At 38.0% G+C, this 72089-nt stretch overlaps 5 protein-coding genes and 1 pseudogene across 5 annotated transcripts; 1 reads left to right on the plus strand and 5 right to left on the minus strand.

Annotated features, from left to right (window-relative positions):
• Positions 1 to 5638: 5638 nt before the first annotated feature.
• LOC122201202 (olfactory receptor 51F2-like) lies at positions 5639 to 6635 on the plus strand. The gene is given in 3 exon segments (XM_042907129.1): positions 5639 to 6095; positions 6098 to 6487; positions 6490 to 6635. Coding segments are annotated over 3 exon segments (993 nt in total).
• Positions 6636 to 23558: 16923 nt separating this feature from the next.
• Positions 23559 to 24547, minus strand: LOC122201203 (annotated as a pseudogene).
• An 8844-nt stretch (positions 24548 to 33391) lies between these two features.
• LOC122200507 (olfactory receptor 51F2-like) lies at positions 33392 to 34336 on the minus strand. Its single transcript, XM_042906169.1, has one exon. The coding sequence runs from the start codon at positions 34334 to 34336 to the stop codon at positions 33392 to 33394; it is 945 nt and encodes a 314-aa protein (XP_042762103.1).
• An 11333-nt stretch (positions 34337 to 45669) lies between these two features.
• On the minus strand, positions 45670 to 46687 carry LOC122201204 (olfactory receptor 51F1-like). The gene is given in 2 exon segments (XM_042907130.1): positions 45670 to 45754; positions 45756 to 46687. Coding segments are annotated over 2 exon segments (1017 nt in total).
• Positions 46688 to 58997: 12310 nt separating this feature from the next.
• Positions 58998 to 59951, minus strand: LOC122200721 (olfactory receptor 52R1-like). Its single transcript, XM_042906452.1, has one exon. It carries the CDS (start codon positions 59940 to 59942, stop codon positions 58998 to 59000), a length of 945 nt encoding a protein of 314 aa, XP_042762386.1. The 5' UTR covers positions 59943 to 59951.
• Positions 59952 to 70601: 10650 nt separating this feature from the next.
• Positions 70602 to 71555, minus strand: LOC122200708 (olfactory receptor 52R1). The gene has a single exon (XM_042906435.1). It carries the CDS (start codon positions 71544 to 71546, stop codon positions 70602 to 70604), a length of 945 nt encoding a protein of 314 aa, XP_042762369.1. The 5' UTR covers positions 71547 to 71555.
• Positions 71556 to 72089: the final 534 nt, after the last annotated feature.

Raw genomic sequence — 72089 nt, forward strand, 5'->3', positions numbered from 1 at the left:
GTGCTATGTTCACCATAAGTATAGCTATTTGTCCCCTTACATTGCTATTACAATATCGCTGACTGTATTCTGTATGCTGTGCCTTTTATTCCTGTGACTTACTCATTCCACAACTGGAGTCCTGTGTCTCCCACTCCCCTTCACCCATCTTAAAAGTGTACCAAATTTACCCAATTTATGTTGTAGGAAGATACATTTATCTGCTGTGTGTGGGGGTAGAGGTAGAGACAGTAGTGAGCTGGTGCATATATGGCAGGTGTTTTGTTTGGGAATTTTTACTCACAGACTCACATTTAGCAAGGTCAAGGCACTATAATACCAGCCCATGCATGGAAATGACAAAACTAAATGTAGTGAGATAGAAAGGGAAGAGAGTCATGAGGTGGAATGAACCCTTGGGAAACTTGGTACTCGGGGGCCGCAGAAAAGTCCACCAGGGTTTTCTGATTAGGAGATTTCATGAAGCCTGAGTCATGGCTCCTTATATGTGCTACCTGTACCTGAGGAGAAAACCTCCACTGCTCCTCAAATCCCTTTCTGGCAAAGAGGACAGGAAAGAAGACAGCTCCATACTTTGTAAGTAACACTGTGCGCTTAGGGAAAACATCAAGCTTCACACCCACCGGTTTCCTTTAGAATGAGGAAGAGTTAATTAACTGCAAAAAACCCTCATGAGTGTCTCAGGAAAACTGTGGAAGGGTTTTTCCTGAAATCAGTATTTGGGTACATCATGTTCTGGCCAATGGGGTTCAGTTGATCTGTGGCCCATATGTCTTGACTCTTGGAGCAAGTTGTTAGCAGGTCCTTGAATTGTGAGTGTTTTGGTTAGTTGAGTACGTTTCAAAATCATTGCCTAAGGGCAGTGGGCAATGCTGCAACCACCTACCACCAGCATCAACCTCATCCTCATTTACCGTTGTTCAGTGCTTCCCCAGTACTCGTTAGCAGATTAAATGCTTCACAAATGCTATCTCAGTGATCCTTACAATGAATGCTATTGGTAAACTTAATTTTACAGAAGTAAAACCTAATATAAAGTGCTTATTTGGAGAACCTCAGCTAGTTGGTGGCAGAGCCAACACTTGAAACTAGGTTTGCCTGACCCTACAACCATGTTAGTGACTCTCCGGCATCAGAGGAGAGAGCTAACTCAAGGTAGTCCTGCATGGGAGCTGTTGCATGTTCTTACTATGGGCCTGGAATATTGTTTTCACAGAAGAGAGAATCACTATCGAGAAGTGGAGGGGGGCACATAAAAGTTTACCTTAAAATGCCAGCACAAACCTTTCATTAAAAAAAGCCTCAACACGTACACACACACACACACACACACACACACACACACGCACACGCACGCACTTCCTTTTGTGGGAATGAAAGAGTTCACAGAGATGCTTCCAGTAGTCACATCTGTAATTTGAAGCCAAATAGCATAAATTAAATACCACAAGGCTGTAATGTGTTAAGATCCTGATATATTTCCAGAATTCCTTGTCAGTATACAACCCTTGGATTTAATTTTTATCAAAAAATATCTATTGACTTCCCACACTGCACAGTACAGTTCATGGTACAGGGAATATAATGGTCTACCTGCCCATAGCTGATTTCAGTTAGAGAGGCATATTTTCAAGTAATTTATGATCATGCAATGGAATTAACACTATTCTAGATGAAAAAATAAATAAAAATATTACTCCAGAGGAAGAAGTAATTCCTTGTGACTTGACATGGAAAAGGTGATTCCATAAAATGCTTCCTAAAGAAAATAATGAATCTAAGAATGAATCTAATGAATCAAAGAATTTAGGCTTATTCAAAGAAGAATGGGAAGTACATGACTTAAGCAAAGCACAGCACTGTGAGAGAACTTACTATATTTGGTAATTTGGTGAGGTAGGAAAGGCCCAGGTTGATCATATCAAAAGGTTCCTGGGGGGAGGGAAGGGGTTGGGTATCAGGAAAAGTAGATTTTTGTTAGATTGGGAAGATCCTTGATGGCTATAATAAGATAGGAAAGAGTTTCACCCTCGTGCTGAAGACAAGGAAGAGTTCTGTATGAGGAGTGACAAGAAGCTGTATTTTTGAGAGATCATGCTGGCATCAATGTGGAAAAAGTTTGTAAACACTTGAAACTCAAGGCAGGGAAATTACTTATGAGAATATAGCTGTAGTTCCTGCAAAAACTAATGAGACTGCTATGTAAAATAGAGATGATAGAAGTGGAGGATAAGGATGGTCAATCAAAGGACATTTTAGAAGACAAACCTATAAAAGTTTATAGATTGGTTGGCCTGGACAGTTTTGGCAGGCAGCATTCTAAAAAGGTGCTCACGATTCCTGTCCCCTATGAGTATAGTCCAGTATGAAACCCACCCCCTGAGTGTGCGTGGTTCTATGGATGTGATGGAATATGTCATGTTGTACGTATGGCAAAGAGAGTTTGCGGATGTCAGAGAGGTTGGTGATGGCTTGACTTTGAGTTTTCCAAAAGGGAGATTATGCTGGGTGGGCCTGCCCTAATCATGTGAGCCTTTAAAAGAGACAGGAGCCAGCAGAGAGATTCCTCTACTGGGTTGGAAGATGCAGCCTGTTGGGAGAGGTCCAGATGACTGGGCAGAGGGTAGAGGGTAGTCTCTAGGAGCTGGGAGCAACCTCCAGTCAATGGCCAGTCAGAAAGTGGAGACATCAATTCCATACCACAAAGAACGCCAACAACCTGGATCTGTCTGGAAGGGACCCTGACCTCAAGATGAGGACACAGTCCTGGCTGAAACCCTGATTTTAGCCTTGTAAGACCCTGAGCAGAGATCCTGATACTTCTGCTTCTGCTTAGGACTTGCTGAAATGTGAGTCAATGAATTTCTTGTTTTGAACCTTGAATTTGTGCTAGTTTTTCATGCAGCAATAGACAACTAATCCAACAGAGTATGCTTCAGTACAAAAAGAAGCAAATTTCAAGAATAGGTGTGAACTATTTAAGAGGGAGATGAGGAAAGACAAATATTCAATAAGTTGTTGGTGAAGGGAAGGAGATACATGCGACAGGAAGGAGGCAGAGTTATGTTTAGGTTGGGAAAGAAGTTGAAATATTTATAGACGGTGGTAATAGTACAAATGAAAGTGTCCAAATTTTAATAAAAATAAAGAAGGAAAATTGGTGGGGCTATTTCACAGTGCAGAAAGACATCTATGTATTCTTTATGTTTTCAGTGTTTAGAAAACATCCAAATTCCTTACCCTTTGACGGTGATAAAATAATTCCATACTGGACTCCTGCTACCTTTAAACACTTTTAGCACCTTATATCTCATGTCTTAGTGACATTTGTAAATTATCTAATACAACATACCTTGGACATGCTTAGAGTATCTTCATGGTGATTTTTACCTAGCATCCCCTGCACAAGTGTTCTTTATATTCTCAAAGTAGCCTCTCTTGATCCTTCCCCCACAAGACTTTCTAATACATTCAACCAGTGTGTTTTAAACACAAACCCATTATTTTATATATCACATTGCATTTTATTTGTCCGTTTACATGTTTGTTTTCATAAGTATCATCCTTTCCTAAATATCCTTGAGGGCTGGTACCATGTTTAATCTGGTTCTGTATCCATCTAGTGGATTACAGCTTGCACTCCTTTCTTTCTTTTTCTTTCTTTCTTTCTTTCTTTCTTTCTTTCTTTCTTTCTTTCTTTCTTTCTTTCTTTCTTTCTTTCTTTCAAGAGAGCGAGCACAGGAACAATAGAGGGAGAGAGAGAAAATCTTACACAGACTCCATGCTGGGCTCATGACCCTGAGATCATGACCTGAACCAAAATCAAGAGTCGGTCACTTAACACACTGAGCCACCCAGGGACCCCACATGCACTCAGTAATTTAATGTTAAACTATACTAATATCCAGAATTCATTTAGGGGCTTACATGGTAGAGTTGTCTTTGGAAGTGAGCAATAGTTTTTCTTCTGAATCAGGAAAGAATATAGAAGAAAAATCATAGCTGTGGAGGAAGAAGGGACCACATAAAGAAGATATTAAGCAGTAGGCATTGCCCAAGTCAGACTTAGATAATATTTTCACCTTTTGTCTCAGCTCAGAAGACAAGACCTGTGAATAAGTGGGAGGGGCATGCAAATAGATGTGGGAAAGGAAGGAAAAGAAATGATTATATAATATTTTAAATTTAATTAAAAAATATAACAGCTAATATTTGTTGAACTTTTACATCACAGTGAAGTACCCTCCTTAGTTTTTCGTATATATTAACTAATTTAATCCTGGTAATAATTCTATGGAGTATGCATATCATTATTACTTTAGGGATGGAAAGTTCAGGCACACATATTTAATATCTTATCGTGTGGGTATCTTAGCCAGTAAATATATCAGTCAATGCTTGAATGCATCAAAAAATAGAATATGCAGCCCAAAAAATTGATTTGGGATGCCAAATAAAAATTTGTAACATCAAAATGTCCACAGTACTTACTTTGAGACCCTCTATATTCAAACAGTTCTGTTTGTAATTGTCTTGATGGCTTACACTAGGTATGTAGTACAAAAGTTAATTAGGTACAGTTCAAGTTATGGTATTGCAAAGAAACTGTGGGTTCATACAGAATATTTTCACAACTACTAACAGATAGTAGGGGCTCAAAAAATGTAGGCTATTTTTTTAAAGTTTTTTTTAGGGTTTATTTATTTTTGAGACAAAGACAGAACATGAATGGGGGAGGGTCAGAGAGAGGGAGACACAGAATCCAAAGCAGGCTCTAGGCTCTGAGCTGTCAGCACAGAGCCCGACACAGGGCTTGAACTCATGGACCGTGAGGTCATGACCTGAGCCGAAGTCGGCCGCTTAACCGACAGAGCCACCCAGGCACCCCCAAAAAATGTTGGCTATTTTTATGTTTGGAGATATTCAACTTGATTGAAAGAAAGTATCCAGGAGATGAGAGCATTCCTTTTTTTGGCTTCCAGAAGCCAACTTACTTTATTTATTATATCAGAATCCCTGTATATACTGTTTGTTGTTTATCTAAGATTTCATACAACACAACATATACATTTCAAAAAATATTTCTTTTTTTAAAAACTTTTTTTAATGTTTATTTTTGAGAGAGATTGAGTGTGAGTGGGGGACGGGCAGAGAGAGGGAGACACAATCTGAAGCAGGCTCCAGGCTCTGAGCTGTCAGCACAGAGCCTGACATGTGATTGAACTCACGGACCGTGAGATCATGACCTGAGCTGAAGTCAGCCACTTAACCAAATGAACCATCCAGGCACCTCTCAAAAAATATTTCTTGACTGCCTACCACATAAAGTAAGTGATGGGTGCAATACACTTAAAAGGCAATGAATTTAAATAAGATGGATCATTGCTAGATTTGTTTATATACAAATTCTATATCCTCACATAATTGTTCATTTCCTGTTTTCTGCTTCTCTATTAGATGTGGCCTTAGTTTTCTTTATTTTTTAACCAATCTTCATAAGCTCTTTCTATAATATAGATACTATCTCTTATAAATGTTTACCTGGTGAAATAATTAATTTCAGGTTGAATTCATTATAAAGAAATGCAATTGATCATTGCAGGCTATTCATGATAAGATTCTGCAGTTTGAGTTCAACATGTCAACTTTCCAGAATACCACAGCTATGTCCATCATTTTCCTACTAACTGATGTTTCTGGGTTGGAAGTCTTCCACACCTGGATCTCCATTCCTTTCTGCTTTCTCTACATAACCACCCTCTCGGGAAACAGCCTGATTCTCTTTGCCATTGTCACTCAGCCCAGCCTCCACGAACCCATGTATTATTTCCTCTCCATGCTGCCCACCACTGACCTCGGCCTGTCCATATCTACCCTGGTCACCATGTTGGGTATATTCTGGTTTGATGCCAGGGAGATCAGCTTTAATGCCTGCCTGTCACAGATGTTTTTCATTCAACTTTACATTGTCATGGAGTCCTCAGTGCTGTTGGCCATGGCCTTTGATCGTTTTGTGGCCATCTCTAATCCTCTTAGATATGCTTCTATCTTAACTGAGCTTAAAATAGCACAGATTGGAATAGCAATCATCACCAGGGGGCACTAATCCAGACTCCTATGGTGTTGCTTCTTAAACGATTGCCCTTTTGCCACAGCCATGTGCTCCACCACTCCTACTGCTTCTACCCTGACGTGATGAAGCTCTCGTGCACAGACACCAGGATCAATAGCGCAGTGGGGTTCACAGCCCTGATCACCACTGCTGGGGTAGACTCGGTCTTCATTATTTTTTCTAACTTGTTAATCGTTAAGACTGTCCTCAGCATTGCATCTTTGAAAGAGAGGAAGAAAGCCTTCAGCACATGTATCTCCCATATTGGGGCTGTTGCTGTATTCTATATTCCATTGATTAGTCTGTCCTTTGTTCACAGATTTGGGAAATGGGCCCCACCTTATGTACATATCCTGGTTGCCAATACCTACCTGTTAATCCCCCTGTGCTGAACCCCATCATCTACAGTGTGAAGACCAAACAGATATGCAGAGCTGTGCTGAAAGTTCTCCATCCCAGTGTAACAAAAGAACAGATGGGTTTTTCAATGTTTTCTATTCTTTGTTATTGTATAGATGAGTAAAATGCCACTGATAGAAGTTAAAATGCTGAGACTCGTGCTTGGGATAACAACATCCCAAAAGATCACTTTAGTTTTAAATAAGAAGACCATGGGCTAAGAGAGAAATTTAGGCTAAAATTATCTACCTATTATTTCCTCAGCCACAATGATATTAAAATTTGTTCATTTAAGATGAAAGATGTTCAATTACTGAGATAACCAGAATGACCCAGTTTGGATTTCAAATGTGGAGTTGTTTTTTTTGTTTGCTTTAAAGAAGGAGGTGGGAGGGGCGCCTGGGTGGCTTGGTCGGTTAAGCATCCGACTTCAGCTCAGGTCACGATCTCGCGGTCCGTGAGTTCGAGCCCCGCGTCGGGCTCTGTGCCGACAGCTCAGAGCCTGGAGCCTGTTTCGGATTCTGTGTCTCCCTCTCTCTGTGACCCTCCCCCGTTCATGCTCTGTCTCTCTCTGTCTCAAAAATAAATAAACGTTAAAAAAAAAAAATTAAAAAAAAAAAAAATAAAAAAAAAATAAAGAAGGAGGTGGGAGAGGCGCCTGGGTGGCTCAGTCGGTTAAGTGTCTGACTTCAGCTCAGGTCGTGATCTCGCGGTCCGTGAGTTCGAGCCCCACATCGGGCTCTGTGCTGACAGCTCAGAGCCTGGAGCCTGTTTCAGATTCTGTGTCTCCATCTCTGTGACCCTCCCCCACTCATGCTCTGTCTCTCTCTGTCTCAAAAATAAATAAACATTAAAAAAAAATAAGAAGGTGGGAATAAAAAGTGTGTTAACAATAGCTTGTTACTGAATTTTATTATCTAAATCTGGCACATAAAATTGGCATTGCCCATGGTTATGGAATCATTCCAAATATTTTACTTTTTCTCTGCCTCTGACTTCCATAACCTTTAATATAATAGCTAGTATTATCATCAATACATGTTTTATTGCTTTGTCAGTAACCTGAACTTTTTGGTCAGATATTCTTACTTTCCCCTAGATCTTCAGGAAATATTTATAGCACAAACATCCTATGAAAAATAACTCTTCTTACTTCAACTTCAGTCTGTATGGTTTTTTCAGAAGTACTAATGTCATGCTTAACGCTTAATAAATCTGTTTTTGTTTTTAGCAAATATAATCTCAAGAGTACCAGGAACCAGATGCAGAGATATTTTAATCTGTTTGGATTTGTGATGCTATGTTTGGGCTTTCTCTTCAAGAAAGATTAAAGTGGGTATGTTAATCATGTTCTGGATAGGAAGACAGAAGTTATACCAGTGGTTAACACTGGGAGTATTTAATCCAAGATAAACAAGTATAGGCGGACTGAAGGCACAAAGGGAATACAGAAATAATAGAGATAGTAACTGCAGGGTATCACTTCCACCTTTATGTCTGTGGGAACAAAGATAGGAGTTTGAAGTATTGAAAACTTAGAAGCATGGTGAAGGTCTTCCCCGACCTGACACTCAGACCCCTTATGTAAAGGTGCTGTCCTGTTGATCGTAGTACCTCAGGAGCCAAGAGAACAGACCACATAGATCCAAGACTCACACCCCTGTGAAGAGGCACTTCATAGCTGTAGCTCATGCTTCAGGAGCACAGAGGAGGACCCCTCATGGACCTGAGACTCAGACCCCTGAGACGCACCCCACTGATGTCTGGTTCTGTTTCTTCTGAGGAAGCGTGATGAGATTTTGCTGGGAGTATTGGGAAGAAATAAAACTAGAAGGAAGAACCAGTGATATTGGCGTTGTTGTGTGGCATTGACAGGAATCACAAGCAAACATGCTGGGATACTCATCCTTTTAGTAGCTTCCAGTTTCCTTCTATCATATTCCAATTAACAGAACATAGCAGGGAACCAGCTGGCAAATGATAATTGTGTTTCATGATTCCCACCCTTATTATCAAAGCAGAGTATAAAGAATTGTAGTTATATTTATTTTTTTAATTTCTATTTATTTATTTAATTTTTATTTTTTTTCAATATGAAGTTTATTGTCAAATTGGTTTCCATACAACACCCAGTGCTCATCCCAAAAGGTGGCCTCCTCAATACCCATCACCCACCCTTCCCTCCCTCCCATCCCCCATCAACCCTCAGTTTGTTCTCAGTTTTTAAGAGTCTCTTATGCTTTGGCTCTCTCCCACTCTAACCTTTTGTTTTCTTCCCCTCCCCCATGGGTTTCTGTTAAGTTTCTCAGGATCCACATAAGAGTGAAAACATATGGTATCTGTCTTTCTCTGTATGGCTTATTTCACTTAGCATCACACTCTCCAGTTCCATCCATGTTGCTACAAAGGGCCATATTTCATTCTTTCTCATTGCCATGTAGTACTCCATTGTGTATATAAACCACAATTTCTTTATCCATTCATCAGTTGATGGACATTTAGGCTCTTTCCATAATTTGGCTATTGTTGAGAGTGCTGCTATAAACATTGGGGTACAAGTGCCCCTATGCATCAGTACTCCTGTATCCCTTGGGTAAATTCCTAGCAGTGCTATTGCTGGGTCATAGGGTAGGTCTATTTTTGATTTTCTGAGGAACCTCCACACTATTTTCCAGAGTGGCTGTACCAATTTGCATTCCCACCAACAGTGCAAGAGGGTTCCCATTTCTCCACATCCTCACCAGCATCTATAGTCTCCTGATTTGTTCATTTTGGCCTCTCTGACTGGTGTGAGGTGGTGTCTGAGTGTGGTTTTGATTTGTTTTCCCCTGATGAGGAGCGATGTTGAGCATCTTTTCATGTGCCTGTTGGCCATCCAGATGTCTTCTTCAGAGAAGTGTCTATTCATGTTTTCTGCCCATTTCTTCACTGGGTTATTTGTTTTTCAGGTGTGGAGTTTGGTGAGCTCTTTATAGATTTTGGATACTAGCCCTTTGTCCGATATGTCATCTGCAAATATCTTTTCCCATTCCGTTGGTTGCCTTTTAGTTTTGTTGGTTGTTTCCTTTGCTGTGCAGAAGCTTTTTATCTTCATTAGGTCCCAGTAGTTCATTCTTGCTATTAATTCCCTTGCCTTTGGGGATGTGTCGAGTAAGAAATTGCTGCGGCTGAGGTCAGAGAGGTCTTTTCCTGCTTTCTCCTCTAGGGTTTTGATGGTTTCCTGTCTCACATTCAGGTCCTTTATCCATTTTGAGTTTATTTTTGTGAGTGGTGTGAGAAAGTGGTCTAGTTTTATTCTTCTGCATGTTGCTGTCCAGTTCTCCCAGCACCATTTGTTAAAGAGACTGTGTTTTTTCCATTGGATGTTCTTTCCTGCTTTGTCAAAGCTTAGTTGGCCATACGTTTGTGGGTCTAGTTCTGGGGTTTCTATTCTATCCCATTGGTCTATGTGTCTGTTTTTGTGCCAATACCGTGCTGTCTTGATGATGACAGCTTTGTAGTAGAGGCTAAAGTCTGGGATTGTGATTCCTCCTGCTTTGGTCTTCTTTTTCAAAATTACTTTGGCTATTCGGGGCCTTTTGTGGTTGCATACGAATTTTAGGATTGCTTGTTCTAGTTTTGAGAAGAATGCTGGTGCAATTTTGATTGGGATTGCATTGAATGTGTAGATAGCTTTGGGTAGTATTGACATTTTAACAATATTTATTCTTCCAACCCATGAGCACGGAATGTTTTTCCATTCCTTTATACCTTCTTCAATTTCCTTCATAAACTTTCTATAGTTTTCAGCATACAGATCTTTTACATCTTTGGTTAGATTTATTCCTAGGTATTTTATGCTTCTTGGTGCAATTGTGAATGGGATCAGTTTCTATATTTGTCTTTCTGTTGCTTCATTATTAGTGTATAAGAATGCAACTGATTTCTGTACATTGATTTTGTATCCTGCAACTTTGCTGAATTCATGTATCAGTTCTAGCAGACGTTTGGTGGAGTCTATCAGATTTTCCATGTATAATATGTCATCTGCAAAAAGTGAAGCTTAACTTCATCCTTGCCAATTTTGATGCCTTTGATTTGCTTTTGTTGTCTGATTGCTGATGCTAGCACTTCCAACACTATGTTAAACAACAGCAGTGAGAGTGGACATCCCTGTCGTGTTCCTAATCTCAGGGAAAAAGCTCTCAGTTTTTCCCCATTGAGGATGATGTTAGCTGTGGCCTTTTCTTTTTTTTTTTTTTTTTTTTTTTTTTCAACATTTTTTATTTATTTTTGGGACAGAGAGAGACAGAGCATGAACGGGGGAGGGGCAGAGAGAGAGGGAGACACAGAATCGGAAACAGGCTCCAGGCTCCGAGCCATCAGCCCAGAGCCCGACGCGGGGCTCGAACTCACGGACCGCGAGATCGTGACCTGGCTGAAGTCGGACGCTTAACCGACTGCGCCACCCAGGCGCCCCATCTGCTGTGGCCTTTTCATAAATGGCTTTTATGGTGTTTAAGTATGTTCCTTCTATCCTGACTTTCTCGAGGGTTTTTATTAAGAAACGTTGCTGAATTTTGTCAAAGGCCTTTTCTGCATCGATTGACAGGATCATATGGTTCTTATCTTTTCTTTTATTAATGTGATGTATCACGTTGATTGATTTGTGAATGTTGAACCAGCCCTGCATCCCAGGAATGAATCCCACTTGATCATGGTGAATAATTCTTTTTATATGCTGCTGAATTCGATTTGCTAGTATCTTATTGAGAATTTTTGCATCCATATTCATCAGGGATATTGGCCTGTAGTTCTCTTTTTTTTACTGGGTCTCTGTCTGGTTTAGGAATCAAAGTAATACTGGCTTCATAGAATGAGTCTGGAAGTTTTCCTTCCCTTTGTATTTTTTGGAATATCTTGAGAAGGATAGGTATTATCTCTGCTTTAAACGTCTGGTAGAACTCCCCTGGGAAGCCATCTGGTCCTGGACTCTTATTTGTTGGGAGATTTTTGATGACTGATTCAATTTCTTCACTGGTTATGGGTCTGTTCAAGCTTTCTATTTCCTCCTGATTGAGTTTTGGAAGTGTGTGGGTGTTTAGGAATTTGTTCATTTCTTCCAGGTTGTCCAGTTTGTTGGCATATAATTTTTCATAGTATTCCCTGATAATTGTTTGTATCTCTGAGGGATTGGTTGTAATAATTCCATTTTCATTCATGATTTTATCTATTTGGGTCATCTCCCTTTTCTTTTTGAGAAGCCTGGCTAGAGGTTTATCAATTTTGTTTATTTTCTCAAAAAACCAAGTCTTGGTTTCATTGATTGGCTCTACAGTTTTTTTTAGAATCTATATTGTCTATTTCTGCTCTAATCTTTATTATTTCTCTTCTTCTTCTGGGTTTGGGGTATCTTTGCTGTTCTGATTCTATTTCCTTTAGGTGTTTTGTTAGATTTTGTATTTAGGATTTTTCTTGTTTCTTGAGATAGGCCTGGATTGCAATGTATTTTCCTCTCAGGACTGCCTTCACTGCATCCCAAAGCGTTTGGATTGTTGTATTTTCATTTTAGTTTGTTTCCATATATTTTTAAATTTCTTCTCTAATTGCCTGGTTGACCAATTCATTCTTTAATAGGGTGTTCTTTAACTTCCATGCTTTTGGAAGTTTTCCAGACTTTTTCCTGTGGTTGATTTCAAGCTTCATAGCATTGTGGTCTGAAAGTGTGCATGGTATGATCTCAATTCTTGTATACTTATGAAGGGCTGTTTTGTGACCCAGTATGTGATCTATGCTGGAGAATATTCTGTGTGTACTGGAGAAGAAAGTATATTCTGTTGCTTTGGGATGCAGAGTTCTAAATATATCTGTCAGGTCCACCTGATCCAATGTATCATTCAGGGCCCTCGTTTCTTTATTGGCCGTGTGTCTAGATGATCTATCCATTTCTGTAAGTGGGGTGTTAAAGTCCCCTGCAATTACCACATTCTTATCAATAAGGTTGCTTGTGTTTGTGAGTAATTGTTTTATATATTTGGGGGCTCCTGTATTCGGCACATAGAAATATATAATTGTTAGCTCTTCCTGATGGATAGACCCTGTAATTATTATATAATGCCCTTCTTCATCTCTTTTTACAGCCTTTAATTTAAAGTCTAGTTGATCTAAGTATGACTACTCCAGCTTTCTTTTGACTTCCAGTGGCATGATAAATAGTTCTCCATCCCCTCACTCTCAATCTGAAGGTGTCCTCAGGTCTAAAATGAGTCTCTTGTAGACAGCAAATAGATGGGTCTTGTTTTTTTATCCATTCTGATACCCTATGTCTTTTGGTTGGTGCATTTAGTTCATTTACGTCCAGTGTTATTATAGAAAGATATGAGTTTAGAGTCATTGTGATGTCTGTAGGTTTTATGCTCGTAGCGATGTCTCTGGTACTTTGTCTCACAGGATCTCCCTTAGGATCTCTTGTAGGGCTGGCTTAGTGGTGACGAATTCCTTCAGTTTTTGTTTGTTTGGGAAGACCTTTATCTCTCCCTCTCTTCTAAATGACAGACTGGCTGGATAAAGGGTTCTCGGCTGCATATTTTTCTGTTCATCACATTGAAGATCTCCTGCCATTCCTTTCTGGCCTGCCAAGTTTCAGTGGAAAGATCGGTCACGAGTCTTATAGGTCTCCCTTTATATGTTAGAGCGTGTTTATCCCCAGCTGCTTTCAGAATTTTCTCTTTATCCTTGTATTTTGCCAGTTTCACTATGATATGTCGTGCAGAAGGTCGATTCAAGTTACGTCTGAAGGGAGTTCTCTGTGTCTCTTGGATTTCAATGCCTTTTTCCTTCCCCAGGTCTGGGAAGTTCTCAGCTATGATTTCGTCAAGTACATCTTCAGCACCTTTCCCTCTTTCTTCCTCCTCTGGAATACCAATTATGCATAGATTATTTCTCTTTAGTGCATCACTTAGTTCTCTAATTTTCCCCTCATACTCCTGCATTTTTTTTATCTCTTTTTTTCTCAGCTTCCTCTTTTTCCATAATTTTATCTTCTAGTTCACCTATTCTCTCCTCTGCCTCTTCAGTCCAAGCCATGGTTGTTTCCATTTTATTTTGCAGCTCGTTTATAGCATTTTTTATCTCCTCCTGACTGTTCCTTAGTCTCTTGATCTCTGTAGCAATAGATTCTCTGCTGTCCTCTATACTGTTTTCAAGCCCAGCGATTAATTTTATGACTATTATTCTAAATTCACTTTCTGTTATATTGTTTAAATCCTTTTCAATCAGTTCTTTAGCTGTTATTTCCTGGAGATTCTTTTGAGGGGAATGCTTCCATTGCGTCATTTTGGATAGTCCCTGGAGTGGTGCAGGACTCGGGGCACTTTCCCTGTGCTGTCTTGAATACCTTGCATTGGTGGGTGGGGCCGCAGTCAGACCTGATGTCTGCCCCCAGCCCACCACTGGGGCCACAGTCAGACTGGTGTGTGCCTTCTCTTCCCCTCTCCTAAGGGCTGGATTCACTGTGGGGTGGCGTGGCGCATCTGGGCTACTTGCACACTGCCAGGCTTGTGGTGCTGGGGATCTGGCATATTAGCTGGGGTGGATTGCAAGGTGCGGGGGGGGGGGGGGGGAGGGGGGGGAGGGGCAGGCTCAGCTCGCTTTTCCTTCGGAGATCCGCTTCGGGAGGGGCCCTGCGGCACCGGGAGGGAGTCAGACCCGCCGCCAGAGGGATGGATCCGCAGAAGCACAGCCTTGGGTGTTTGGCAGTGCAAGCACATTCCCTGGCAGGAACTGGTTCCCTTTGGGATTTTGGCTGGGGGATGGGCGAGGGAGATGGCGCTGGCGAGCGCCTTTCTTCCCTGCCAAGCTGAGCTCTGTTGTCCAGGGCTCAACAACTCTCCCTCCCGTTGTCCTCCAGCCCTCTTGTTCTCTGAGCAGAGCTGTTAGCTTATAACCTTCCCGATGTGAAGTCCCGCTTGCTGTCAGAACACACTCCATCTGGCCGCTCTGCTTTTGTAAGCGAGACTCGGGGACTATGCTTGGCCGGCGGGCCGCCCCTCCATCCTGGCTCCCTCCTGCCAGTCCGTGTAGCCCGCACTGCCTCGCCGCCCTTCCTACCCTCTTCTGTGGGCCTCTCATCTGCGCTTGGCTCTGGAGACTCCATTCTGCTAGTCTTCTGGCGGTTTTCTGGGTTATTTAGGCAGGTGTAGGTGGAACCTAAGTGATCAGCAGGACGCACAGTGAGCCCAGCGTCCTCCTACACTGCCATCTTCCCAGGATCTCCTCAAGAATTGTGGTTTTAGAGCTAAGATACAGTATTATTCATAGCCAGCACAGTGAGGTAATATGCATATAATACTGTTAGGTTTGATATAGCCATTACAGGGGTTTTCTTAGTTGCTGTAATCTGGACTGTTGATCATGACAACAGTATCTAGTAACTATAGTAAGTGCTTCCATGGTTCACCACATACTTCTGCATATAATCTTCTGAAATGTAGCTAGTTGGCATACAGGAAACATTGGACTTGAACTATTTATTAGACCAAATGGACCTATCTGATGTATAAACAATTTTTTTTTCCAACAGCATCAAAATACATTTTCTTCTGAAAGACAGGGAACATTTTCTGAGATCAATCATATGTTAGGTCACAAAACAAATCTTAACAAAATTACCTGTTAGCCTTGTTAGGGATTCTGAGGCAACTCAGATCTTTTGCATGGATGCTTCTGCTCAAATATTTTGGTTCCTTTGGGAGGGAAGTGATTTTTAAGATTGTATGCTTTCTTGGGGTGCCTGGGTGGCTTAGTCGGTTAAGCCTCTGACTAGTGATTTTGGCTCAGATCATGATCTCACCATTCCTGAGGTCAAACCTCATGTCTCTCTGAGTCTGGCAACTCAGAGCCTGCTTGGGATTTGCTTTCTCCCTCCCTTTCTGCCCTCCCTCACTTGCATGTGCTCTCTCCCTCTCTCTCTCAAAAAACAAATAAATAAACATAAAAAAAGATTGTATGCCTTCTCTATTTTCTCAACATTTGTCTTTTTGCCTTCTTCAATTTTTAAGTAGACTCCTTGTTCAACATGGGGCTAGAACTTACAACCCTGAGACCAACTGTGGCATGTTCCACCAAATGAAACATCCAAGAGCCCCAAGATTGTATGACTTCTCTTGATCCTGCAGAGGTAGGCTGGGTACTGCAAGCCTCTCATTTGCTTTCTCTAGGATGGTGCTTCTAGTTCAATTTTTTGTGCTTTCTCCCAATCCCACAGAGATCATCCAGCTTTCTGCATGTGCTTACTGGTCATCTGCAAAAACTCATACTCTCTACCCATGGGGATGCATACAGGGAGCTAGTCACATAAGGTGTTTGGTGAGGTGTGTGAAGTATTGAGAGTGCCCATAGGTCAGTAAGGGGTCTGAGATGAGACATCCCCACTGATTTGTGAGAAGGTCTCCTGATGGAGTCCACAAAGTGGTTAATAGGATCTGTATCCCTTCTAGGAGTTCCAAACCCTGGCTGCAGTGCTCCCAGCCTCTCCCTGTCCCTAAGTCATGCAGATCACATCACTGTTCTGTGTGGGTTGAGAAATACATGGGCCTCTTTGGCAGTATCCTACAAAGATGGAGAAGCTGGGTGCTCCCTCACTATCCTTTTACTTTCCCCTGTGGAAGATGGCATCTCTCTTGGCACTGAGTTGTGCCATCATGGGGTAGTGTGATGCAGATAAGGTGAAATTGTTTCTATCTTCTCCAATGAATCTGTTTCCAGATTTTTGGCTCCAATGATGTGCAGGAACTTCTCCACTGGACTCCTGGAGTCTTACAAATGTCTGTGGATGATTATCAATATCGGTTCTTTGGAGAGAAGGTGATAGAATCCACTATTGTGCTCACATTCATTGTCTTAATCCAGGGCTATGATGTCTCTCCAGACCACTCTCATAATAGTCTGAAGAGACCTGGAGCAGTAGGATATCCCATAGAGCATCACATTGTCCATTATAGCGATGAAATGATGAAACTGTGCTAGTCATGTGGGATGGACAAGACATACATTCCAGAGGGTGGCTGGCAAGCCTACAAAGATGCAGAGGTCCACCACATCAGTACAACTTTAGCGGCCCAGTGTTCTGGGATACGCTATGATGTTTCCTTCACCACAAAGGGAGAGCACTGTGTCTTGCTCCCCAAGCATAAGAAGGATATACAATGTCCACTTTGGGTTCTAGAGGCATGCACCCTGACTCTGCTTCTCTCTCCATCTCTTTCCACACATAATTAGGTGCAGCCTAGCTGACACTGAACTTTTCTTGACTATCAAGAAGATCCTCAGACATTTATATGTATTTTCTATTAGAGCGTTAGCTTATTTGTATATATTCCTTTTGAATGGAGATGAAATATCTAAGTATTCATGGGCCTAAGGACCATGGCTGGTTAAGAAATGAGGCTGTGGTCCGGCCTTACCCTAACATATGCAGACAGATGTCAGTGGCTTTGCTCTCTCTTCCCCGCCCCACACATTTATGTTTCTGGGGCATAAGAGAAGATATGCTACGTGTATAACTCTAATGTGAAGACATTTCTTTTTTTTTAATGTTTATTCATTTTTGAGAGACAGAGAGAGACAGAGCATGAATGGGGAAAGGGCAGAGAGAGAGGGAGACACAGGATCTGAAGCAGGCTCCAGGATCTGAGCTGTCAGCACAGAGCCCAATGTGGCGCTTGAACGCACGAACTGCGAGATCATGACCTGAGCCGGAGTCAGTCGCTCAACCAACTGAGCCACCCAGGCACCCCTAATGTGAGGACATTTCAAAAAAATATTCTGGATTTAATATTCTATTACTAAATCTAATGTGTGTGTGTGTGTGTGTGCGTGTGTGTGTAGTGTAGTTTGTGTATACATGTGACTATTTTCTGTCAACTCATAACCATCTGAAATAATGCCTTTAAGGATTTTTCACTGTGTAGTCTTCTATGAATTGAATATTTTCTGTTCATATTTTCATGGGTATAGTTTATCTACTATAGGCTGGTCGCCTCCAGTATTAAGAGGAAGGGACGATATATCCTGTCATGGGAAGGGAGGGATAATACATGACTACCTCTTCATCTGGACACATGGATTCTCTGTTTCTCCTGGATGTTGCCTCAGAGTTAAAAAGTACACACCTGCCTCAGTGGCAGAACTAATCATATTTATTTTTTCTACCCTTAGGCAAATTACTTTGTGTCCTAAAATATGGCACAAAGAGGGCCAGATTGGGGCTAGTGGGACAGTAGTAAAATGACTGAATATTTCAATGTAATTCTTTAATCAAACACTCCAGAGATTGGGGCATTCTTTAGAATAGACTTCCTGTATTCTCTTACACATATTTTGAGCTGTGGTTTCATCTTTCAGTGTCATTTTATCTTTGTTCTATCTTTCATGGATTCCTGAAATTTACAGATCACTTAGATCACTGATTATACTTCTATTTATATACCAGTGTTGCTATTAATTTCATCTTTATTCAAACATATTTTCTCCTTTTTCTAGGTGAGAGTAGTTTGGACACGTGTGCTCTCTCCAGCTTCCTTATGCAATCTCCAATCTTCTTTCTTTCTTTTTTTTTTTTTAAATTTTTTTAACGTTTATTTATTTTTGAGACAGAGAGAGACAGAGCATGAACGGGGGAGAGGCAGAGAGAGAGGGAGACACAGAATCGGAAGCAGGCTCCAGGCTCTGAGCCATCAGCCCAGAGCCCAACGTGGGGCTTGAACTCACGGACCGCGAGATCGTGACCTGAGCTGAAGTCGGACACTTAACCGACTGAGTCACCCAGGCGCCCCATTTTCTTTCCTTTTTTTTAAACATTACAGTTTTACTGATAAAAATTCACATACAGTACGACCTATTCATTTAATATGTAAAGGTTTAATGATTTTTAGTGCATTCTCAGAGTTTTGCCATTATCATCACAGTAAATTTTAGATCATTTTTATAATTCACAAATGGAACACCCTACCTACAGTCTTATCTCAGTACCTTCCATCCCACCCAGCCTAATGCAACCACTAATCTACTTCTGTCTCTGTAAATTTGCCTGTTTGAGACCTTTCATATATACTGAATCATATGATGTGTAGCCTTTGTTACTGACTCTTTTCAATTAGCATAATATTTTTTTATTTCAAGTTTTTATTTAAACTCTAGTTAGTTCACACTATATAGACTGTATGTTAGCTAAGCTAACTTGACAAAAAGTTATATTTAAAAAAAAAGCAATAGCCAAATTATGGAAAGAGCCCAAATGTCCATAGACTGTTGAATGGATAAAGAAGAGGTGATGTATATATACAATGGAATATTACTCAGCCATCAAAAAGAATGAAATCTTACCATTTGCAACAATATGGATGGACCTAAGGTGTACTATGCTAAGCAAAATAAGTCAATCAGAGAAAGACAAATATCATATGATTTCATTCACATGTGGAATTTAAGAAACAAAGTGGATCATAAGGGAAGGGAAGGGAAAATAAAATAAAAAGAGAGAGAGAGGCAAACCCATAAGAGACTCTTAAATAAAGAAAACAAACTGAGGGTTGCTGGAGGGGTGTTGGGTGGGAGGATGGGCTAAATGGGTGATGGGCATTAAGGAGGCCACTTGTTGTGATGAGCACTGTATGTTATATGTAAGTGATGAATCACTAAATTTTCCTGAAATCATTATTACAATATATGTTAATTAACTTGTATTTAAATAAAATTAAAAAATTAAAAAAAAAGACAATGGTCAAGAAATGTGAGGATTTATTTTTGTATCCTCAATTCTATTCCGTGGATCTATATGTCTATCCTATGCCAGTACTACATTGTGTATATTATTATAGTCATGTAGTGAAATTAGAAATTGTTAAGTGTAAATCCCCCAATTTTGTTCTTTTTCGAGATGGTTTTGGCTATTTGGTGCTTCAAATTTCCATATGTATTTTGGGACTAGCTTGTCAGTTTAAGCAAAGAAATTTGAATTTTGATAGGTATTATATTACATTATATATTAATTTGAGAGTATAGCCTTAGTAACCATATTAAGTAGTCAATCCATAAACATAGCATATCTTTCCATTTATTTAGGACTTCTTTTACTTCTTTGAGCAGTGTTTCTGTGTACAATGTTCTCAGTGTGCAAGTCTTACCCCTCCTTGGGTAAATTTATTTCCATGTATATTTATTGTTTTTGATGCTATTGTAAATGGAACTTTTTCTTAATTTCAGTTTTGGATTGTTCATTGCTAGTGTATAAAAATACAATTACTTTTTTAGATTTTGATCTTGTATTCTGTAACTTTGCATAAGTCACTTATTATTAGTTTTAATAGTTTTTAATAGGTTTCTTAGGATCTTCTATACAAAAAAATCAGATCATCTACAAATAGAAATAGTTTTACTTCCTCCTTTATAATCCAGATAGATTTTATTTTATTGCCTTTTCAAACTGACCTGGCTAGAATTTCCAATAGAATGTTGAATAAATTCGTGAGAATGGACATCCTTGTTTTGTTCATCATTTTAGGGTAAAGCATTCAGTCTGTCACCATTAAGTATAATGTTACTTGAACTTTTCACAGATATCTATTTATCAATTGAGAAAGTAACTTTTCTTCCTAATTTTTGAGTGCTTTTACCATAAATGGATGTTCAATTTTGTCAAAAGTTTTTCCTGCATCTATTCATATATTGAGATGATCATTTTGTTTTTGTCTGTTATTCTATTGTTTTAGTATAAGTATATGTATATTTTTTTCTTTTTTCCCCCCAACTTTAAATAAACCTTGAATTTCTGGGATGAATCCCCCTTGGTTATAGTATATAATCTTTTCTATATGTTGCTGAATTTGGTTTGATAATATGTTATTGAGGATATTTGCATCTCTATTCACAAGATATGTTGGTTTTTAATATTCTTTCCTGTGATGTCTTTGATTTTGACATCAGGGTAAAATGGCACCAATAGAATGAGTTGGATGTGTTCTCTCCTCTTCCATTTTCTGAAAGAATTTTTGAAAAATTAACATTAATTTTTCTTTAGGTGTTTGGTTAATTAACCAGTGAATTCATCTAGATCTGGGTTTTTCTTCTTTGGAAATTTAAAAATTACTGACTCATGATTATCAAAGAACCAACTTTTGGTTTTGTTGATTTTATATATTGTTTTTTAATTCTCTATTTAATTAATTTCCACTAGCTTAATCATTATTATTTTCTTCTTTTTGCTTTTAATTTTTTAACGTTTATTTATTTTTTAGAGAGATAGAGTGCAAGCAGGGAGGGGCAGAGAGTGAGGTAGACACAGAATCTGAAGCAGGCTCCAGGCTCTGAGCTGTCAGAACAGAGCCAGATGCAGGGTTTGAACTTACAAACCACGAGATCATTGCCTGAGCCAAAGTCAGACGCTTAACTGACTGGGCCACCCAGGCACCCATCTTCTTTTTGCTTGATTTAAGGTCAGTTTGCTCTTTTCCCCAGCATTTTAAAGTGTATGGTTAGGTAATTGATTTGAGATACTTTCTAAAGACATGACATACCAAAATTGTGAGGTGAGGCTAAAGATTGCTTAGAGGAAAATTTATAGCCATAATGCCTACATTGAAAAAGAAAGTAGGCATTATGGCTATAAATTTTCCTCTAAGCAATCTTTAGCTTCACCTCACAATTTTGGTATGTCATGTCTTTATTTTCATTCATCTCAAAGTACTTTCTAAATCCTTTCGTGATTTCTTTTTTGGCCCATTATTTTTAGGAGTATATTGTTTAATTTTCTAGTATTTGTGAATCTACAAATTTTTGTTACTCATTTATAATTTAATTCCATTGTGGCCCATTTCTCTTGGAGTTAATCCCCTGATTTGCATGCATAGATAGGCAGGATAGAATATGGCCTATTCAGTTTGCCTCTCTTGTCCTGAATCCTGTTCCTTATAATAGAGCTAGGGAAAGAGTGATTGAGGCCCCAGTATTCTCTGGCTGCCATGCCTGGGATAGAGCTTCTGCAGTATGACTATGGCTGAGTGCATGAAGACAGCCACTGACCTCTTGACTGCATTCACCTGGAATTTAGCTTCCACAGTTGGAGCTGAGGTGAAAAGAATGAGGAATATGGTGGTCTGCCCTTTCCAGGAGATATCGTAGCCTTAGACTGACAACTGGTGAAGATGGGGGTGGGGCTGGGGCTGGGGAAGGAAGCCCTATGTCCTTAGCTACACGGAGTGGAGCTATCAATATGCTGTACTGTGGGGGAAGGGAGGGGCAAATGCTGGCTCCTATTCAAGGGCCACAGACTCCCACTGTTCTTACAGTAATTTAATAGATTTTCTTGAACAGTTCTTCTGCTGTATGCACTTAGGGCAATTTTCAGAGAATTTAAATGTTTATACCCATGTCTATATATAATTTTCATGATTTATGGTTGTTTCCCTGGGGAAACTATCCACAGATTTCCTCATGTTACCATTCTTCCCTTTTTTTTTTTTTTTTTGTAATAGGCTTCCTGCCCAGTGTGCAGCCCAGTGCTGGGCTTGATCTTTCTGCTATTCTGAAAATTGATCTTTCCAGTTCTTTTGTTTATAGTTTTTTAAAAAAATGTTTGTTTGTTTGTTTGTTTGTTTGTTTGTTTATGTATTTATTTATTGAGAGAAAACATGAGTTGGGGGGGGCAGAGAGAAAGGGAGAGAGAGAGAGACCCAAGCAGGCTCCAAGCTCTGTGTGGAACCCCACAGGAGGCTCGATCCCACCACTGTGAGATCATGACTTGAGCCAAAGTCAAGAGTCAGAGGCTTAACTGACTGAGCCACCCAGGTACCCCTTGACTTTACAGTTTGAAGAGCACATTTTGATGGTATCTTGATCTTCCCAGCTTGGAAAATAGCAACAACATTGCTAAGAATATATTATTCTTACACATTCTATTAATCATTTTGCTTACATATTGTCACATATCACATAGTACATCAGATTTTGATTGGTTGCTTTATATCTACATATTTCAGTAATTATGATAATATCTTGTTGTTTGTCTCTGCCACCCTATCATATTGTGCAGTGTCTGGCAATAGGAGACACCCAGTAAATGAAAGAATGAATCAATGGTGGTTAAATTATATATAAGAATAATAGATAGGGGTGCATGGGTGGCTCAGTCAGTTAAGCGTTGGACTCTTGATTTCAGCTGAGGTCATGATCTCATGGTTTGTGAGATCAAGCCCCATGTTGGGCTCTGTGCTGATGGTGTGGAGCCTGCTTGAAATTCTCTCTCTCTCTCTCTCTCTCTCTGCCCCTCTCCTGCTCGTACTCTCTCTCTCTCTCTCTCTCTCACACAAAATAAATAGATAAACATTTTTTAAAAATATAAAAAAAGGATAATAGCAGGGTTTAATTGAAGATTAAGCAAAACTTAATAACTTTTTATTATGTATACTTTAAAAAAACAAAATGAGACAGAAAGATATGTTACAGTTTTAAGTATAATTTTGGAGGCAAATAATGGGCAAAGTATTCATGTTACCTATTTTCATTCATGCTTTCAGAAATTTATATTAATATATATAATACCCAGGTGCACCTGGATGGCTCAGTTGGTTGAGCATCTGACTCTTCATTTTGGCTCAGGTCATGATCTCATGGTTCATGAGTTTGAGCCCCATATCAGGCTCGGTGCTGAGAGTGTGGAGCATGCTTGGGATTCTCTCTCTCTCTCTCTCTCTCTCTCTCTCTCTCTCTCTCTTTCTCTCTCTCTCTCCCTCTCCCTCCCCCTCCTCTCAGAATAAATAAATAAACATATACATATATATATATCCCATAATATTAGGATATTATTAGGGTATTATATTATATTATACCCATAATATTAAGATATTTTATTGCTTATTTTTAAAGAGTAGATTAGTAATAGTTCTATTGAAGATAAAAAATAAATTTCTGTCAAATTGCATCTCCTACCCATCTTACCCAACTTTCTAGTTTTTTTGGTTTCAGGTCACTAATGAAAGCATACTGATTAAACACGAGGTCTTGGAAATGATAGCTAAGGAGTAGATTTTGTTAAAAAGGTATTAGAGTCAAACCTCAAATCACTGGGAAAGAGGACTTTTTTAATGGCCCTACGGATCTGCTTGGTTTTTACACTGTAAATAATAGGATTCATCACTGGTGGAAGAAGCAGACACACATTAACCATAAGAATGTGTAACATAAGGAGGCGCCTTTTTCCCAAACCTATGGACAAAGCACAAGCTAATGAGAGGAATGTAGAAGATGGCCACAGCACCTATGTGGGAAATACAAGTGCTAAAGGCTTTATGCCAGTCCTCTAGGGAAGCAATGTTTAGGATAGTCTTAATAATCAGAATATAGGAGAGAAAAATAAAGGTGGAGTCCACTCCCACAGTAACTACAAGGGCAGTAAGTCCTAAAACACTGTTGATCTTATTGTCAGAACATGAAGCCAGATTATATCAGGATGGAAACAATAAGAATGAGGAAGCACATGGCTTTGGCAGAAGGATAAACGTTTAAGAAGTAGGACCAGAGGCACTAGGATCACTGTTACCCTGACAAGGACGGCAAACCATACTTTAACAATTCTGGAATCAGTTAAGATGGCAGCATAGCTCAGTGGGTTACAAATGGCAATGAAGTGGTCAAAGGCCATTGCCAGGAGCACTGAGGACTCCATGACGGTAAAGAGTTGAATGAAGAATGTCTGGGCAACACAGGCATGGAAACTGATTTGTCTTGCACTGAACCAGAATATACCCAACATAGTGACCAGCGTTGAAATATACAAGCCCAAGTCAGTGGTTGAGAGCATAGAGAGGAAATAGTACATAGGTGCATGGAGACTTGACTTGGTGATGGTGAAAAACAGGATTAAAGCATTCCCAGAGAGGGAAGTCATGTACAGATAGCAGAAGAGGATGAAGGTCCAGGTGTGGGTAGCTTCAAGACCTGGAGATGTTTTCCTGTCAGGAAAAAGAATAGAGAAGTTGAAGTGATGTTAGGAAAGGATGACATCATTACTATGGAAGAATAATTCTTTTGAAATAAAATACCCTAGAAGGAGAAATGAAAACACCATTCAGCAATTTAATTGTGATTTCTATTAACTGTAGTTAGAGAAATCAAATTGCAGATTACTCCTAGGACTTCATCCTCTCCTTTTTGCTTCTCAGTTATTTCTTTTCTTTTTGCTTTATTGAGCTTCCCCTCCATGATTCATATTTCCTAATTCACAAAAGAGAATAGGAATTTTTTTTTTATCTCAGCAGTACTTTTTCTTGTCTTCCTCTTTAACTCTAAACATTTTCTTTCCCCCTTCTCTGTACTTCCTGCATAGAGAATTGTAGCAAGATAATCTGAAAATGTCAAGAATTTAATGGATTTCTCAAAGTAATATTAGTGTTTAAAAGTAATATTTATCACTTAATAAAATATACATATCTTTGAGTGTTTTTATATTAGTGCATTATCATGGAATTTGTCATACACTTTAAAGACATATAGTCTTTTCAGGAAATAATTTTATATGTCAAAATAACCTATTCATTATTTCTTCATCAATGGATCTTATCCCTGGCTTGTTAAGGTTGCTTCTAGTCTGAGGTTAGATTTCTAATATTGATTTTTTATTTTCTTATCTGTTATTACTGTAGTGTTGACACATAATTGTTAAAGAAAATTTTCTGTAGCATCATTGTCAGCAGTTAGTCTCTTTCAAAGACAACTGTATTCAATTTCAAAGCTAAGAGTGAACTGCATGTACAGAGGCCAGCTTAGTGTTGTTGTGATCATTGCCATCTGTTACATATAGCCTCAGAAGAGTATATTTACAGAGGGTGTCTTCATGAAAGCAAACACACATTTGAGCTTTCAGCTCCACCAATAGGTAGCATCTGAAATGAGACTTACTATTTTGTAGATGAGGTCCTGGGTAAGTTTTCTTCTCCTTCCTTTCTTCTTTCCTGTATTGACTTAACTCTTGTGATCTAGTCCCCTTAATGTACTGGAAAGTCTTGCTAAGAGCTTCACTAAGCCAATATGGTGGTGCTCTGAATACCCTATATTTTCTTCTCTTTGGCTTCTCAGAAACTGGTGACTTTCCTCTTAGTTCTAGTCATTGGCTGGAATCCCGTTGGTCCTTCATGAACATTTGGAACCATGAAGTCTCCAACTACTTGATTTGGAGAATATACTCCTACAGCTGTGTTATACCTACACAATTTTACCTCCTCAGTTATTGAAACATTCTGGCTCCAAATCTTAGTTTGTGACACCTCTTGTTAATACCTGTTGTATTTCTTGGTCAGTGGATCTTATCCCTGGCTATTTATTTTTAAATAAATAAATTTTAAATAAATAAATCTCTGGCTACTCATTTTTAAATCTCTAGCTACTATTGCTATCTAGTCTCAACTTTTATTCCTGCTCTCACAAGTTACTGAGATTCCAACACATATTACATCTGAGGCTGCTCAGTTTGGGTTAATTCACAAAATAGTCACATGTCTTTGGTCTTGTCATTTAATGTTAATATTAAGGTTAATGGAATTAGATAATCTCCATTCTTGTTTTTTTTTAAAATTTTTTAATGTTTATTTATTTTTGAGAGAGAGAGAGACAGAGAGACAGAGCATGAGTGGGGGAGGGGCAGAGAGAGAGGGAGACACAGAATCCAAAGCAGGCTCCAGGCTCTGAGCTGTCAGCACAGAGCCTGACGCAGGGCTCGAACTCACGAACTGTGAGATCATGACCTGAGCCGAAGTCGGATGCCCAACAGACTGAGCCACCCAGGCGCCCCTATTGTTTTCTTATTCCACGCAATTGCAGCTTAAGAAAAAAAAATCACAGAAATAAGCTTGCGGGCATTACTTAATATCCTAAATATTTGAGAGATTATGGAAAGGGCCCTATGCAGAAATTTTAAGTATGTAATATAGGCATTATGGAATAGTTACTATCCTGATTATAAGATGATTCATGTTTCATAATAATTTGACCCAAAAGTGTATTAAGTGAAATGAAATAAATTTCTCAGTTCTCTGGCATCATTCAAAAAAAATCCTTTTATCAGATAATTTATGACAAACATTTTAAAGGTTATATTAAAGGTCTATATAGAAGATAGAGAAATTACTAGAAAAACAATCTCCTGGAGTGGCCTGGGTGGCTCAATTGGTTAAGCGTCTGACTCTTGCTCTCTGCTCAGGTCATGATCTCATGGTTCATGGGTTCAAGGCCCCTGTCGGGCTCCACACTGACAATAGAGCTTGCTTGGAATTCATTCTCTCTCTCTGTCTCTCTCTCTCTCTCTCTCTCAAAATAAATAAATAAGCCTAAAAAGAGAAAAAGAAAAAAGATTCCCTGATGGCTGGAGTCATCAATACAAATTTTAGCAGATTTAATTTAAATAAAATAAATACTCAAGAAGGTTAATATTTCCATTGTCAGGAAAGTAGCAGCAGTAGGGTTCAAGAAGACATATTATTTTTATTTTCAAAGTCTCTTCTAAGAAGAGACTTATAAATGAAATGCCTTCATTTATAACATTTTAGAGTAATGTAGAATCCTAGAATTATTGAATTGGAATGTACCTTAGAGATATTTTAATTTCTGTCATATAATGACATTAATTTTATCACATGTTCTTCTACTTGCCTAAAAGCAACTGCTTAATTTTATTAGTCTTATTCCTGTTAAGATGAATTGAAGAGATGGCTGTTTAAAAAAAAAGAATAGTCATAAATTATAAAGTTTAGACTCAGCCAGGAGAAGAGAAAACTAAGAGCAAACACATGGTTGTGTTCAAATGGTTGAAATGTTATTATATTTGAGAACTGCATTTGATCTGTGTGCCATACAGAGGATACACCTATATCTTCTGAAAACTAGAGGGAATTTATAAGATGCTCCTTTAAGAAGTACTTTAATGCATGGAATGATCCAGAAACAGTGCAGGAATGAGCTTCCAGTACTACTTGTCAAAAAAGTCACTTTACTAAGCAAAAATACTGAAAATTCATTCAGTCATTCAGAAAAAAAATATATTTCCCATGTACCTTGGATGAAAAACAGGAAATTAAATGCTAAGTGTAATGATGTCTCTGATCCTGCAAACACTTAGTTGACAAGGGAACACAGACAAGTAACATGGAATTAGAGTGTAAAGAGTAAATCTAGAATGCTATGAGAGCACATAAAGACAACAAACTCATTGTGAGGAATAAGGAATTGTTTCCAGTAAATAATGATGTCTAGATCGAGATCTGAATTCTAAGTAGAGGTATCAAGAAATAGATTTAGGTGTGTGTGTGGTGTGTGATGGTTGATTTTATGTGTCAACTTGACTGGGCCACCCCATATATCTGATTAAACGTTATTTCTGGGTATGTCTGTGAAAGGATTAATGTTTGAGTCAGTCAGTAGATTGAGTATAGCAGATTACCCTTCCCACTGTGGGTGGTCCTCATTCAGTTAGTGGAAGGCCTGAATAGAATGAAAAAGCAGAGGAAGGAGGAGTTCTTTCTCTCTGCCTGACTGCCGAGCTGGGACATGGGTCTTCTGCCCTTGGGCTGGGATTTACACCATCGGTGCTTGTAGTTTTCAGGAGCCTTCAGACTTGGATTGGTACTACACCATTGGCTTTCCAGGATCTCCAGCTTACAAATGGCAGACTGTGTGATTTCTTAGCCTCCATAATTGTGTGAACCAATTCTTCATAATAAATACCTACCTACCTACCATCTCCTATTTGTTCTGTTTCTCTGGAGTATGAAAGAGGAGGGAAATTATAATGGAAGAAAAATTCTGGAATCATAGGACTTAGAATATTTTTTTCAAGTTTTCATTAAAATTTTTTTTAATGTTTATTTATTTTTGAGAGAGAGTGCGAGAGAGCAAGCATGAGCAGGGCAGAGCATGAGAGAGGCAGAGCATGAGACAGAGACAGAATCTGAAGAAGGCTCCAGTCTCTGAGCTGTCAGCACAGAGCCCGATGTGAGGCTTGAACTCACAGACTGCGAGATCATGAACCTGAGCCTAATGGGATGCTTAACCGACTGAGCCACTCAGGCACCCCTCAAGTTTTTGTTTAAATTCCAGTTAGTAAACATACAGTGTACTATTAGTTTCAGGTGTACAATATAGTGATTCAACACTTCCACACATCAGACAGTGCTTCTCACAACAAGGGCACTCCTTAATCCCCATCACCTATTTAACTCATCCCCCGACACTCTACCCCTTTGGTAATCATTATTTTGTTATCTACAGTTAAGAGTCTGTTTCTTGGTTTTACTTTATTTTGTTCCCTATGTCTGTTTGTTTTGTTTTTTAAATTCCACCTATGAGTGAAATCATATGGTATTTGTCTTTCTCTGACTGACTTATTTCACTCAGCATAATACCTTCTAGCTCCATTCATTTTATTGCAAATGTCAAGATTTCATTCTTTTTTATGGCTGTGTAATATTCCATTATATACATACCACATTGTTAGCCATTCATCAGTCGATGGACCTTTGGACTCTTTCCATAATTTGGCTTTTGTTGATAATGTGCTATAAACATCAGGGTGCATATATCCCTTCGAATCAGTATTTTTGTATCCCTTGGGTAAATATCTAGTAATGCAATTGCTGGATTGTTGGTAGTTCTATTTTTAACTTTTTGAGGCACCTCCATACTCTTTTCCAGAGTGGCTGCACCAGTTTGCATCCCCACCAACCTTTTAAGAGGGTTCCCCTTTCTCTGAATCCTTAGTTTAGAATGTTTGATGCTATTTTCTCATTGGTAAATTGGAGGTAATATAGTTACTTTGAAAGTAGTTAAGATCTATCATTTATAAAATCCCAAAATGTGTCAGGCTTTACATGAGTTTTGTGCTTTATGTAGATTATTTTAATTAATTTAAAAATCAATTTGCTTATAATATCCTAAGTTTTCATCCCAGGAACGTAAAAATTAGAGAGAGAAACAAATTATAATATTTCATACAGTGGAAAAGCTAGGATTTGAATTCCATGTATGTAAATTTAAAATTGGTTACAATTCTACTATGCTACATATCAATTCTTCTTGATGTGGTGAAATTTATAGAATAACATTAAAAAATAAACTTTTGTTACATATGCATGTAAATTACTAAAATTTCAAATATTCATGTGGTTTTTCCTCTTTCCATAGACGTACACTGTCATTGTTCCTTGGTTCTAGACACTACTATAAATGCATATGTATTAGGGCATCAAACACTTGATATTTGATAAATTTGTTTTTTCACTTCCTGATTTTTGTTGCTTTATTTAAAACCTATTTCCTTATCAACAGCGAGGGGAAATGGAAAGCTATTATTTTATTACATGCTAAATTATTAAGACTACTGGTAAAATGAATCATGCATGTTGGATAATGATGCCTCCTGGAATCATGGATTTGAGCTATGGATACTTCTATTAGTGCTGCTCATTTTCATAGCCACTGCTGACCTATTTAACCTAAGTTAATTGACTTCAAATGCATCTCTTCATTTTCAGTCTGGCTTGAATGTCTTAATCTCTTTAAGAATATTACAGTCTGTTATTCTGAATGGACCAGCATCATCCCTACTACAAGAAAAAGAACTAAAATTTCAAGCCTTACTAATAACGAATCACTATTATTTTTGGACAAAGTATTTACTTCTTTGAAATTCAACATTGGATTTGGGCATATGACTCTAGATATGCCATATTCTGTGTTTTTGCTTAAAGAAATTATATTGTACTTACTTTTTATGGCAGAATTCTACATTGATGACTCATTCAGTTTGGGGGCTATTCAGACTCCCTGTGTCTAGCACTATGAACAATACATTTTAGATATTTTATCTTATCTAAGGAATCCCAGCCAGATTTTAAACTGACCACATGCTCTGGATTTTTGTATTTTCAAAATTTTGCTGTTTATGAATTTTTTCAGAATTGAGTTTCAAGGGGTACCTGGGTGGCTCAGTCAGTTCAGCATCCAACTCTTGGTTTTGGCTCAGGTTGGTTTTGGTGCTTACAGCACAGAGTCTGCTTGAAACTTTCTCTCTCTCAAAATAAATAAATAAACTTGAAAAAAAAAAGAATTGAGATTCAGTAAATTGTGAAGAATTTCTAATTTTTATTTCTAAGCTTTGCTGAAAACTCTATGAGAATAGGACCTTTCCAGTAGTAGATTCTTAAATCAAAAGCAATTCCCAGCATCTTATGTTTACATGGTTGTTCTTATAATTTCATTTTAGAAATACTTCCTTTAATGAAGCCAAATTTCTTATTGCAGAATGAGCCCACATAAATCATCTAACATTAATACATATCCACAGTCTCTCTGATGCATCTGTACTTACATCAAGTGAAGACAATGAGGAAGAGACAAGGCTCTGAGGTCTCATTCACCTCTGAAGGAAGGGTATCTGTGAGAAACCCATTCTCAGGAGAGTTGTTTACCCCTTGGAAAAATCTATTTGTTCCTAAGGGATCTTTCTGGCTAATTGTTTTTGCTTCAGAGACACTCTGCATGCCTAAATCTACTTGCTCTCCCTTGTGGTTTAATGTACTGCAATTGCTGAGGTTGTTTTCTTTTTTGACTTGCTATGATTAATATTGAAATATATGCCAAGAAAATATAAATATTGAAGAAACATGGAAAGTGTATGAACATAGTTTTCACACCTGCTTTAGGAAGGAGACCACTGAGATCATTTGATATACTCTGGTATTGTAGACCCAGTTATTCCACATTGAGAAGATTTAAAGATTATTTTCTCCCCCCACCACCTCCTACAGGGATCAAAACAAATAAATGTTATATTGAAGATAATAAACAACAGAGAGATATATAGTTGTACCTTGTGGTCGGTTAAGCATCAGACTTAGGCTTAGGTCATGATCTCATGGTTCATGAGTTTAAGCCCTGCATGGGGCTCTGTGCTGATAGCACGGAGCCTGGAGCCTGCTTCGGATTCTGTGTCTCCCTCTCTTTCTGCCCTTCCTCTTCTAGCTCTCTGTCTCTCTCAAAAATAAATTAAAAAACATAAAAAAAATTGAAAATTTTATTTTCTCCATATCTGTGGACATTAATGCATAGAAAAAGGAAGGAAAAAAAATCAAATTTATACAGTGGTTTCCTATAGAGAAGACAGAAAGACTGAACTTGAGGAAACATATCAAGGAGGACTTTCACCTTTTCTGTAAAATCTTTTATTAATAAGAGCATATTTATTATTTCTGGTATGACTAAAATGTAATTTAAAAGGCTTTTAAAAGTTTTTTTCTTCTTCTGATTTTCTTATGGAAAACAAAGGGAGGAGAAAGGGATAAGATTGGACACCTGAAACCTAAAAGGAAAATGTGATTTAATTTAAGAATTTTAGTGTACTATGGGTGCCTGGGTGGCTCAGTCAGTTAAATGTCTGACTCTTGATTTCAGTTCAGGTCATGATCTCATGGTTTGTGGGATTGAGCCCTGCGTTGGGCTGTGTGCTGACAGCATGGAGTCTGCTTGGGATGCTCTTTCTCCCTCTCTCTCTCTCTGACCCTCTCCACTACTCTCTCTCTCAAAAATAAATAAATACATATTTTTTAAAAAGAACTTTAGTGTCCTGAACAAAGTCTAAAAGTGGAGATGAAGAGATGTTTTCATGTTAGAATAGAAGAAATACAGATTCATTGGATGCAAGAGCAAATGGTAAGTGAGGAATTAAGGACGGTTTACTAGTTTTTGTCTTTGGGACCTGGGAAATTTTTTTTTTTAGTTATGTATAGTAGTTGGTTCTGGGAAGCCATTCATGGAGAAAAAAAGTGGCTAAAATTATTATTAGTCAAGTTGGGCCTTATGCAAACTGGGATAAATTCCAGAGACTGTGATCTCAGTTTCCAAAATAGCCCTTTGCCTATGCAATTTGAATTGTTCAGATGGACTATTTGATAGTCCAATATGTTAAGTTCAATTCAACAACTATCACTGAGTATCTGCTATGTGAAAGGTATTCTGCTAGGTATTATAGAAGCTTCAAGGCTTTTTTTATTTAGGGAATTTATAGACTTGTGGCAGCCATTTTATATTAATATTAATATATATTTATATTTCTATTATTTCCATTTCTATGCCAAAAGTACATAAAGGCAAAAAAGATACTGGCAAAGTACTATAAAAGGTGAAATATAGGAAGGCAAGATCAAGTACCATTGGGCAATCATGAAAAATTTAATGACGAAGCTATTTAAAGATGAGCCTTGACATACAAGTAGAATTTCAAAGTGGAGGGTGGGTGTCAAGATTGAAGTAGACTCAACAGTGAAGCTCAAGTCAACAGTGAACAGCTTTAGGAAAGTTGCATGTACATGAAGAAACAGTTAGCTGACTGCTTTTCTTAGACTGTGAGTATGTGAAAAGAGAGAGATTAAATTTTAAAGGAAAGTTGAATCCAAATTTTGGAGGACTATATCAGAGATAGGAGCAGTTGCTTCATTTAGTTGGTGTATGAGAAGTGAACATGAAAGAGATACTTACTTATTGTTTTGTTATTAAATTTTACTTGTGCTGTATATTTAGAAAATTAATTCAAAGTGAATGATGTGTGGTTTTAGGTGGAAACATCAGAGATATAGGAAGTCAGTTATCAATAGGAATAGGGTAACTGAGAGGTAGTGAGAATCTGAATCAGTATTTTGGTGGTAGAAAAGATAAGATTGCCTTAGGTAGAACTAACAGCATTGTGGAGATATTTGAATTGGATGGCATCTAGTTTTACCCATCTCTAAAATTTCATGAGTTATAACTCCAATTTATGATCAATTTTTACTGACTTTGAAATGGGTCTTTATGGGCCAGTAATTGTTAAATATGAGTTCCCTTGGAACATACCAGTTTGAGCACAGATTTTTGAATCTGCTTTGTTTTCACACTATAAATGATGGGATTCATTACAGGGGGAATGAGCAAGTAAATATTAGCGATCAGTGTGGGCACATATGGTGGAGAATGTTTTCCAAATCTGTGAACAAAAGACAGGCTGATTAAAGGGATGTAGAATATGGCCACAGCCGTGATATGAGAAATGCAGGTGCTGAAGGCCTTTTTCCTCTCCTCTGGGGATGCAATGTTGAGAACTGAGCGAATTATCAGGACATAGGAAATCAGGATAAAAATAGAGTCCACTCCAGCAGTAGAGATAATTGCAGTTAGTCCAAATGCACTGTTGATCTTTGTGTCTGAACATGAGAGCTTCATTACATCAGGGTGGAAACAGTAGGAATGATGGAGCACATGACTGCGGCAGAACGATAGACGCTTGAGAAGAAGGACTAGTGGTATCAGAATGACAGTTCCCCTGGTAACGACTGCCAAACCAATCTGTGCAATCCTTTCATGAGTTAGAATGGTAGCGTATCTCAAGGGGTTGGAAATGGCCACAAAACGATCAAAAGCCATAGCCAGGAGCACTGAAGATTCCATGAAAGTGAAGAGGTGAATGAAGAACATCTGTGATAAGCAGGCATTAAAGCTGATCTCCATGGCATTGAGCCAGAATAATCCTAGTACTGTCACCAGTGTAGAGATGCATAAGCCAATGTCAGTGGTGGACAACATGGAGAGGAAATAGTACATGGGCTCATGGAGGCTTGGCTCAGTGAGGACTACGAAGAGGATCAGGGTATTCCCAGAAAGAGCAGTTAAATAGAGGCAGCAGAAGGGGATGGAAATCCAGGCATGGGCCCATTCAAGTCCAGGCACCCCAGTCAAGAGGAAAGTAGGGAAAGTAGAATTATGGAAAATTGGCATTATGGTCTGCAGGAGCTGAATTATCTTGTAATATCTTGATTTTCTAAATTTAAGATTTAAAAATTACTTTTTGTTAAAGTTTAATACACAAAAACTTAGTAAAGTGCACAAAACTTTAGAGTACAGCTCAATAAAGTTTGGTATCTATATGGACTCATATAAATCCTTTCAAGATCAACTGATAGACTATTACCAGAAACCCAGAAGTCTTCCTAATGCCTCATCCTAATCAATCTCTTCTCCTATTGTAACCATTATTCTGACTTCTCTTACCATAATTAATTTTCCCTCTTCTTGATCTTTATATAAATAGAATCATACAGTATATACTACTTGCCTCTGGCTTCTTTCACTCAATATTATATCTGTGAGATTTGTCAGTGGAATGAGATATTTAACTAAGTTCAATTTAATTTCATACCTGGCTATGAAATTGGTGTTTGGTGTGTATCACTTACTAACCTGGACTCTGATCAATATTTTTTTTTGTTACATTTTTTATCCTTCAACTGGATTATAAGCTTATGCTTATTAATATGGTCTCATGAAAATAAGAGGTTATTTTTAGCTAATCTTTGCTTAGTAAAATTCATTTCTCACAGGAGATATTCAATATGTTTTTTGCTAATTTCTGTTTTATTTGCCCTTTCTGAAATACTCTAACCATGAGTAGATCCTGGCCTAAGAAAATAATTGGTTCCTTTTTGCCTTGGAATTTTAGAATTATTAAATTCAGATTCCAAGTGAAAATTTATTTTGACTTAGCAGAGAACATCAGGGACAACCCAGGAATCTACTTTAGATAAGGCCAGTTCATCCTATCTCATGACATATGTTTATTAGAGGGAACTAGAGGGAAGATGCTTCAGGTCCCGTGGACCTGAAGTGTGATACTCTTTTTACTTTGTAAACTAAAATACTGCCTTGTTTACCATTATGGAACCTGCCTCTATTGTGGCAAAAATCAATAAGGAAATTGATAATCTTCTTTTGTAGCATTTATACCCTGCTCTTTCACCTGGCCTTTGATTTCTTATAGGGTTATTTGGATATAGATTATATGACTGATAAGACCATGTTCCAGATGATGTTCTAAGTATTTTACATAGATTACTTCATTTGAGCCTTTGAAAAGCCTAAGAGAGAAGTATTTTTTATTTATTACAGATGCATAAAGTGAAATTTAGAAGTTTGGACAAATAACTGAAGGTCACAAAATCTGAAAGAACAGATGTTGGGAATCATAGAAAATAAGATTTTAGAAATTGTGATATTAACAACTGCACTACATTTTCCAATGATAATAATAATGGTACCAATAATAATGATATAAGGCAAATGTGTTAGAGATATCTATGTCTGCAAATCTCCTAATTATTTATCATCTTTATGGTTCAGAGTTGAAGCAATTATTTCAGGATTGCTTAAGTATTATATGATTGTAAATAAACTAATGAGACTTGATTTTAGCAGATTGTAATTTCTTAAGCATATTGTTGGATGCTATAATTTAAATTAATCCACTGGATACTATAAGTTAAATTAACCCATGGTGGATATATTATAAAAATGAATTTATGCTCAAAATATATTTTAAATCTCTTTAAGATATCTATTATTCCTTTAGAATCCATCCATGATAATTTCCGTTAAGAATGCCCATTTTTATACAATTTTATCATTAACATTTTTTTAATGTTTATTTATTTTTGAGAGAGAGAGAAAGAGAGAGAGAGAGAGAGAGAGGGACTGAGCATGAGTCGGGGAGGGGCAGAGATAGAGAGAGACACAGAATCTGAAGCAGGCTCCAGGCTCGGAGCTGTCAGCACAAAACCCATATACCATGAGATCCTGACCTGAGCCGAAGTCAGACGCTTAATCAACTGAGCCACCCAGGCGCCCCAATGCAATTTTATCATTTAAGTGACTATATAACTTACTTATGGATATAGATAAAAATTAGTTTGACTCTTTTAATAAACATGTTACCTACTTCTACATACTTTGAATTCCATAGGCATTCTATGAACAATGTTTTTATTCATTTATTTTCCTAATTGCATACTTATCTTTATCCTAGGCTAATTTCCTAAATATTAGATCCATGTATCTAACTCTGTAATTTTTCTGCTTCAGTATCTCAAAGTCCACTTGAGCACGAGATGACTGCATCTGAATTAGTCCCCAGAACCCCTACAACTTGTATGTTCTATTTTCCTCAGTTTGATAATAGCTCGTGGTAGCTTGATGTGCCAGGCTGCCTGATCCAGAAATCTGAATGTATTTCCACCTCCCATCTGTTGATCATCAATTTCTGTCGGTACTGCAACTGTTTGTAATTCATACAGCATATTGCTCTCACAATTTTCTAAGAATTACAATAGACTTTAATTATAAAATAATTTTAGCTAGTACTATCTGAAACAGTCTCTCCCAGTTTTCTATTACATTTTCAAGGAAGATAAAGGATGAAACGAACAGACCAAAGAAGTACTAATGCTAAAACTGATATCCTACATCCGAGATATTTTGAGGGTGATTAACTCCTAACTAAGGAGATCAGTTAAGTCAAAATATAGGATAGCACTTGAGTAATCAAAGAAAGGGTAGAATTCCTCTATTAGGAAGAAGAATTGAAGTCTGATCTTCTAGATTAGTAGTCATTGCATATAAAGAAAGGTCTGGAGTTATATCCTGCTGCAGAGGAAAATCAGTTACCATCACACGATGATCTGCCAAAACAATGAATAGCAACATAATCTCCCTGGAAAGACAAAATGCTGTTCCTATGATTGAAAATGTAGATTCAATTAATTAAATTAATTTGTGTATTCATTCACAGAAAACTGTTTAAAAGAGTCCTTCATTGTATCTTACTGAATTTTGAAGTGGTGTCTGTGGAATGTTACAAAGTTAACCACCTACATGGAGGGGAAGAAGTGCCTGCATGCTGTGAACATGCTGACCTGAGAGGCACGCTGGTCTTCATGTCCGGGGCCTGGGCTGAAACATGTACTAGGTGAAAGGTTGGAAGATTAATGAGAGAATACTCCTAATATTCTTAGTGAGAAGAGAAATTAATATTGAGCCAGATTCTTTGCCCCACATAGCTCTACCTGTCATTGCTTTAATTGAATAGCACCATGAATAGGCTGTGACTAACATTCCTAGATTTTTTGTGAGAAGATTTTGGTTTTGTAGTGAAGGTTCCCCTAGACAGACATAACAGGACCAGTGTATGAATCCAGGTCTGTCTGGCTCTCTAGGTATGCTCATTTCACTGTGCCATACTGCTTCTGGTGTTCAGACAAAATGGAAAAGAAACAAATCAGATTGCTGAAGACTGAATGGAATAAATGTGCTACAATAGGCATAAACCAGTTAGAAACAGAAGTAAAACAATGGTAAGGATGTGCCGGTGATTTTGGTTATTATATATGTCAGGAAATATATACATAGAAGAAGCACAGCTTTGCTATGATTAGCTAAATAGTTGAAAACAAAACGTCTTTATGGAATTTGGAATTTCTGAATAGGTATCAGGTTCATGGAAGTGAACTAAAGAATGGAGAGCAAGTATAATCAGTGGCTCCAAGGGTTTGGAGACCAGAGACCTGTGGTAGGTGGAGAGAGCCTTACCTTTCAAGATATGGAGAATTACAGAGGATACAATACTAGAGACTAAATGAATTGTTGTCTTTAACTTCCCTTCCAAGAAACTCTTCCTTGGGTTTAAGCTAAATTACTCATGATGGAGCTTAAAGCCATCAGATACATTTTATTATAGAGACAACTAAGTAGTTGTGCTGATCTGAGACCAGCTGCTTGACTTGGCCTTTAGATAGGGAGGAGAGCTTCTTTTATCCTTATTTAGAGTGGGGTATATGAAGGTCACCTATTTACCTCTCCGTATGGAAAATTTTTACAAAGGACTTTGATGGTGTAGCCATTTACCCAACTGGGATAAATACACCCTTGGGGGATTTCTGTGCTAGTCTACTGTGCTTCACCTCTCTGTCCCAAGTAATTTAGCTAGCACCAGGAAATGCGGATGCTCTGACAAGAGAAAAAGGACCAAAGAAAAATAAACATATTGACACAATAACTCTGTGTTTATGTGTTTTAATTAAAAATGATATTGAACATGAATACAGCATTTAAGATGAGGATCCAATATTTCTTCTTGATTTTTATTCTATTTGGTTCTTGTAAATAATGAATTACACAGATTTTTTTGTACAACTAAGTGGAATAACAAATATTTTGAAAGTATTTCCAGGTAATAGCATAGTGCCAAGTACATAGTACATGTAAATGAAATATTTGTCAAAATGAGCAAATGGATTCCTACAATTCAGAAGCAAACAGTAAAATAGAATTACAATGTTAAGGGGTTCCATGCAGGTTACACTTTCAATAGAAGAAGAAAGATTTGTCAGCATAGCCATTCAAATGGAAGCAACTCCTGGAAAAAAATAGATTGGTTCTTCTTCAGGGATTATGTTAATTAACATTCGTATAGTGATTAATTTTTCCAAGTAATTTTAGGTACATTATCTTATTTTGTATTAGTCACTCAGGCTAAAACAAACATTTTTAATTTACCTAACATATATTGATAAACAGTACTTAACACAAAATCAGTGGTCAGTAATGTTTGTCAAATTAATTTATCGCTCACTCTTGCAGATCTATTTCAAGTCTAGAAAAGAGAACCATATAAATAAGCAAAATAGAAGCCATTTTATTAAAGTCTATTTGGTTGATGATTAGGCTAATTAGCTAATAAAGTTGGTTAAATGTAGGAGTCATAAAAGTAATTTTAACCTACACTGATCATTTTATTTTAACTTGAGACATATATGTAATTTATTCATCATTGTTTGATGTAGAGTTAGGGTCTTTCAATGTAGTTCTGCAAATTGCAATTTTATATTATCTTCCTTTGTAAACCATATCTTTAATAAGCTGTATACAATTTCCATTATAATAATTATGATGACTGAAGGAAAAGCAAGTAGCCTATAGTGTACTTTCTGGGGGCAATTAGGATTTGCTAACTAGAGAGTGATCTATGAGTGTTCAACTGGTGCTAGCATTAGTCAGTATGTTTTACAGAGGGAATACATACGGCAAGTTTATTCAGTAGAACTTGCATGGGAATCTTTTTTTAATTAAGTTTTATGGGTATATAAAGAGCTGTATATATTTACTGTATACAATTTGATGAATTTGGGAATACATATACAACTGTGAAAGGCCATAAATGTATTCCTCCCACCCCCTTTTGTATTATTTTATGTGTGTGTGGTAAAACACTTATCATAATACCTACCCTCTTAGCAAGTTTTAAGTATACAATACAATATTATGATATATAGACCAACAGGTATGTGAAAAGATGCTCAACATTAATAATCATCAAGGAAATGGAAATCAAAACCACAATGAGATATCACCTCACATTTCTTAGGATGCCTATCATTGAAAAAAAAGAACAGCAACAAAAAACAAATACTGGTGAATATATGGAGAGAAGGGAACACAGCATTGATGGGAATTTCAATTGGTACAGTCTTATAGAAAACAGTATGGAGGTTTCTTGGGGTGCCTGGATAGCTCAGTAGGTTGAGTGTCCGACTCTTGATTTCAGTTCAGGTCATGATCCCAGGGCCATGGGATCAAGCCCCTTGTTGGGTCTGTGATGACAGCATGGAGCCTGCTTGGGATTCTCTCTCTCTCTCTCTCTCTCTCTCTCTCTGCTTCTCCTCTGCTCACACTCTTGCTCTCTTTCTCTCTCTCAAATAAATAAACATTTTATATATATATATATATATATATATATATATATATATATATGAAAAAGGAAAGAGTATGGAGGTTTCTCAAAAAATTTAAAGGAAGCATTAGATGCCCCTGGAGAAGAGCTTGGTCAAATATTTTCAAAGTAAAACTTTTAATCATAAAACATACAGTTAATGGGGCACCTAGGTGGCTCAGTTGATTAAGCATCTGACTTGATTTTGGCTCAGGTCATAATCTCACAGTTCCTGGGATCCAGCCCCACGTTGGTCTCTGTGCTGAGCCTGCTTGGGATTCTCTCCCTTTGCTCCCCCATTTGCACATGCTTGCACAGGAGCACACATTCTCATGCTCAAAATAAATAAATAAACATTAAAAAAAAAGAGCACTGGGTGTTATATGTAAGGGATGAATCACTAAATTCTATTCCTGAAATCATTATTACACTATATGTTAACTAACTTGGATGTAATTTAAAAAATAATAATGAATTAAAAATAAATAAAACAATAAAACAAAAAAACAAAAACAATGACAAAAAAGAAACATAGAGTTAAGTTGCTACAGACATTTTGTGTTTGGTTTTGCATATTTTCTTCAATTCTTATAAATTGTCCCAGGCTAGAAATTACGTTTTTTTAAGGCTTAATGGTATATAGCATTATTTGTTATTAGTAACAAAGCATCTAGTATTATATTGAATTCATAAAACAGTAATTGTCAGAATAAGTAATTCTTTAATATAATAAATATGAAAATTTTATGGAGAATCTAAATGTAGACATGAGAGACATTTTATTGTTTCTATGTCTAACATAGATTTTTAATCTTGATTATTTTTTAATCATTGCTTCAGAATATCTAAATCTGTCTCTGCTGGCCTGCAGGAAAGATATGACATGCTAATATATGTGTTTATACTTTATAAATTTATGTAACTCTCTTGCTATTCATCTAATCAGTGATTTTGTAATCCCTAGTACTTTTGCCTTGAGGAGTTTTGCTAATGGGAAATTTTCAAATTGAAATTTTCTTCTGTTTAATCAATCATTTAATTCTTAGGATTCTGACCACTGCCTTAAAGACATTTGTCTTTAATCAAATGTTCTTAATGTAATCTATTGGATAAAAAACAGGTATATGAGTGGTGTTGAGCAATTTTTTGGTGAAATATTTCCCCTTTTCTGATAGACCCAAACATAGAAGTGGGCCCAATCTGCTGGTCCTGTAGATGTGAACCTGATTGATCACTACTAGAGACTTAGATACCTGACCTAAGAAGGGTCAATCAGATGTTTTTCTCATCAGCATTTTTAACATTGTATTTAAGAATAATTTCTGTGTTATAGAAAAGCTGCAAAAACAATAGTAAAATTTTCATATGTCCTTCACCCTGATACTTCATTTCCTGAGTATTTGTAACTTCAAGGAAAGCCTGTGAAGACTGAGAAATGGCAGGCTTTTAAACTTCTCCTGAGCAGCCCATAGCTTCTCTGGCTTCTTTGTCTTGGGTTTGGTTGTTTGGCTCCTCCTTGTATTGCCCTACATACTTTCTTAATCTGATAGATGTGCTTATTATTAAGTGTGCCCTTCACGTCTCTGATTTTCTATCAGTAGTCCTAGTTCTGAGATTTTAATCCATCTTCACATTCCATGGAGGTCGTATTTCCATGAGCTGTTTTCAGCTGATGATTGAATATGGCAGGGAAACTAAGACAGGCCCATTCCTAGAAGGCACAGGATTCCTTTGACAGATGACTTTGACTTGAGGATACCTAATGGCCTTGACTAACTCTGTTTAGAACTGCATGGCAGTCTGGGATGATTCTTTCCACCGAAACTTTTTTTCCTTATTTTTCTCTTTAACTCAAGGTGAAGCTTGCGTTAAAGTATGACAGTTCTTCCAGCTTCCTTCTTGTCCATTCTTGACTTCTTCTTGTAATGTTCCCTAGCCCCTTGTTGGCTGTTTGTCTATTTTCTCCAGGGATGTCATGCTCTATTAACCATCCCCACAACTGCTTTCACTTTGAACTCTATTGCCTGTTCTTTGGATCTTGTTGGTTTTTATGATAATTGCAGCCCTCTGGTTTTTGGTGATTATCTGGCCTCTGTTATGTCCAGACCTCACCATATACATGGATATTAATCAGCCTGTCTCAGTGACCTTATCTCCTGTTGTCCCTGGTTAGCAGAAAAGAGCTACTTCTCAACTTCTTAGTGATGCTGGTTTCATTTTCACAGCTCATTCCTAATGAACTTAGTGAATGGTGTGTCCTCTAGGCCTCTCATGGAACACACCCTAGGGCAGATCTTCTGACCTTATATAATCTATCCATCCTGGTGTGCTCACTTTTCTCAGCCACTATTCTATTGCTTAAAGAATTGTTCATAAAAGAAGTAGAATCAGGAAATCAACATAGATTAAAAGAAAAAGAGGAAGGAATATGGTATTTTGGGGTGGGAAGTAGCAGAATTCAACTTGAAGTTAACCTGTTGCATTTGAGGAATGGTAAGAATACAAGTCTAGTTAGAAAACCTGGCTAATTGGGGTGTCTGGGTGGCTCAGTCAGTTAAGCGTCCAACTCTTGGTTTCAGCTCAGGTCATGATCTTGTGGGTCATGAGATTGAGCCCCACATCAGGCTCCACACTGACAGCATGGATCCTGCTTGGGATTCTCTCTCTCCCTCTCTCTCTGCACCTCCCCCACTCATTCTCTCTCTCTCTCTCTCTCTCTCAAATAAATAAATAAACTTTTAAAAAAAGGAAAACCTGGCTAATGAAGTAGATAAGCAAGCATGTTTTACTACAAGTCTAAGAGACTTTATCCATCCTTCTGAAGGAAACATTTTGATTCCATTTTTTCCATAATTGATCAGATGACAGTTTACTGGATGGATAAATTAAAGAGAGAAAAAAAGGCAAGGGACACAACAGATGTGCATGAATGAAAGAATCAGGACATATACAATGTATGGAAAAACATAATGAAAAAAATCATGCCTTCACACGCACAGAGCTGTTTTTTTTTCTTGCCATCCTCTTTTATTTTCTCTTGTGACCTATAGGATGAACTATTCAGATCCTTAAGACTCCCCATGATAATCTTTTTTCAGTGGTTTCCCCTTGAGCTACAAACTATTAGAATGTTAATTTAGTGAATTTACCTCAATCCCACTCAATATACTAAGCCAAGTACTAGTTTATTCCCTTTAATGAATTATACTAAGTAACATGCATATGAAGTATGCCAGACATTTTGTAGATCAACAATATAACTCAACCTAAATAAAATTATGCAAATATTTGCTTGCACCTTATAAAGTTCCCTAAATATATCAAAAGCATTTCCCTCTTGCCATTATCTTGTTCACTTTCTTAACTCTAGATATCCTCCAGAGATAGGCTCAATCACAGCAAACTTGGCAATACTGTGGCCCTTTGAGCATCTCACATATAAGTCCCTCAACTCTAATATTCCCAGGTGTTCTATCTTTCTGAAGCTCCAGTCAGCTAACAGACATATAGAATTACCAGAGCAAAAGTCCCCCATACATTCAGGAAGCACACCCAAATTTCTAAACTAAATCTACAAATCAATTCCTTTATAGAATAGTATTGTTCAAGCAAAAGATGTTCTTTAAGCAATTAATACAAATCCTACAATCTAAAGTCACTTAATAGAATCCAATGGGTAGAGAAAACAGAACAAAAAAAGAGGTAAAGTTTTGTATATTCTTCAATGCTGTGTCCAGATAGGACCTATGAATTTAAAACTCAGAAGAGTATTCTTCCATGAGGAGTAAAATGGTGATGCAGTACTTCTCACATTCTTCTAGTTTCTTCCAAAATATACGTCTCCTCTATTTACCTTTGGAAACATTTTCAACTTAGATGGCAACACAAACAAGAGGTATAATTTTGCCTTATCAAGTTAGTACATTACTTTATATTTGTTTATGTCACTGCTTCACACACTAGACTTTAAGCTTCTTGAGTGCAGAGAATATGTTCTTTTGAACTTTTGATTTCTATTTCTTCTCACAAAGCCAAACATAAAGTAGGATCCCAGTTGCTTGTGTGCTGGCAAATTGAATCTCTGAAAACTAAGAAGTCCTCATTTGTAGTATTTTTCAGTTCCCAGGTATAAATGGTTTTTTCAAGCTGCCAGGACATGGTGGAACACAGAGTTGAGATGAGATGCACAGCATGGCTGTCTGTAAGCTGATGTGCGCTGGCTCCACGTGTGCTGGCCTTTTTTTTTTTTTTTTTCTTTTTTTTTTTCAGGCTTGTATTCTCCAGAGGAAAAGTTATCTGATGTTGTCCGTGACTCCATACAGGCCGTAACAGTTCAGAGAAAGTGACAAGTTCTAAATACAAGTCTAAATAATACAGCTTAACAATACAGCTATATCCCAGTGTTTTTGGGCTACATGAAACATCCCTCCTATTGATTACTTTTACAACTGCAATAAAATTGATGTGACTCCACTCTCCTCTTCATTTTTGTACTATTTTATACAACTGACTTTTAAGCTTCTGCCTGTCTCTTAAATTGATATGGTTACCATAAGTTCTTTTTTAGGAACAAAATATTTTAGGTACGGCCATGTATAGCTGTTTATAGGCTGAACATCATAAATTATTTATCTCGATTCTTTGGTTGGTTAAGATAGCCATAGTAGGTCCTTTGTGGCATTTGTGAAGCCTCTGAAATTTTATGGAAAATCTGAATGTGTTTATATGTGATTTTTCTGTGGAGAAGTCTTCATCCATTTCATTAGACTCCAAAGGGACTGTTATGCTTTAAAAGGTTAAGAAGCTCTGCCTCAAACTATTTCTAGTTCTCCAAAGTTCCCATTCCTGTAATGAATTAGCAAATGCCCCTAATCCTTGAAGCTGTGCTATTGGCTGTCCAATACTGATCTCTGGCTTACATGGCATGACATATCTATTCTAATCTTTTGAACTATTAACTATGAATGAAGAAAACAAACTATAGTCTAAGAAAGACAACACAACTTTCTTTTAAGGCATGATATATAAACATGAAGATTCTTACTTTTTCAGTTCTTACTTTTGATCTTATAATATTTTTCCTAGATGCTTTTGGCAGAGTGTCAATACACTAGTGAAGAGCATGGCATCTAAGACGCAGAAAGCCTGGATTCAAATCTCAACCCTCAGCCATGTCAGATGTCTGGCCTTTGATGGCCTAAATGTCTTTAGGCCTCACTTTCTTCATCTCTAAAATGTAATTAATATTGTATAGTTCACTGAGCTCTTTGAAGAGTAAATGGAATATGTCTTAAAAGCTGTTAGTAGAACACATAGTATAAAGTAGTCACTAAATGTTAATTACTCTGAGTATTTTCTTATTTTATTATCAATGATTTTCATGTTTCCCTTTTGGGCTATAAAATTCTTGGGATGTGACATATTTATGACTGAAAACACAAAGCCACTCTCTAAATATTTGTTGATTAAGGAATAAAATGACAAAAAAAATCTGATAGACAGTAACTTACCAGGACTACTTTTCTACAGTGAAAGTCACTTTTTTCAGGTTTTTCTCAAACAAACAGCTCTGTTTGTTTTGCAAGGAGAAGACTGAGTATAGCTTTGCGAATCTGTTTTGTTTTTACACTATAGATGATGGGGTTGAGCACTGGAGGAAAAAGCAGGTATATATTAGCCATCATCGAATGGACCACTTTGGGTGCTGATGGACCATAGCGATGCACCAAGGATAGGCTCATCATGGGGATGTAGAAAATAGCGACCGCTCCAATGTGGGACACACAAGTGCTGAAGACCTTATGGCGTTCTTCAGGGGAGGCAATACTGAGCACACAGCGAATGATCAAGATATATGACAGGATAATGCATGGTGTATCTACTCCTGTGGTCAGGATGAGATCAATTAATCCACAGATGCTGTTGGCCTGAGTATCTGAACATGCTAATTTAATCACATCTGGGTGGTAGCAGTAGGAGTGGGAAAGGACATTTTCTCTACAGAAATAGAGAGGCTTAAGGAGCAAAAGTAGTGGTACTATTAATACTACACTACGTATAATCATTAACAAGCTCATCTGAATTATTCTGGAATTAGTGAGAATAGTAGTATACCTCAGAGGATCACAGATGGCCACATAGCGGTCAAAAGCCATAGCCACCAGCACCCCAGATTCTATGACTGTAAATCCATGAAGAAAAAACATCTGGATAATGCAGGTATCTAGATTGACTTCCGTTGCATCAAACCAGAGGATACCTAATGTTGTTGACATTGTAGAAATGGCCAACCCCAAGTCAGCAGCTGAAAGCATAGAGAGGAAATAGTACATGGGTTCATGGAGACTCTGCTGGGTAATGATGACAAACAGGATCATGCTGTTCCCAGAGAGGGCAATGGCATAGAGACAGCAGAAGGGGATAGAAATCCACGCATGGACAGACTCTAGGCCAGGAATTCCAGTCAATAAGAAGGTTGGAAATTTAGATGTCAAGTTACTTAAGATCTGCATGTTTTCCTGGATTCGTAGCATGCTGTCCTCACAATGCTCACATCCTATAGGAATAATAAATTACATTGTCACACAAAAATTTCTAGATAAATTTTCTTCTGCTTAAGGAGAGCTATATAGGTCATAGATAAATACTCTATCATTGAGAAAACTCTAAATCAAACTCTATTTTAAGTATATATACTTTTAAATTCAAGGAAAATATGTCTAATTTATGATGATAATTATTTGCTATACTGACAGAATTTTAGTTCATAAGATTCTATGGATGGATAATTACTGTATAATAATATAATTCAATGCATTCCATTTTGAATAGGTTGTATATTAAATGACTAAGAGAAACCCACCTAAAGATATCCGTGGTTCTCCAGTGCCCACATGGGTATCAATTTCCAGGCAAAAGTCTCCAGATTTTTGCTGATAATATCCAGTTGGAAGTTATCATTATATAAGTGTCATTTCAATCCAACAGTGTGGGTGAACAACCTCAGAGGGTAGATTTACAAAAGAAAACCAATGAAGACCAACTCCATAGAAGTTACTGGAAAGGACTATATACACTAAAGCAAGGCTAGACGCTTTACAGGAACCATTAAAACCAAGAGAGATGATGATATGACTGGGTGTTACATGAACAACAATGTCAAAGTGCTTAAGTGGTCAAATCTTCTAAGGATTAAAAATTTCAAATGCACCCAAGGAGCATAGTGACCCTAGAAAAAACAGTTGAGTCTAGGGATGACAGCTGAGAAGCTGCTACAGTGTCTTGAATGAATGGAAAAATGAGTAGTAGAGGCACAGGTAAATTATTTTGGGAAGTCATCAGTGAAGGCAAGTGGAGAAATAGGCCATCACTAAAGAAGACCAGAGGTGGATGGAAGATTTCTACAAGATTAGACAAACTTAGAGAAATATATATATTTATAAACTGAGGCTACAGATATAGAAGATAGTGAGAGATTGAAAACATAGAACAATAGGGATTAATTGGTATAGAAAACTCAGTAAGAAAGTAGTAGGTGATTGAATACAGAGCATAACAGTAATTAACCCTCAGAAAGATAAGGATCACCATTTCCATTGACCCTCTAGAATAAGTGGCAAAAGAGTAGATTGATGGAGGGTCATGTGAGGGAATTATGAGGCAGTGCCTGTTTGGGATTTTTTTTTCCTTTTTTTAAAATTGTGGTCAAATAAATCTAATATAAAATTTACCATTGTTAGCATTTTTAAGTGTACATTTCAGTGGTATTAAATACATTCATAATATTGTACAAGCATTATCACCATCCATCTCCATAACTCTTTTCTTCTTGTAAAACTGAACTGTATATCCATTAAACACTCAGTCCTCTTTCCCCAATTATCTATGTAGAGTTCTCACTACTCTTAACATCTCATATAAGTGGAATCACACAGTATTTGTCCTTCAGTGACTGGTTTATTTCACTTAGTGTAATAACCTGAAGAGTCATCTGTGTCATAAAGTATGTCAGAATTTCCTTTTGTTTCTAACAGTGCCTACTTTTTTTCCTTATGAATTATTAGGGGAAAATTTGCTACTGTTCAAAGTGTGTGGAGTGATGGAGGCTGGTTTGAGGACATGATAGAGGATTAAATAGATGTTACAGGGAATAGAGGAGACAGTTGAATCAATACACACAGAAATGTTATAAATATTATAAAATCTTGTTCAATTAAAATGTTTAACATAATTTTGAAAGCAATACATTTAATTGTTGAATTGTTAAAATCAATTCTAGGAAGACTTAAATCAAATAATACCAATGGTAGTTATTGTAATGTTAATACTTTTCAATCAAGCTTTTAACAATACTAGGTAAAGTTTATTATCTGAGAGTAAATACCCCATAATAAGCATATATGTTACAATTCCTTTTAGGTACTTTCTGTGGTTCCTTTTTAAACTCTAGTTCTCAAGGTTTCCATTCAGTCTGTGAAAAATTATAATTTTTATCTATCAGCTAGTAGGAATCAGATATCTGTGTGGTATGTGGATCCCTTAAGACAAGATGAATCCTAGTGTTACCTGACTTTTCTGAAAGTTCATATGAATATTTGTGAATAGGCAACAATCAAAGTGTAAATTCAACACAATGGACACCTTTTTCTACCTTCTTACCAGCTCAACGTGGAAAGAGGAGCCTTCTTTGTCTTCACTCTCAGAGAGAGAACGAGATACACTTCTGGAGCCATGGACTTTATACCAAAGTGGGTTTGATCTGTGGGGCCATTGGTGAAATGTGCATCTCCCTGAGGCCATATTCAGAGGAAAACTGAAATCTTCTGTCTCCATCTGTAAATACAGGACAATGCTGTATAATCTCAGAAGGATTTTAGCCACTAACTCAAGTGACTAGTAATCCACAGGGATTAAATGCAAAACATGTAATTATCCATATAAATGGAGAGTTTAGACAGTGTTCTAGGCCCTGTGGAATAGAGGGATGCATGTTATGGATTAAGGATTATCAGTATGCTGGGAAGACAGTATAGCAAACCAGTGTTCATTGGAATAACAATTATAGTGACAATTAGGAGAGAACATATCCCCCCAGTTTCCAGGCCCCTATCCTTACATTTTTGCATTGACACATCGGGAGGATGATATATCCACTCCCAAACCTTCTCTGCCCAGACACTCACTAGCTTTTCCCCAAGAAATGGGTCAGCTCTTCACATATAGATTGGGACTTCTTAAACTAGTAGTTGAGTCACTGTGGGTGAATGAGTTCTCATGTGCATGTGTTCTTGCTCTCATACTTGCTGTTTTCCTGTGGTATTAAGTTCAGGGGCCTAAGACTCCTTGGGGAGTGTGACCACTGTTGTCAATGTGGACAGTTGCATCATGGAAGCAGGTTACTTTTTAGTCCTAGCAATTCTAATTCATTAAATTTTTTTTTTCATGTTTATTTATTTTTGAGAGAGAGAGAGAGCAGGGGAGGGGCAGAGAGAGAGAAGGAGACACAGAATCTGAAGCAGGCTCCAGGCTCTGAGCTGTCAATACAGAGCCTGATGCGAGGCTTGAACTCACGAACTGTGAGATCATGAACTGAGCCAAAGTCAGATGCTTAACCGACTGAGCCATCCAGGTACCTGTAGGCCTAGCAATTCTAGATTCCTGGGAAAAAAGAAGACCCAGATATGAACAGTATATTTCTCCTTTATAGAGAAGTCCCACACAGGCAAGAACAGTTTTACGTTTACCTAGACATCAATAAAATCAGTAATCTCTTCTATATTTAGCTATTTTTCTTTAATTTCCATTTGGCTATTATTTCTATGCTTCCTTGTTTAAGAACTCTTAATGCCAGGAAGTCTGAGGGGTTCAATTCAAGTGCTATAACTCTATGTGGAACCCCTCAAGTGTCTGGACTGATACTTCAAACAAAAAAATGAAATATGAGCAAATCATAGCACAAAATTTTATGAGTCAGTGAGAAAAAATTCAAAGTTTTACCATTGTTGCCTTCATAGAGGTTACAATATAACTACAGTTTCCATCCAAATCTTTCTGTGGTGGCCAGACTATAAAATAATAAAATCAACCCTGATTATCCCTGCCTCCTTGAACTCTAGTGTAATCCTTTGCCCTTGAATATGGGTAGGATCTGTGACTTGCTTCTAACCAATGGAGTAATAGCAGAGGTGATAGGATATTACTTTCATGGTTATGTTACCTAAAATGTGGCTCTGATGAAATGACAGCATGGTGCTTTGGCACATGGCAAAGAACTGAGGGCCATCTGTAGCCACCAACCAGCTAGGAACCAAATGTGGCTTCCTTTAGCAACAGCCAGCAAGAAACTGAATTCCTCAATCTAATAGGGCACAGGGAACTAATGGAATCCTGCCAACACCCATGTGATCTTGAATGCATATCCTTCCCCATTTGAACATCAAGTGAGATCATGGCCCTGATTATACCTTGATTACAGTCTTGCAGACTCAGCTAAGCTGTACCCAGACTCCTGATTTACTGAAGTTGTGAGATAAATGTTTTGAGCTTTCTGAAGACACAACATTTGTGGTAATTGTTATGTAGCAATAGGTAATTTCTATTGAAGGTCTAAAGCAATCTGTTTCAGTTGTTTTTCCACTGCTCTACTATCTTGGGGTTGCTAATGAGCATGAAAACACTAACATACCAAGTGACATTTACTTATTACCTGAGTGATATGTCATGACTATGGAAGTTTTGAGGTTATTGAGGAAAATGATTGTGCTTTTTATGGTTTATGCATTACACAAAACACCCAGAACACATCTGGATACATCATAGGAAGCAAATAATGGCTTGCTGAGTTGTAAATAAACTTGTTATAAAGACAGTAACATGCATTCAGCAAGGTATGCATGTGAGTGTACTGCTCACTGATTCATCACATATAATTGCAGGCCAGGTAATGGTATAGAATAGAGGCCAGCAAGTTTTTTTCTTTTCTATAAGGAATGGATAGTAAATATTTTAGGCTTTTTCAGGCCATATAGTATTCTGTATTAACTATGCAATTTTGATGCTGTAGCATGGAAATATCTATAGTCCATTCTTATTTGGTGTAACTCTCTTCAAATTGAACTTCATTTATAAAAACAGATGGTAGGCCAGATTTGGCTTTTAGGCTGTAGTTTGTTAATTCTGATCCTTACTACATATTCTCTTCTAGCCCATCCCGATAACTGTCCTCTCCTCTTACAACCAAAGTAACTACCATCCTGACCTTCAACATCCTAAATTGGTTTTCCCTATAATTTGCATTTATAATATAATAAAATATATAAATTGAATAATACAGTATGTATACTTCTGTTTTTGGCTCCTTTGACATTATCATATGAGATTTTTTCACATTGTGTATGACAGTTGTTAATTGTTTTTAATTCTTTTAATTATATGAACATAGCAAAAGTTAATCAATTTTTCCTTTCTTAGATACTTTCTTTGTTTTCAGGTTTTCGTTATAAATAATTATGCTTCTATAAACATTATTATGCCTTTCAGAGCACACATATATACATATCTGCTGGTTAATATTCTAGGAACTAAATTGCTGGGTCAACTTTGAGATACTCTCAAATGTTTTTTGCTTTTTTGTATTTTTTTCTAATTTCTTTTTTTTTTTAATCTTTTTTAACGTTTATTTTTGAGACAGACAGAGACAGAGCATGAATGGGGGAGGGGCAGAGAGAGAGGGAGACACAGAATCAGAAGCAGGCTCCAGGCTCTGAGCCATCAGCCCAGAGCCCCACGCAGGGCCCCAACTCACCGACTGTGAGATCGTGACCTGAGCTGAAGTCGGACGCTTAACCGACTGAGCCACCCAGGCGTCCCATCTAATTTCAATGTTTATATATTTTTGAGAGAAAGAGAGACAGAGTGTGTGCAGGGGGGCAGAGAGAGAGAGGGAGACACAGAATTCAAAGCAGGCTCCAAGCTCTGAGCTGTCAGCACAGAACCCGAAGTGGGGCCACGAACCACACGATCATGACCTGAGCCAGTCAGAGGCTTAACGGACTGAGCCACTCAGGCGCTTCTCTCAAATGTTTTTTGAAAGAATTTGTACCAGTTTACACTCAGACCAGCAGTATGCGAGAGTTTCTGTTGATTCATACCTTTACCAGTATTTGATGTTATCGTATTTTTAAAGTTAATCATTCCTATGGGTTTGTAGTCTGATTTTAGCATTAATTACCATTTTCCTAACTAATGATATTGTATACCTTTTCAAATGTTTAATGGCACTTTGAATATAGTTTCTTATAAGACTGTTCCAGACTTTTCCCCATTTTTCATTGGCTTGTTTGATTTTTCTTTTGAATGTTATAGAATTCCATGTATATACAGGACAGGAATTCTCTTTTTAATATTCACTTTCTGGAAAATGTCTGTGATGAATAGATTTCCAGTTTTTTTTAATATGAAATTTATTGTCAAATTGGTTTCCATACAACACCCAGTGCTCATCCCAACAGGTGCTCTCCTCAATACCCATTACCCACCCTCTCCTCCCTCCCATCCCCCATCAACCCTCAGTTTGTTCTCAGTTTTTAAGAGTCTCTTATGTTTTGGCTCCCTCCCTCTCTAACCTCTTTTCTTTTTTCTTCCTCTCCCCCATGGTCTTCTGATAAGTTTCTCAGGATCCACATAAGTGTGAAAACATATGGTATCTGTGTTTCTCTGTATGACTTATTTCACTTAGCATAACACTCTCCAGTTCCATCCATGTTGCTACAAAAGGCCATATTTCATTCTTTCTCATTGCCATGTAGTATTCCATTGTGTATATAAACCATAATTTCTTTATCCATTCATCAGCTGATGGACATTTAGGCTCTCCATAATTTGGCTATTGTTGAAAGTGCTGCTATAAACATTAGGGTACAAGTGCCCCTATGCATCAGCACTCCTGTATCCCTTAGGTAAATTCCTAGCAGTGCTATTGCTGGGTCATAGACTTTAGCCTCTACCACAAAACTGTAATCATCATGATATTTGCACAAAAACAGACACATAGACCAATGGAATAGAATAGAGACTCCAGAATTGGACCCACAAAAGTATGGCCAACTAATCTTTGACAAAGCAGGAAAGAGTATCCAATGGAAAAGACAGTCTCTTTAACAAATGGTGCTGGGAGAACTGGATGGCAACATGCAGAAGAATGAAACTAGACCACTTTCTTACACCATTCACAAAAATAAACTCAAAATGGATGAAGGACCTGCATGTGAGACAGGACACCATCAAAACCCTAGAGAAGAAAGCAGCAAAAACCTCTCTGACCCAGCCACTGCAATTTGTTACTTGACACATCTCCAAAGGCAAGGGAATTAAAAGTAAAAATAAACTATTGGGACCTCATGAAGGTAAAAATCTTCTGCACTGCAAAGGAAACAATCAACAAAACGAAAAGGCAACTGACAGAATGGGAAAAGATATTTGCAAATGACATATCAGATGAAGGGCTAGTATATAAACTCTATAAAGAACTCACCAAACTCCACATCTGAAAAACAAATAATCCAGTGAAGAAATGGGCAGAAGATATGAATAGACACTTCTCTAAAGAAGACATCCAGATGGCCAATAGGCACATGAAAAGACTGACTCTTGATTTCAGCTCAGGTCAATATCTAGTCCCACATGGAGCTCTGTACTGGCAGCATAGAACCTGCTTGGGATTATTTCTCTTCCTCTCTTTCTTCCCCTCTCAAGTTCTCTCTCTCTCTCTCTCTCTCTCTCTCTCAAAATAAATAAGTAAACTTAAAAAAAAAAAACAAAAGAAATAACATGGCTGGTAACTCTAGGGCTTCTAGAAAGTAGTGAATCCCAAAACTCTTCCATGATGGTCCATACCTGAGATACACACATTGAGAACTGGAAATCAAAGACTGAGTGAGACTCCAGGTTTATCTGGGATTGGGGATAAGGACAAGGCTCTGCTAAGTGAGGCATCATACCTCCTTGGGCCTTTCTTCTTCTTCTGCTTTCTGACCTCTAGCCTCAAAGATAGAGTAAGATTAGTTAGTGAGCTCAGGCATAACAGATGTAGCAGAGAATCAATAATAAATACATAATCAGGTCATCAGGGTATAAGTGGGTGAGGGTGATGACTGTAGATTGTAGCAGGTGCTGGAAGAGGTTGGAGGAGGGGATTTTAGGATCAACTATGAACTTGTTATGTTCATAACCCCAGCACCAAACACAGTACTGGCACATAGTAAGTGGTGAAGAAATGCTTGTTGACTTTGAGCATGAAATACATCATACTAATAACACTGTGTTTGGCTCTGTGCAGAGTAGACAACACTGATGATGCATTATTCCCCTCTTGAAGTTACTGCAGAATTGAGCTCAGACAGCAGATCTCAGCCCTGAATAATGTTTAAAAACCAGGAGAAGCTGACCTGCTTTTGTTAAGTTCTGACTGGCTTCTCTTAGCCACTAGGTCACCCTAGAGGTGTGTGCTGAGAGAAGAGAGGCACTGGGATGACTCTGCCCATGTACAAATGGGAAATCAAGTCTCTTGCTCAAGGTACTCACTTGCTAGTTTTTGGAAATGAGTACAGGTGCCTGGAGTTAGTTACAGATTTGATGTCCTGGACCCACTGGTTCTTCAGGTTGTAATGAAGGCAGTCTTCTATTTTCACTGATTCATGATACTTAAGGGTACTTCTAGTCATGATAGAGCTGCACAGTTTAAGTAAGTAGGTTTTCTACTGGAGCTGGAATTCAGTGTGCTTCATTTGATCGTTTCATACTAACGAGGTTGTTTGATTGCCATTTTCTCCTGTGTCTATGGTAGTCCCATCCTCTTATAGAATAATATTTGGTGCAAGATAACCACTTCATAGGTATTTCTTGAAGAGAAATGTAAAATGTTCCACGTATTTTATATTTGTAAATAAAAAGAAGTGAGTGAGGGACAAATTGTTATTTATCTGTCAAAGGTATCTTATCAGACAGATAACAACCTTCAAAGTTTCCATGGGAATAATGAAAGGAGGCCTTAGGACTGAAATGTCTGGTATCCCATTTTGCAGGAAGGAGGCAAAATGGACCTGCCAATGCCATCTTGTGGCCAGGAGTGGAATTGTTGTGACGATGGTAGCAGGCACATGTAAAAATTTAATCATTCATTCATGCAAGTAGGTTGGTTGTTTTTTTTTTTTATAGTCAGCTAAGTTTGGGAAAGAATAGTGAATAATTATGTATAATTTCTATTCAGGTAAGAGGAACAGATGGTGAATAAGTTGGAAATAAAATATTTGTGTTGAAAGAAAATTGATGATATGTAAGTTGATACGTAAGATATGTTGAGGTATGTGAGTTAAGAAATACCTCACTGAGAAAGTGGTATTAGTTGAGATCTAAACGGTGTTGAGGGGAAGATAGAATATTCTAGAAAATGACAGCTGGAGGAAGTGGGAAGATTTAGGTCAAAGCACTAAAACAGATAAGAAGTGAATATATTTGAGGAGTGCCTGAGTAGCTCAGGAGGTTCAGTATCCGACTTTGGGTCAGGTCATGATCTCACGGTTAGTGAGTTCGAGTCTTGCATCAGTCTCTGCTGTCTGCACAGAGCCTGCTTTGGATCCTCTGTCTTTCTCTCTCTCTCTGCTCCTCTCCTTCTCTCTCTCTCTCAAAACGAGATATTTTTGTATAAAAATAAATTTTAAAATGTTAAAAAAAAAGAAGTGAGGGGTACCTGGGTGGCTCAGTCAGTTAAGCGTCTGACTTCAGCTCAGGTTATCATCTCACGAATCATGAGTTCAAGCCCCACGTCAGGCTCTGTGCTGATAGCTCAGAGCCTGGAGCCTGCTTCGGATTCTGTGTCTCCCTCTCTCTCTGCCCTTCCCCCATTCAAGTGCTCTTTCAGTCTCTGAAAACTTAATACAAGTAAAAAAAAACAGTTAAAAAAAAAAAAGAAGTGAATGTATTTCGAGGAAGAATAGAAAGGGCAGAAGCATTGGAAAAAGGTAAAAACTGGTATGTTGAAAAAACAGAATATACTACTTAACAATAATAGGAAATGGATTACTTATAAAAAATGCAACAGTATGACTGAATCTGAAAATATTTATACTGAATGAAAGATACCAGACTCGAAAGAATGTATTATTTATTATTTCATTTATGAAAGTTTTAGTGAGAGAGAAATTAATCTATAGTGAATGAAATCAGATCAGGGTTTTCCTGGTTTGGGTACAGAGGTGGTGATTGACTCCAGAGAGGCAAGAGAAACTTTTCTGAAGTGATGGAAATGTTCTATGTGTTAATTGGGCTGGTAGCTACAGAGGCATTTATATGTGTCAGTACTCTTCAAACTGTGTGTTAAAATACTTACATTTTATTGTCACAAGTTATACAACAACAAAGCTGATTTTAAAAAGAGGAAGAGGCACTCACAATCACTAACTGATTTGCTGATAACAGTATCACAGTCCCTTGACAACCCTAAAATTTGGGAATCATGAAAATGCTCCTTCAGAATACCTATTCATTTCTGGGGACACTTTTAGTCTCCAATAGTGTTTCTTCTGGGGGAAGCAAACATGTTTCTGATTCTTCTTAAAGTACTTTCAACTGATGTTGGTTTTCGTATCATAAAAGCCTGAGTTCCTAGACCCTCTTCACTGTTGGCTTTGATGGGAGAGTGTGCAGGATGATAAAAAGACCAATGCAACAATTGTATTGGATGTTTTTTACCTTGTTTGTGTGATGGTATTATGTATGCATGCATATATCCAAACTCATAGAAATGTATATATTGATGTATAAATAAATATGTATACTTATTTTATAAGTATACTCTATAAAGTTGAAAGACTAAGAAAAAGTAAGCAAAATACATTTTTCTAAAATAACTTGAAATTTTAGTTTAAAAGGAAATTAAATATTTACAAATACTAAAACTCTTTGTGACTTTCTCATTCCCTTAACCATAAATATAGTTATCCTCAGAAGAAAATCTTTTTCATTCTTTTCCACAACTTCTTCATTCTGAAATCCATTGTCATCTGGGAATAGGAAATTTTTGTAAGGAAAGACCAACACTCAGCATACCTAATACTCATGGTTACTGGTCTCTGAAAGTTGTGATTCTGGCACCAATTTCATATCTGGATTTTCAAGCTTTTCGGGAAGTTATCCTATTCAGGAATCCTTCATCTTTTTAGATTGTCCCCTCCATTCCCCTAGGATTTGGCACTGAATTAACCTTTTCTGTACACTTCTGTTGTTGTTTCAATTACCTTTTTCTCATACTAAATTAAATCTCATCAACCAAGGATAATTTTAAAAAATAATTTGGGGCACTTAGGTAGTTCAGTTGGTTAAGCGTCTGACTTTGGCTCAGGTCATGATCTCGCAGTTGGTGAATTCGAGCCCCACGTAGGGCGCTGTGCTGACAGCTCAGAACCTGGAGCCTGCTTCAGATTCTGTGTCTCCCTTTCTGTCTGCCTCTTCCCTGCTCATACTCTGTCTCTCTGTCTCTGTGTCTCTCAAAAATAAATAAACATTAAAAAATTTTTTAAATACATTAAAATGCAGAAAGAAAATTAGAATGTCATAACTCTCTCACTCCTCTGAGTTGCTATTATTAGTATTTGGATTAATTTCCAGAGTCTTTTTCTATGCTTATGTATTTCTTTTCAGAACTGGTATCACCCCTATGGGCAAATGTTATTTTTCTTTTTTCTTTAATATTCTATCTTGTCCATTTTTTTTTACATCTTTATATACTCTTTGCAAATACATTAGTTAAATGATATATGATATTCAATTGCTCAGTCTTCATCTGGGTCTTATAGATCAATATATGAATGTTTTCCTCTTTTTTTTTTTGTTTTATAAATAATGAATCTATACTTTTTTTTACTTATAAAATAAAGTCCTATTTTTTAAAAAAATGTTTATTCATTTATTCTGACAGGGAGAGAGAGAGAGCAGGGAGGGACAGAGAAAGAGCAGGGAGAGAGAGAATCCCAAGCAGGCTCTGTGCTGTCAGTGCAGAGCCTGATGTGGGCTCTATCTCATGAACTGTGAGATCACGACCTGAGCTGAAATCAAAAGCTGGAGGCTTAACCAGGTGATCCTCAAATTCTATTTTTATAAAAGAGATTCCATGTGAGGAAAAATATGTACTTTTTAACTGTTTTGGTGGGAAAACAATTTTTAAGTTTGTTTGTTTGTTTGTTTATTTATTTATTTTTGAGAGAGAGAGAAACAGACAGAGAGCACATGTGTGAGGGGGGTAAGGGCACAGAGAGGGAGAGAGAGAATTCCAAACAGGCTCTGCACTGTCAGCATGGAGCCTTATGTGGGACTGGATCCTAGGAATCATGAAATTATGACCTGAGCCAAATTCAAGAGGTGAATGCTCAACTGACTGAACCCCCATGTGCCCCTGTTTTGGTGGAAGTTTGTAATCACCTTTTTAACAAGGTATACCAACTTATACTTCTACTGACAGTTTAAAAGTATTTTCAACTTTGTGATCTGTGGAAGATGGCATTCTTTTTAAATCTTCACTAATTTGATAGGTGGACATATTTTTTATTATTTTAATATTTTATTGTGTTTTGGGCATTGGTCAAATCAGGATTAATGATCAATCACATTTCTCAGAGAGCTTTTATGGGCATTCTAAAAATTGGTCCTTTTCCTCTAGAAGGTTGCTAACCTCTGGACCTTTTGTTCACAGAAAAGACTTTGTGCTAGTCTGGCAAACTTTCTGCATCTATATGTTCCTGGATCAGTGTGGGGGGTGGGGCATGGGTTGGCTATGTTGCCATGACCGTTGGCTCAGGGATCTTTTCCACAACAACCTTGAATAACCCTGTTCCTGATCTGCTTGGTTCTAACTCCATAGATGATGGGGTTGAGCATGGGAGGAACCAGGAGATAGAGATTGGCAAACATGATATGTACTGCTCGGGACACATGATGTCCAAAGCGGTGGGTGAAAAAAGTGAAGAGGGCAGGGATATATAAAGCCAAGATGACACAGATATGGGATGCACATGTGCCAAAAGCCTTGAGCTGGGCTTGACCAGAAGGCAACCCCAGAACAGTTCTCAAAATCATCACATAGGATACACTGATGACAATCATATCAAAGCCAACCACAGAGAAGGCCACAAAGAGCCCATATGCCCGATTTACTCTAGTATCTGCACACACCAGCTTTAGCACAGCCATGTGTTCACAGTATGGCTGGGGAATGATCTGGTTGGGGCAGAAGGGCATCCTGGAGACCATAATGCAGAAGGGGCTCACCAACAGCAATGCTCTCATCATCACAGCTGCTCCCAATTTACCCACTACAGCTGGGGTCAGGACTCTTGAGTGACGGAGTGGGAAGCAGATGGCCACATAACGGTCCAAGGCCATAGCCATGAGTACCCCAGACTCCACAGAGGAAAAGGCATGGATGAAGAACATCTGGATGAGGCAGGCGTGGTATTCAGTCTCATGAGCATGAAACCAGAGTATAGCCAGCATTTTAGGTTGGGTGGAAGACGAGAGGACCAGGTCAGTGATAGCCAGCATGGCTAGAAAGAGGTACATGGGCTCATGCAGAGTGTGGTCAATTCGGATTATATGGAGGACAGTGGTATTGCCAATTATAGCCACAACATACATGGCACAGAGAGGAAAGGCAATCCAAAATTGGGAATTCTCGAGTCCTGGGATCCCAAGTAGGATGAAGGACACAGGATAAGATGAGTGATTCCCTGAAGCCAGCATCACAGGATGGTTAATTTGTTCTCCCCTGAGAAGGTAAGGTACTATCTATAGATGATAATAATAAATTATAATTATTATTTATAATCTTTTGGAAGAGGCAGTTAAATAATAGGGCAATAATGTTTAATGGTAAGCTGGAATAATTTCAACTATTTTAATAAATACATTTTTTGCAACTTAAAGTAATGCTACTCTTTATTCTTCATTCATGTTTATGTCATTCAAATGGGGTCAGAACATGCTAGCTGCAATTGTAATTTCTGTATAAGAATTAATATTTTTCTTGAAAGTAGAATCTGCCGAGGGAAGACTATCTTGACAAATAACGTCACTAATAGTAATTCTTGCGCTTCTATTCTTTAGAATGAACTGATTTGTTTTATCTTTCCCAAGTTCCTTTTCAGCCCTTTGTTTAAGCCAGTTAGACAACTTTTCAGGGTTGGAAACCAGTTTGGAAAACATTTTGGCTGAGGGCTCGTAACAATGTATGTAGTGATGATGAGTTATCTTTGACTCTAGGAGTTACCAGGAGAATTTGGGCTGGAGGATGACAGACTGACAGATTGTACACCTGAAATTAAACCTGTTATCTATAGTGGATGTCTCCTCCTAGATTAGGGGCCAGCAACTGTTTTCTGTAAAAGGTCAGATAGATCACACATATTTTAGTCTTCGTGGGCCATACATTCTCTGTTGCAACTAGTCAGTTTAGCGATTGTAGCATGAAAGCAGCCACAGTCAATACAGACATTTGTGAGTGTGGCTACATTCCAATACAATTTCATTTTTAAAACAGACTAGAAGCTGGATTTGGTCTTCAGGTGACAGTTTACTAATTCCTCTCCTATATGATAAATTTTCATGATATCAGCCCTGAAGAGTGCACCAACATGAGCACCTCTGTATTTGGCATAGAACAGGGATTTAATAAATATTTGCTGAAGCAAACAAGAAATATGTGTCATTGTTAAAGGGCAACGGACTTTTCAACTGATTAGCCATTCTTAAAATGTCTTGACAGAACCTTCTAAACACTACTTTGATGCCATGTCACAAGACAGCTATATCTATTTCTCACACTAGAGTCTGACCTCCTGTCCATTGAAAGACGTGAATGTCATCTTCTGCTGATACTTGCATACATGGTTGATCTTGTCTGGTCTCTCTGGTGACTATGACCTACCTGAGAGTCAATGACACAAAAGCTTACCTGCTTCTTAACTCAACACCTTTCCACTTTTTAATCTCACTTGACCCGAGCCTTTCCTTGAACACATTCATTCTTTCTCCTCCATAACAGTAACACCCAGAGATGAAGAATATCTTTTCAGATTTCCCTTAATCATTTATATCTGGGGACTAAGAAATGTTTCATTCAACCAGACTTAATGGTTCCTAACAAGGGTTTCTTTGAGATCCCAAATAGACTAAACTCTCTGATTTTCACTAGATATATAACATTATGAGAGAAATGGGACTCAGAACTTATAAATCTTACTCTAAATTGGAAACTTTACTATTCTACCTAGACAATAGCTATAGGTTTGCTCAAACCAAATACTCCTATCCAAGCCACAGTAAAAAATTAAGAAACACACACATTGTCTAGTGTCTAAGGCTCTGTTTCATCCCTTTCAGCCTGGCTTTGTCTTCCAGTGAAATATTCTGTTTGAATCAGAGTCTTCCTTTCTCCTTCTTTTCTGTGCTCTGTAAGTCAGCCTCCATTTGTGAGGATGAAGTCACCGAGGCTCATAGGCACCTGGAAAAGCACTTAGACCATCTTCATTCCTGCACTGGGCACTGGTAAAGATACTGGCTAAAACTACACTTTAACAAAAGGTATGCTATTCTAATTAATTATGATAGACATTGCTGTCTTTATAAATATAACACTGTATGCCTTTACATGTTATTGTTTTTAACTCTCACACACTTCTGCCCATCAGCCTTCATGGAGAACATACCTATTTTACATACTCCATTTGGAGTGGTGACTCTTCTTGGTGGTGACCAGGGACCCAAGTCTGAGATAGCAGATGGGGCCTCTTGACAGGTGTCTCTCGTTCTTTTCTGCACTTACATTCCCATGGAATCTGGTGTCCTCACTATCAGCATTTCCTTAGTCTTTTTTCCCCCCTCAGACTTATGAACCCAACATGTGCAGAGTTAAGGTTACAAGTCATATGGAGTGGACAGGGAGTTAACTAGTCTTGTATCATTTTGTGCAGTGTGTGAGGTTTTCAATAGTAATTCTGAGGGGGAGACACAGGTTATCAATTTGCTGCTGGGTTGAGGGATGGAAATTTGCATTTCCTAAAGAGTAGGAAAAGGAAGAGCAATGTAATTTCCCTTCTTGCTCAACATTCCTCCTCCTTTCCCTGCTTTTAAATATGTCCCTGTCCCTGCCCTTATGTGCTACACCTCTTGTGAGCATAGTGCATACTGAAAGAAGAAATTAAGTCATCTTTTCCAACATTATACCTAAGATGATCATACAACGAACTTCAGATTCAATTTTTCTTTTCTCCAGAATACAATCTACTTTGTAAGACCTTGGCATAGCTTTTGGTTCAAGGATTCTGTTCTGACACTAATGGAGCTCAGCTTTCATCTGTGAGTATAGGTTTGAATCCAATGGTGATACCATTACCTCTGTTGGCTTCCATTACTCCACTCATTATGTGGAAATAGTTATGTCCATCAGTTTAACCAAGTTGCTCAAGCCTGAAAGTGTAGAGGAAAAATGGGCTGAGATCTTGCTAAGGAATAGGTGCAGGGAAATTTAGACTATTCTCTCACTTTGGGGTATCTAAAACTAAGGCATGGAGCAAGAATGCTAGAGGAAGGTAGAGTTCAGATCCAGCGTCCTTTGTGGAGGGATTGTGTATGAGGCAAGCTTCCTTCTTTTCTAGAATTTTCCTGGAGGACACAGTGTGAGCAGCGAATTATCTCCCCATCTCAGAAAGAAATCCAACAGTCATGGATCTCTTGACCTGGAGCCCCCATGAGTCATGCCATCCTTCAAAGTGTATTGCCTTATCTTTCAGCTTCTTAGAGCCTCTGTGAGTCCTACTGTTCTTTGGGAAGGGCAGAGATGACTGAGGCACAGGGGACCTACCACTCACCTTGAGCTCTGCTTTATCTCTGACCATAAGCAGCTTAACTGACTCCTCTGTGACTCAGCTTTTCACAGAGACTGTAGATTAAGACCTATTTAAAGACCTGTAAAGTATGGCCCCTCTCTTCCCCAAGCATTAATTCTTTCCCTCCTCTTGGAACCCACTGCCTCATACACTGGCTTCCTCTGAGATTAGAGAATAAAACTGGAAACATTAACCCCTAACTTGCCTCTCTCCTCTGTATACACATAAGCAAAGGCAGCGTATTTGAATGGATGCACAAAAGTGTGTGTTGTTGAGATTACAGGAGTGTGAGCTTGTCAGTATGCATGTATTTTTCATTAGTAAATTCCCCTTTGTGAAGCTGGAAAGTCCTTCTCACTTAGCCCAAAGAGTTAAGCCTATGCAGAACTTCCTCTCACTCCCTGTGTAGAGCCTTGCTGGTATTCTCTTATTTATTATTTCTTAGCATTCCCTGGTATAGGATAGGTCAAATGAAGACTTGACAGCAGTTATTTAAAAACAGAGGGTAAGGCTTTATTTGCAGAGTTCAAAGCTGTCAGACTTCAGAAGCTATGCCTCACCAAATCAAAATCCAACATACATTTACAGGGAAACAAATCACACAAAAATTCACCAAGAGTATCAAGTTTACAGCAATCTGTTTATGGTGAATTGCAATCATCATGTTCACAAAGGTCATGGTTTATTTTAATACATTAGCATAACAAAAATCTGACTAAACTGTTTTTGTTAGAGAGTCCAGGTTTAGAGGAAATAGTCAAGGTTTTATTATCCTGGGGATCAGGCTGACATTGTAATTTTGGAGTTATCTCTGTTTGCAGATTTTTCTCTTTGTCTGTTTCTTTTAGCTGTCAGAGATTAAACACTTGGTGTAATGAAAGAGCAAGAAGTGCCAGGTTCTTCTTCTTCCTTCTTTTGTTCTTGTTCTTGTTCTTTTTCTGCTCTTATTCTTGTTCTGATTGTCCTCTCTTTCTCCTTCTCCTTTGTCTTTGTCTCCATCTCAACTTCAGCAAGTTCCTGCAATGATACATTTCACTGAATCAAAACTACTCTCTGTCAGGCAGAGACATAATACTTGTTTTAATTATTCTACATCATGTAGTCTTAACAGCTACTTTAGAGGTAGTTCTATCTTCTGCATTTTACATATAAATAAATAGAGGTTTAGCTAGGTTAAGTTACTTCATTAAATACAAGTAAAGGGCAAGTCTTTCTGACTCAAAGATGTCACTTTTCCTACTATATCATACTTTGCATATGTTATGAGTATTAGGGCTGAAACTAAGGTGAGGTAAGGAACATATTTCTCTTGGGCATGAAAGAAGGGTGCTATAAAAAACTCACCCACCAATCAGATAAATAACATTTTATGCAGTGTGTTAAGAAATAAAAATTGATGCAAAAATCTGTAATGAACAGAATATCAAAATTCTCATTAAAGACCAGAGATGTGCCAAGCAACAGTGTCCTGTAGCAAAATGCAAACTATGAACCCCTATGTACATATTTTTATGTATTTTTAATACTTAATGTTTTCTTGAACATTAAAATATTTGAGAAATTGAAAAGTAATTATATTAAATACCACACCATTATTTTCAATTTAAGTATTTTATTAATACTAAAATAGAATAAATTAAAATTTATATTTCATCTAAAGTCAAATAAAAATTATTTAGAACCCTCATTTACTCAGGAGAAAACTTCCAACATGGTAACTTTTTGAAATGACATAAGCAAAGAAGTACTTACGTACTTACTTACTTTATTTATTTATTTTTAAAGTTTATTTATTTATTTTGAGTGAGAGAGAGAGAGAGTGGGGTAGGGGTAGAGACAGAGGGAGAGAGAGAGAATACCAAGCAGGCTCCACACTGCCACTGCAGAGCCCAATGTGGGGCTTGAACTCATGAACAGTGAGATCATGACCTGAGCTGAAACCAAGAGTAGACAGTCACTTAACCAAATGAGCCACCCAGGCCCCAAGTACGTATTTAAAATAGTAACAATAATTTATCTTCCAAAAAAAGTACTAGTGCACATTTTTTTTTCCTTTTGCTCTAATACAGCTTGGCATGGCACTGTTTTTTATTTAAAATTTTGATATTTTATGAATCATGGAATAACAATTATTTTATTTTATTTTATTTATGTTTTTTAAACTTGATTTATTTATTTTGAGAGAGAGAGGGAGACAGAGAGAGGGGAGGACAGAGAATCCCAAGAGGCTCTGTTCTGTCAGTGCAGAGACCACATGGGATTTGAACTCACAAACCATGAGATCATGACCTGAGCCAAAATCCTGAGTCTGTAGCTTATCAACTGAGCCATTCAGGCACCACTGCCCACCCCCGAAATAATTTATTTTATAAAAATATTGCATTAAAAAATTTTAAACATAATTACTGAATTTCTTTTTAAGAGAGTGAGAGAGAGAGAGAGAGAGAGCACGCGCAAGTCCTGGGGGAGACACACAGGAAGATGGAGAGAGAGGATCCCAAGCAGGCTCAATGTCCATCTAAGATTCTGATGTGGGGCTTGATCTCATGACCCTGAGATCATGACCTGAAATGAAATCGAGGTTGACACTTAACTGAGTTAACCACCCAGGCACCCCTAGTTACTGAATTATTGAATCCCTGTAATTTTACTCTCCTCAAAGTGTTGTTGGCTATTAGCAATTGTCCTTGGTGTATCTCCATCTTAATATGAATAAGGCCATGAGCACTTTCATGATTCTGAGTTTCAGGGGAAAGTTTGAACACTCATATGTGTTTCAAACTTCTAGAGAGTTTTTGCAGGATATTTTGTCCCTTCATTCATTCTTATTTCCATCTCCCTCCCTTTACTCTGCAAAACCTAGAGAGGAAGAAAAGAGATAGTATTTCCTCTTTCAAATTTCTACTCCAGTTTCTCCACCTCTCTGTCTCCTTGGTTCTTCTTCGCCTCTTCTCCTGCTCCTTTATTTGTATCTTTACCTGATGTTTGTGGGAGGAAGATATGACTTTGCCCTCACAGGACTCTATCAGAGAGAAGAGAAGTGAGAACAAAGAAGACCAACTCCTTGCAAAAGCCTCTGAAATGAAAATAAAGGAAGAGAGGAGGAATTACTCACCAATTTTCATTGAGCCTTGGAGTCCAGATGAGAAGACTCAGGCCCCATGCTGGATGCCAAAATGAAGTGAGTTGGAGTGGGGTCTGAGAGTGAATGGTCAGGAAAGAATTCTTGAGATGTTTTTTGTGCAAAAGGGTGTTTTTATTATAGCCTGTTGACAGGACCCATGAGCAGAAAGAGCTGCTCCTCCCACCCGTGACCCTTCCAGGGTGGGTTATGTGTGACATTCCTCAGGACAGAGGAATTAAGACAGAAATGACTGTCTTAATAATTTACAAGGAAAAGAGCAATCTCCAGAACCCCATAGACTCAATTTCCTAGAGCCCTAACATCACCCTTTCCTCCATAATGATGTGGGGAACATAGGCAAGGAGAAAATGTAGACGAAATTAAATTTATTTATAACCTGCAGCCCTTTGACAAATACTTGAGATAGAGTATAACATTCCTCCAAAAAACTCCCAACTGTCTTGTCGTAATGTTAATGCCTTACAAGAGAGAAAAATAACTTTAGCTCAACAATACTAAGGCCTCCAGGATCTTAGGAGTCCAAATTGGCACATGAAAGCCCTTTTGGAAGACTTTCTTTTTCCTTAACTCCCCCAACTCCCAAACATAAAATCACAATCCCAGTGCAGCTCTTTCAGTCCATGGGTCCTATTCATGTGCTTTAAGAAAATCTCCATTTTGCATAGAATTTACCCTATGACCCAGCAATTGCACAAGTAGGCATTTATCCAGAGGCTACAAAAATACTGATTCAAAGGAGCACATGCACCCAATGTTTATAGCAGCTCTATCAACAATAGCCAAATTAGGGAGAGAGCCCAAATATCCATCCACTGATGAATGGAAAAAGAGATGTGGTATATATATTTAATGGAATAATATTTGGTGATTAAAAAGAATGAAATCTTGTCATTTGCAACAACATGGATGGAAGTAATGTATTATGCTAAGCAAAAATAAGTCAATCAGAGAAAGACGAATATCATATGATTTCACTCATATGTGGAATTTAAGAAACAAAGCAGATGAACATAGGGGAAGGGAAGGAACAATAAGATAAAAACAGAGAGGGAGGCAAATCATAAGAGATTCTAAAATACAGAGAACAAACTGAGGGTTGCTGGAGGGGAGGTAGGTGGGGGGGATGGGCTAATGGGTGATGGGCATTAAGGAAGACACTTGTTGGGATGAGCACTGGGTGTTATACGTGAGTGGTGAATCACTGGGTTCTGCTCCTAAAACCAGTACTACACTGTATAGTAAGTAACTTGAACTTAAATAAATAATTTTTTAAAAACTCAATGTTTTGAACCAAAGACATCTCAAGAATTCTTTCCTGGCCTCCACTCCAGATCCCTGCTCACCCCATCCTCGCCCCCCCCCCCCCCAACTCCAAAACCACACCAAGAGGACCACTATTATGAAAGCTGTAAGGACCAGGAAGAAATACATAGTTCATAGAGGTAGCCAGTGCAGGCCACATCAAAGAAGGGAGTTGTTTCACCACAACCATAGCATAGTTGATCTAGAACAGGAAGCAGATCCAGAATTGAGAATCCTCCCATCTTGGAAAGACACAGGAAGTGGGTTGGCGCCAGTCCCTGGTGGTGGCATCAGAGGATCACTGCTGATGGGGAAGGAAACTATCCTCTAAAGAGACTAAGCAAGTAATAAACATGCTGTTTTTGAGAAGGCTGGGAACTATGAGAGCTGAGTGACCAGAAAATTGTCTGAACAAGAAACACTAATTATATGTTATAAATACACATATTTTTCCTAAACTAAATTAAAGAAAAATTGAGTTATCCTGTTTCTCCTGATGGCTGTGTTTATAAATCACATGCCCAGATATAGAATGAATAATAAACACTTCAAATATTAAATCTCCAAATGGAAATGAATCACAGTAAATGCTATGTTAATCCCTGTCCTTTTCTGCTCATAAAAGTCAATTGCATCTAAAGAAAGATACTATGTTTTCATGATGCCTATGGGCATATCTGAATACTCTTCTGTTTTAGAAACATTACTTAAGATAAATTTGAAAAATCAAAAAAATGGATAGAAGAAAGGAGGGTGTGATCAGTTGTGATTAATAATAAATATATATTTGGTCTTTGTCTACTTCTCTGGCAGAGAGTTCCTAAAACTCTTGGACTTTCCTAAGTGATAAGAGCCATTAAGGTGTCTTTTGTTATGTCAATGACATCACGTTCTGACCCCACACAAGGATAGGGCCCACTTGCCAGAGGAACCAGCCACGTGATTGGAGAGTGGGAACTTTCAGTTCCAATAGAATCCAGGGAGGAGAGAGGGGCTGGAGTTTGAACCAATTGCCAATGGCCAATGATTGCATCAATCAATCATGCCTATGTAATGGAGCCTCCATAAAAACCCAGAAGGACAAGTTTCTGAGAGCTTCAACGTTGGTGAACACTTGAAGAGTGGAGAGAATTGTGGGAGAAAAAGCCCACAGACCCAAACAAAGGAGGGATGTGGAGACTCAGAACGCAGTGAAGCCAGGCTTTAATCAACATTCTTGCAAGAGCAGGTGTCTGATGGACAGGCACACTAGGGACAGTTATAGCAAACAATTTATTTCCTAGTGTGCAAGTCCCTCCCCTAGTTCCTCACTGGCTAAGTACTACAAAGGTTTCAGCCCTACCCAGGTGTTGCCTATGCCCATGTAAGGCAAAAACTAGTGTTATTGGAACAAATGTACATTCCCTGAAGTGAGGCAGAGACTTTTAGTCACTCCTCCTTGTGTTTTTTGGTGCATGCTCATTGCAAAGCCTACAAAAATAAGCCCTTGAAAAGGAGAGGGGAAGAAGAACCAGGAAGTAGAGTGTCCAAGAGTTTCAGACTCCACTGTGGAGGGAGTTCGAACATATTTCCAAGTAAACCTACTGTTAACTATACAGCACAGTTTTTATTTGGTGTTTCTGAAAATGAATCATCTCCCTTACTTCTCACAATAGTACCCCTGGCAAAGGCATATAGGTTCAATGCCCTTTCCCCATCCTTTGCGCTATGCATCTCCTCCCTCTGGTTGCTCCTGAGTTATGTCCTTATAATACACTGGTAATCTAGTAAGTAATATGTTTCTCTGAGTGCTATGAGTTGCCCTAGCAAATTAATTGTGAACAAGACGCAGGCCAAGGGAAACTCTGATTTATACTCAGTAGGTTAGAAGCACAGGTAACAACTGTTCTTATGATTAGTGTGAGAGGTCAGGTGGGAGGTGCAGTCTTGCAAGATTGAACCTTGAAGTTGCAGAATCTGATGCTGTCTCCTGAACTGAATTGTAGGATACCCAGTTGGTGTCCAGAGAATTGCTTGCTGGTGTGGAGCACCACCATACAAACTGTGATTTGGTCTCAGAATACTCATTTAGAGGGAGGGGGAGAGACAGAAAGTGAGACCTACTTTCATCAGGAGTTTGTCCATCTCTCTCCTTGTGTTGCCTGACGGACTGGGAGATCTCTGAGCTCTGAGGCCTCTAGAATCTTTTTCTATGCATATGTATTTCTATTTAGAATTGGCATCATGCCTATGGGAAAATGTTATTTTTCTTTTTTCTTTAATATTCTATCTTGATCATTTTTTACATCTTTACATACTTTGTGCAAACACATTAATTAAATGATACATGATATTCAATTGCTTATTCTTCATCTGTGTCTTATGGATCAATATTTGAATGTTTTCTGTTTTTGTTTTTATAAATAATCTATACATGTCATTGTACTATTTTTTTTTCTCAAATTCTATTTTTATAGAGATATAAGATGGGGAAAGTATACCTACTCTTTATTTTAAATGTTTATTTTTGAGAGATAGAGAGAGAGGGAAAGGCAGAGAGAGAGAGAAACACAGGATCCAAAGCAGGCTCTGTTCTGAGAGGAGTGACCCCACGTAGGGCTCGAATTCACCAGCTGTGAGATCATAACCTGAGCCAAAGTTGGACACTGAACTCAACTGGGCCACCAAGATGCTCCAAAGTACACATACTTGTTAACTGTTTTGGTGGAAATTTCTAATCTCCTTTTTAACAAGGTATACCAACTTATACTTCTAGTGACAGTGTCAAAGTAATTTTCACATTGGTCTGTGGCAAATGGCATTGTTTTCAAATCTTCACTAATTTGATAGGTCGACATCGTTCTTACTGGTTTCTTGTGCTGATGAACATTCGTCATCTCATCATTTATGATCAGCAATCACATCTCTCAGAGAGCTCCTGTTCTGGGCATCCTGAAAATTGATTCTTTTCTTCTGGAGGTTTGCTAACCTCTGTACTGATATGTGATGGCTTGGAAGACTTTCCTTTTGTGTTTATGTTCCCAGATCACAGTGGGTGATTGGCTTGATTGTGATGCTGTGATCCTTGACTCAGGGATCTTTTCCACAACAACCTTGAATAACCCTGTCCTTTATCTGCTTGGTTCTAACTCCATAGATGATGGGGTTGAGCATAGGAGGTACCAGGAGATAGAGATTAGCGAACATGATATGTACTGCTCCGGGCACATGATGTCCAAAGCGATGGGTGAGGAATGTAAAGAGCGCTGGGATATAAAAAGCCAAGATGACACAGATATGGGACGCACATGTGCCAAAAGCCTTGAGCTGGGCTTGACCAGAAGGCAACCCCAGAACAGTTCTCAAAATCATCACATAGGATACACTGATGACACTCATATCAAAGCCAACCACAGAGAAGGCCACAAAGAGCCCATATGCCCGATTTACTCTAGTATCTGCACACACCAGCTTTAGCACAGCCATGTGTTCACAGTATGGCTGGGGAATGATCTGGTTGGGGCAGAAGGGCATCCTGGAGACCATAATGCAGAAGGGGCTCACCAACAGCAATGCTCTCATCATCACAGCTGCTCCCAATTTACCCACTACAGCTGGGGTCAGGACACTTGAGTGACGGAGTGGGAAGCAGATGGCCACATAACGGTCCAAGGCCATAGCCATGAGTACCCCAGACTCCACAGAGGAAAAGGCATGGATGAAGAACACCTGGATGAGGCAGGCGTGGTATTCAGTCTCATGAGCATGAAACCAGAGTATAGCCAGCATTTTAGGTTGGGTGGAAGACGAGAGGACCAGGTCAGTGATAGCCAGCATGGCTAGAAAGAGGTACATGGGCTCATGCAGAGTGTGGTCAATTCGGATTATATGGAGGACAGTGGTATTGCCAATTATAGCCACAACATACATGGCACAGAGAGGAAAGGCAATCCAAAATTGGGAATTCTCGAGTCCTGGGATCCCAAGCAGGATGAAGGAGACAGGATAAGATGAGTGATTCCCTGAAGCCAGCATCACAGGACGGTTAATTTGTTCTCCCCTGAGACGATAATGTATGATTATAATCAATAAATTAGTATTATTTTTAATCTTTCGTAGGGGCCACTGAATGATAGGACCATTGAGTTTAATGGTAAAATGGAATAATTTCAATTGTTTTAATAAATACATTTTTTCAATATAATGTGATGCTACTCTCTTCTTCATTCATGTTTATGTCATTCAAAATGGGGTCAGAACATGCTAGCTGCAAGTGTAATTTCTGTGTAAGAATCAGTATTTTCCATGAGAGTCAAACCTGCTAAGGGAAAAGTATCTTAACAAAAAATGTCACTGATAGTAATTCTTGCTCTTCTATTCTTTAGAATATTTTATTTGTTTAACCTCTCCCATAGGTTCTTTTCACCCTCTGTTTAAGCCACCTAAGCAACTTCTCAGGATAGGAAACCAATTTGGAAAACACTTTTTCTTAATGGCTCATAGCATTGTATACAGTGATGATGAGTTACCTTTGATTTAGGAGTTACCAGGAATATTTGGGCCAGAGGATGACTGACT

This window comes from Panthera leo, chromosome D1 (genome assembly GCF_018350215.1).
Source record: "Panthera leo isolate Ple1 chromosome D1, P.leo_Ple1_pat1.1, whole genome shotgun sequence".
Lineage (NCBI taxonomy): Eukaryota > Metazoa > Chordata > Mammalia > Carnivora > Felidae > Panthera > Panthera leo.

Bases quoted from the DNA above. Each gene is read 5' to 3' on its own strand.
- LOC122200507 (XM_042906169.1), bottom strand. From the start codon at position 34,336: ATGCCAATTTTCCATAATTCTACTTTCCCTACTTTCCTCTTGACTGGG.
- LOC122200721 (XM_042906452.1), bottom strand. From the start codon at position 59,942: ATGCTGGCTTCAGGGAATCACTCATCTTATCCTGTGTCCTTCATCCTA.
- LOC122200708 (XM_042906435.1), bottom strand. From the start codon at position 71,546: ATGCTGGCTTCAGGGAATCACTCATCTTATCCTGTCTCCTTCATCCTG.